The following is a 70,887-nucleotide window of genomic DNA, read 5'->3' as shown; positions in this document are numbered from 1 at the left end:
ACAACCAGATCCAGAATCTCCTGCATCCATGTGGTCCCTGCCATGACATGGTCACCTCCATGAGAGTCACTCATGAGTCTAAGATCTGCTCTTACTCCCGAAAATCCTTCCTGCTCCCTACCTGATTTAGGGTAAGTCGCCACCACAATGTCACCGTCCCGCGCCTGGAAGTTGTATACTGAGTCCCATACGTCACAGATTCCCTTGAGGAGGGCGACCCCCTCTATTTCCCCCATCTCTGGGGTGAAGTCTGCCATCTCCTGAACTACTTTCTCTATGATTTGAGGATCCATCTTGGATGAAAGGGGCAAAACATGGTTAAATCTGACTCACAGCCTCCCCTAACAAAAACCCAGCTTTTCCTGACACCAGAAGAGCAAATTTGCTTGAACATTGATCAGGATATACAGTTTTCTGCAATGAGGCTGGGGAAGGTGAACACCCCCCCCCCCAAAAAAAAAAAACAAACAAAAAAAAAAAAACATACTCACCTGTCCCCGGTGCTCTGGTATCTCCCACCACAATCCAGTCTTGACGCTGTTTCGTTGGAAGTCCTCGCTGCTCGTGACCACTGAGGCCAATCAGCGACCTAAGGAAAGGACACGCAAGGTCACCGGTGACGTATGTGAGTGATGTCCTGTGTCCTTTCCTTAGGCCTCTGAGGCAGTGACATGAGGCAAGGACTTCTGCTAGAAAAAACACTTAGGCACCACTGGACAGTGGCGGGGACACCGGAGCACCAGGGACAGGGGAGTATGGTTTCATTTAATTTTCACCTCCCCAGACTCCTTGTGGTAAACTCTATATCCGGAGCAACTCCTTTAATAAAGCTGATTTAGGACGCTAGGAAGTTGAGTGACAACCAAAATATCTGTCATTACATCGCTTCTCGGCCTCTTGGCTAAGATCAAGTGTAGTATCTGTTCTTATCAGTTTAATATCTGATACGTCCCCTATCTGGGGACCATATAGTAAATGGATTTTTGGAACAGGGAGATGGAAATAGAGCTTGCTCTGTCCACTCCACGCATTGACCTGGTATTGCAGTATCTCCAGGACCGGTGCACAAAAAAAAAATATATATATATCTGTCATTACATCAATCCTGCTATACTGTCAGATATATGGAGGACCGACCTGTAACACTATAGAGGACAGTACAGAGCTGATCAGTAATAATTTATGGACGACTGACCTGTAATAAGATATAGAATGGTATAGAGCAGCAAAGACATGAAAAGCTGCTAGGAAACTAGTGTAACCAGGGGCTACCTGTCTTATACTCCAGAGCTGCGCTCACTATTCTGCTGTTACAGTCACTGTGTACATACATTACATTACTTATCCTGTACTGATCCTCAGTTACATCCTGTATTATACTCCAGAGCTGCGCTCACTATTCTGCTGGTACAGTCACTGTGTACATACATTACATTACTTATCCTGTACTGATCCTGAGTTATATCCTGTATTATACTCCAGAGCTGCGCTCACTATTCTGCTGTTACAGTCACTGTGTACATACATTACATTACTTATCCTGTACTGATCCTGAGTTACATCCTGTATTATACTCCAGAGCTGCGCTCACTATTCTGCTGGTACAGTCACTGTGTACATACATTACATTACTTATTCTGTACTGATCCTGAGTTATATCCTGTATTATACTCCAGAGCTGCGCTCACTATTCTGCTGGTACAGTCACTGTGTATATACATTACTTATCCTGTACTGATCCTGAGTTACATCCTGTATTATACTCCAGAGCTGCGCTCACTATTCTTCTGGTACAGTCACTGTGTACATACATTACATTACTTATCCTGTACTGATCCTGAGTTACATCCTGTATTATACTCCAGAGCTGCGCTCACTATTCTTCTGGTACAGTCACTGTGTACATACATTACATTACTTATCCTGTACTGATCCTGAGTTACATCCTGTATTATACACCAGACAGTATCGCACATGATAGGATTAGATACACAGCCTTTCGGTCTTCTTCTTGGTAGCGGGACCCCTATCTCTGCTCATGCACTGCTTATGGCTTTGTATCTAATCTCGCCAGACGTCTTCTGTGTTTCTCCAGCGCCCTCAGATGCCTTCTCTGTGAAAATCATACTGTCTTATCTGCCACAATCTGACCAAAGTTGATCACTAAGACCGTATTCACACAGCAGTGTTTATAATCCACATCCGGCAGTGCAGACTACACACACAGATGACGTATAATGGAGAGAGCTGCCTCTCTTCTGTGTTTTCTATCTTTTCCCGATTTTAATATGTGTATACGGTCTTAGTATGACAGTAATGCAGCACAGCGCCCCCTCATTACCAGTGGCCACTGCACACCTACCTCGCAGAATTTAGATGGTGATGTTCGTGTTGTTTACTGCCACTAGGAGGCGCTCACTGTGTATAGATTTGTACGCTACTGAAGCCAATGGGATCAAAATACAGTAAATACATATACAGCTAGCTCCCCCTAGGGGCATCTTCAGAAAGCACTTTTGGACTTTTGTCTCCTTGCATGGAGGTGCCTATACTTGGTGGAATTTTGCAGTTTACAATAGAAAATTTTAGCAAGTGAGACATCAGGAGCTGCGAGAGTATCCACCTACCTTATTGGGTTGGTCAGTACACGATACGATCAGTAGTTTCCCAAATACAGCCTAGACGACCAGAGGAGATGTGGGCCGCGCTTATGTACTGCCGATATCTGGGGTTAGGGGTTTGTTTATGGCCATTTTCCAAAAGGTGTGTTCTTTCCTGAGAATAATCCAAAGACAACCTCCTGAGGTTGTCCTCTGCCATCATATCTGGTAAAGCTGAGTGTCAACTAACATAGCTGCTGACAGAATTGCCACCCAGCTTTCCCAGGATGATAAATCTGCTCATTCTTCCGGCTGTATAAGAGCAGGGTTGATAGCACAGTACATTTTCTATGCAGAAGTTTGGGAAAGCTGGATTAATGGAGGTCTTATTGGTGGTCGACACAGCTCAGTTATGACCTCTGGAGCTCGTAGATTATGGTCATCAATAGGAAAACACGGTCCTGATACATGCGGGAATGTGGATTTAGGGTGCATTCACACGGAGGAAAATGGCACTGAATTTGGTGTGGAATGCACGTCAGATTCAGCGCTGAAAAAAAAGCCTCCCATTTACTGCTAGCAGAAAAAGGAACCCACTGAAGTCAATGGGAAGCTTTTTTTCAGCGCTGAATCCACACCAAATTCAGCTCCATTTTCCTCCATGTGAATCCACCCTTACTTTCTCCATGTGGAGTGGGCAGACCCTCCTCATGAGATATAAGATCCATGCTATCACTCCCCACTGTTCCCTTCTGCTCCCTCACAACATGGAGCCAGGCAAATAAAGAGATAAGAACTGCAGCTGCATCTCCCCCTTCTCCCTGATTTTTTGGGACCGAGTAGGTTTACAAACATATATAGGCAGGTAACAGGAAATGTGCTGCTGGAACGTGAAGAGGATGAATTTGCCATATTAACATATTATATTCATCCAAACCTGAGAAGAGGAGCCACAGACAGAGGATGAGCTAGAGGCAGAGGAGGAGCCACAGACAGAGGAGGCGCTACAGGCAGAGGAGCAGCCACAGTTGGAGGAAGAGTCACAGACAGAGGAGGAGCTACTGGTAGAAGAGGAGCCTCAGATGGAGGAGGAGCTACAAGCAGAGGAGAAGCCACAGACAGAGAAGGAGCTACTGACAAAGGAGGAGCCACAGATGGAGAGGCGCCATAGGTGGAGGAGGTGCTACAGGTCAAGGAGGAGCAACAGGCTGCGAAGGAGCCGCAGATGGTGGAGGATCTACAGGCAGAAGAAGAGACACAGATAGAGGAGGAGCTACTGGTAGAAGAGGAGCCACAGATGGAGAAGGAACTACAAGCAGAGGAGGAGCCACAGACAGAGAAGGAGCTACAGACAGAGGAGGAGCCGCAGGAAGAGGAGGAGTCACAGACAGATGAGAAGCCACAGATGGAGGGGAGCCACAGGTGGAGGAGGTGCTACAGGCCAAGGAGGAGCAACAGGCTGCGGAGGAGCCACAGATGGAGTAGGATCTACAGGCAGAGGAAGAGACACAGACAGAGAAGGAGCTACAGACAGAGGAGGAGCGGCAGGAAGACAAAGAGCCACAGACAGAGGAGACAAGGTAGAAAAGGAACCACAGTTGGAGGAGGAGCTACAGACAGATGAGGTGTCACAGACAGAGGAGGATCCGCAGGAAGAAGAGGAGCTACAAACAGAGGAGTCACAGACAGCAGAGCCACAGATATAGGAGGAGTCATAGACAGAGGAAGAGCCACAGATAGAGCAGGAGATACAGACAGAGGAGGAGCCACAGAGGGAGAATCTAGAGACAGAGGAGGAGTCACAGATGAAGTAGGAGCCACAGTTAAAGCAGGACCCAGTGACAGAGGAGGAGTCACAGACGAAGAAGGAGCCACAAATGAAGGGGGAGCCACAGACAAAGGAGGAGCTCTATAAATCCTTGGGTGACTTTGTGACTAAACAATAGCTCTATGGCTGATACAAATGGCTACAAGAGCCTAGATACTTCCTGGATTTTGCCACTAGTGAAAGCCAGGAATATATATCTGTACATGACAACAGTCTCAAATTTGGGGTCCAGCGATGAATCTGGGGTCTGCATTTATTTGTGTTTATGGAGAGGCTAGGAATGGCCAGAAGATGAAGGCCAAAGATGTCATAAGTGTAAACTCTGCAGTTGTCAGGAGACATTGCCATGGCCGTCTGACTCAGATGATGAAGAAAAATAAAGAAGAAATAGCTGATTAGGAAAGAATAAGTGAAGTTAGTTTATGGTTTTCAGATTGAACATTACAGGACTAGACCTACGTACTGGATGACCACGACTTAGGATCCCCCTGACTCCATAGCTGTGGCCTATATCCAGTGGGGTAACTAAAGTCTTGTGGGCCCCGGGGCAATCTTTTGTTCGGAACCCCCTTACCTCAGCCCTACAGCGAATTCTTGGTAGTTATGATTACAGGTGCTAAGGAGTTTAATCCACCTTAGTGTGGTTCGGGTAATCTGTGGGTCTCCTCGGTTTATGGGCCGATTGGAAGCTGCAATCTCAATACTGATGCCAGTGCTTATGGGCCCCCTAAGGCTCCTGGCCCCCCGGTGCGACTGCACCCCCTCAAGTTACGCCCCTGCCTGTATCACCTTAACACAAAAGGTATTAACCATTCATGTCATCATATTCAGGATCTATCAATGCTTTACCAATATGGTAGAAAGTCTCAGAGCAGAGCAGTGCTATGTGAACCGTCCTTTATGCAGCGTTCACTATAATGTACAATTTTCCTTTCATTCTCCTCATATCATTATTAAGACTAGGTTCACATGTGCGTTGGAGTCTCCTCCACCTTAGACTCTGTCTAAAATGGTGGACTTTCCTCTTTGCCAGTTTTAGATGGAATCTGAGACGGAGCCTATTGAGGATGGTATAAGAACCTTATACAGCATTCATATACATGCCTTATTATGGATGGATTCTTTCTATATGTCTTCATATTCTTGTGATTCCCACTCATGCGCATAAATCTATTATTCAGCGCCTGCGCAATTGCAAAAGGAGGCACGTCATAGTGTACACATGTTGCACATGGTCTAGTTATCATGCCTTTATATAGAAGCATTATTTGTCTTTGTTGGTTACCCCTGTGGAAGCCCCTGTAGAGGGCAAACCTGACAGACACCGGCAGACCCCATTATAGTCTATGGGGGTTAGTTGGTAACTGCTTTTTTAGCAGACAGGTTCTCTGTCGTTCAGGTCTGGAGAGACAAACGTTAGTGTGAATGTAGCACAGCGTGGGGGCAAATCTTTAAAGCAAGCTCTAAAGCGTGGTCTGTTGAAGCCTGAGGTAGTCTAAAATCCACCTCCTGTTTCCTTAGAAGCTTAAGCTGGTGCTTATACCCTTCACCATGCCTTACGCCATAGCTGTGCTCAGCAGGAGTCAGTACATAGAAACCTGCATGAGGGAGAAGCCTGGAAAGCAGCCCAGTGGTCAACAAGATCCATGTTTGAGATGTACTGTATATCTCCAGATTCACTCAAATTGCCTTGGTCTGGGGTTGGCGCAGGTGGTGGAGGATGTTGGGGGTTATAATTCCACCCGTTCCATACACAATAAAACAAATGTGTGTCAAAGTCTGCATTTTAGTTGTCTCATAGCTCATTGCGGAAGTTCAGCCCAACCCCTTTCATCTTCTTCATGTATTCCTCATCAAATAGAGCATTTTGGACCACCAAGAAATGATTCCTCCAGTCACCGACTTTACCTAAAATGAAAATGGACACCACAAGGAGTTAATGATGAGCAGTTAAAGGAATATTCCTCCTACCCAACGAAACAATACGCTATAATTTCTGGCCATTTAACAGTAGTTTTTATGATAATCTCCATTGGTGGCCCAGTTCCAATCTGGGTTGACACAAGCTATGACTGTAATCCATATATAGACTACTATACACTTAGGGGGCGATCACACTAGCGTCGGTGTCCCGCTAGTGTCCTACATGTAGGTTTTTGCTGTCCGCTTGAAAAATCGGACATCTTTGTGAACGGACACTTAAGAATAGACACGGACTGTAAAAGAACGCACATGATGTCCCATTAAATCAATGCAAGATGTAACGGACACATCTAGTGTCCGACACTAATGTCCGCGCAAGATTTTGCATGGACATTAGCATCAATCATTAGCTGTCGGACACCGACGCTAGTGTGAACCCTGCCTTACATCATACTGTGTGCATTACTGTGGAGAATAATTTTGTGGACTATATGGCGGCCTATACTGAGGTTCCAGCATTATATTCATGAACCTCCCATATCAGGTTCATGTGGTGGGACAGACAAGCACGTAAGATTCTCACCTTTCCTTATGAAGGGCGATATAGACTGGTCAATTACAAATGATGGCAGGGTACTTAAGTTGGCCATTGGGTTCTCTTTCATGATATCAAATGATGTGTGGTGTTGAATGATGTCCAGAACCTCCTCAGTCAGCTCCTTGCCCAGAAATTGCGATATTTTTCTTATTTCTCGCTTTGGGTCCTGATGACAAAATTTGAAGGAAAATATAAGACAATGAGCTGAGTATCTACATATGTTATGGGGAAGTCACTGTCCTCACCTCAATCATGTCTTCATAGAAGACAAAGAGAATCTGGTGTTTGTCTTTTGCTCTCCACCATCCAATGACATGGTCAAACCAGCTGCCCCAAGGAACTGAGGAACATGATGAGGAAACAGTGAGGACCATGGCAAGCAAACACAGATGAACATGGCAAGGAAACACTGAGGAACAAGTCGAGTAAACTGTGAGGAATATGGTGAGAAATCAGTTAGGAACATAGTGCTAAAATACTAAGGAAAGAAGTAGAAGCCAAGGAAATACTGAGGAACACAGTGAAGAAACACTGAGGGACATGGTGAGGAAACAGTGAAGAACATACCAAGGAAACACGGAGGAATATACAAAGGGAACACTGAGGAACATGCTAAAGACACACTGAGGAAATGCTTAGGAACATGGTAAGAAAACAGTGAGGAACACTATGAGGACACACGGAAGAACTTGGAGAGGAAATAAAAACACTGCAGAACGAGCCACAGAAACAGAAGAACATGGGAAATAAACACTAAGGAACATGCCAAGAAAACGCTGAGGAAGTGATAAGGAACATGGTGAGGAAACACTGATGAACAGGCCAAGGAAATGTAAAGGAATATGTTGTGCAAACACTAAAGAACTTGGTTCGGAAACAAAAACAGTGAGGAAATACTAAGGAACATGATGAGGAAACACTAAAGAACTTTGTGAGGGAACAAAAACACTGAGAAACAAACCACAGTAACAAAAGAACATGGTGAGTAAACACTGAGGAACATGCCATGAAAACACTGAGGAAATCCAAAGGAACATAGGAATGAAACAGCGAATATCATGGTAAGAAAACACAGGGGAACATGATAAGGAAGACTGATTAACATGGGGAAGAAAGGCTGAAGGACTTTCTCAGAAACATGGTGAGAGACCACTGAAGAACATGGAGATGAAACTATGAATAGCATGATGAGGAACCTGGATAAGAAATACCGAGGATCATGAGGTGGAAATGGTGAGGAACATTTTGAGTAAATTAGAAGAAGCTGAGGTACATGATGGGGAAATACTGATAAATGTAATGTCCTGGTACTGCTCGTCCCATTCCCTTTAATAGTCCTTGCAGACCGAGATGGTATGGACATTTGCATATAAGATAAAGAGATTCCTCCCCCTTCATGCCTTCTATATATTTACCAGTGTTTCTATTTTACCATAGCCAGCACACAGGGGGTCTATTAATGCGCCATCTTGTGGATGTTTTTGTGAACTACACCTGCCTATACTTGCCATTGTAATTTGAGTTGCCAGTGTACAGGAATGTCCAGTATGATCAGGTGACCTTCAGGACCAATCAAGCTCCCTTGACTGGCCTGGAGGAGGAGGAGTTACAGCCCCCTCGAGGGGGGTTGGGGACCTTTTGTCTGGGTCTTTTGTGTGAAGACATCTAGACAAGACATGTGGAGCTAGCAGCACATGGAAAGCTGAAAATGGCAGCCAAGTCTCAGGGCACTCCAAACAGAGATGGCTTTTCCGCTGTACTCAAGTTTCTCCTCAGAGAGTGTTTTCCTCTGAAGCTCCAAGCCTACAAGCACTAAAGTTGACGGACCTGGTTATCCATACATCTGGGACCTCACACGTATCTCTCTATTCAAGTAAGTCTTTGGGACAAATCTATCTATCAATCTGCCCATAGCTAGTCTGGCAGAATTTGAGGGTCTCCCGCTGCTGATAATTCTATTTGCTCTTCTACATACGTGTACCCAGTTTGTTGAGGACTAACCCCCTGGATACAGGCCATCTTTACAAGTATATACAAGTTTAACTACCCAAGCAACTACTAATTAAACTATCCAAAGCATTCCTGCTCCAAGCTCCATCACCTGCTCAATTGGACACTACCTACAAAGATTGATGTATTGTATGTGAAGAATTACTCCATATGTACATTTGTATTACCTTGTCCTGCTAGTAAAAGAGCAACGGCTACCCCCGAGACCTGGTTGTCTGTTGTCATTGTCAGATATCACGTGGGGGTGGGTAGTCAGGGACATCAAAAAGGAGATTTTGTGTACATTTGGGACCCAGGGACCCCTAAAAGCCGGCCACATCTGATATATTACCGTGATACCAGCCCTGGCCCTCCTGAGTGTTACATAAACATGGTGAAGCTACAACAAGGAAATAATAAGGAACCTGGTGAGAAAAGACTTGATAACATGATGAGTCACTTGCACTCACCATTTCCAGCCAAGAACTTTGAGAAGTATTCATTCCAGGTTCCTGGGTCTGGCAACATTTTATTCATCTTCTGGAAGTAGAAGTAGGACACCATGCTGTCTTTGGCGTTCCGAGCTACATAAATTACCTGAAGAACAAAAAACATCAGTTAGGAACGAGACAAAACATTGTGCAAAGATGTTGTCAGGTCACGCTCGAATCAATTCTCAACTCTTTATGTTCACCTTGACATTCTTCTCCCAAAAAGATGGCGGAATAAGCTGTAGTGGTAAATGAGTTTTTATGATGCGCGGTGACTCCATGCCGTTAGCAGCCTCCACTCCTAAAACAGAAAGTTGTCACATTGTTGTCACCATCTTGCTGCAGAATGATGTCATTGCTGCTATTGGTTGTAGACCTGAGGCCTCCATTACCTGATGGCAGGGGTGCTGCATTTAGGTCTATGAACGGCACCTTCAAAAAGCACGGGGCCCGCATGCTTTTTTTGATGTCCCCATTCAACAATATCAGATCCATGATCTCCTGTACCCACATACTTCCTGCAACAACATATAGACCTCAGTTGATCCAAACCACAGAAAGAACTTCTACCGAAATAACCAAAAGTCTCTATCACGGTGTATTTCCCCTTTAAATCTTAAAGTGACAGCAACAACAGCATAATTCCCTCATTTTTAGTTTTGTTCAAAAACTTTTCATATTCTAGTGACACCCACTAATGTCCAGCATTTCAGTACCTCCTATGCAGGGTGTGATCTGATGCAGTTTTTTGGTCAGTTTAGATGTAGAATATCTCTGATATTCTGATATTCTGATCTCAGCTGCCACAATCTTAGACCTAAAGTTGAGAATTATTCATCAGTCTCTTCGTCAGGAGTGACTCCTGGTTCACCCAACCCCAGAAAATTCTCACTTTGGATGCATCCTCCTGAGGTTGGGTGTACATCAGATCACAAATTGGTTCGGAGAAGGTGGGGTCCATCAAACCAGAGTCTAAAGAAGTTGAAAGAAGTCAGGTTGGCCTTGATTCATTTTCGCTCCTTTCTACTCCGTTGCGAAGTCTTGGTTCATTCAGACAATCTCGCGACAGTATTCTATCTGAACGAACAGGAGATCTGTTGAGCTGCAACAGTCTTCAACCAGCATAATGAGAACCCAAATATTCTACAGTATAACAACAATATGGAGGAAAGGGGGTTCCATCAATAGAAGTAATGGCAACTCACAAAGCTGTCTCTATTCTACTCTGAATTGTTGTGGCCAAGCTCTGATGGTGGACGGCTTATCAAGTCTTTGGTCAGGGAAACTGATCTATGTCTTTACTCCGATTCCCCTCATCCCCCAAAGTTCTGGAGGAGATCTGCCTCGAGAAGGTGGAGGCTATAGAAATTCTTCCGTTTAGGCCCCTGGGAGCTTGACTCACTCTCACAATGAGTCTTTTGAGAGACAGGTTCTGAAAGTTTCCAAAGTCAAGGAATCTTCTTTCCCAGAATGGAGTGTGCCATGGAGACTGACCGGGAGATCCGATCTAATTGGTATATCCTGTAAAAGCTCAAATGGTGGCAGCATCAAAGCAGAGAAGACCACCGAGAGATCCCATGTGGGAGATGGCAACTGGGTTCAGGTTCCTCAGAGTCTTGAAGGTCTTTATTAAATGCTGGTCAAAGAATTCAATCTGTAGTTATGCATTCAGCGTTGTGAACTGCGTCAGGGTATTTATCTTGAAACCCTCATTGAAACCCTCTTGAAGAAATTGATGACGAGTGTGTCATGTTTGGAGCACCAGGAGTTAAAAAATTGACCATATCCTGTTATAAACTTTCACCGTGGATGACTTTCTGGCACGCAGAGTGTTGACATAAGCGTTGACATAAGCGAGTGAGCTGCAAGCCCTGTCCTGTAAAGAGCTTTACCTTAGGAACCTGGGGGATTGCCTGCTGTTAATAACTGTGCCCAGGTATACCTCCCTTTAATTTGTTTGTATTGCTTGCATCAGAATACATTGTGTCCTACTCTGTGTTCTATATATGCCTGGGGTCTGATTGCTTAATTGTTTATTTAACTACTGCTTAATTAACCTGTTTCTATGTGGTTGTACCTCGGGAACCATAACCCATGTGTATTGCGTTGCCTCCAACTACAGGAAATAAAAATTTTGATGAGTTAAATTTTCATGATATGCCGCATTATTACCCGTATAAGCAGGCATTGTTACCCATTACTCCACACTGTCTTTTTGTGTTTTAAATAGCTTTTAATTAGTCTTGTGGTTTGGTATATATTGGATTGATTAATAAAGATTGATTTATTTACATTTGATTACTAATTATTGTGTTTTTGGGGAATAATGATTAGTTTTCAGTATTTCAGGTTCCCTAATTTTTTTAGGGTTAAAAATCAATTGATTTATTATGAAACTTGTTATCTTTTTTTTTGCTGATTTGTATGATCTGTCATTCAGAAGTTAAGGAAAACGGCAGCACAACCCTGTGGGAGCTGTAATGGCGGCCATATTAGTTGTCACTCAAATTTCCAGGATAAAATTGTGAACGATCAGACAGAAGACTAGGCTTGCTATGGAGGGGTTGCAGCACTGAACTGCTGCATACTAAATGCCTGCAGTCACCACTAAGGGGAGCTCCTTGTATACAGATTTATGCAGCCCCCATTGAGATCAGTACTAGCTGTACACACACATAGTGGTGGATACAAGTAGCCATAAACCAGGGCTCTGCTATACAGATATATTACAGTGGAATGTTAGACACAATGTTGTCGTAGCTGTCACGGTAAGGACGGGACCTTCTCTGAGCACTCCCAAGCTGTCTGACTACATTTTTTTTTAATGTAGATTGTGAGCCCCTATCGCTATGTCTTTGGAGTATGTGAGGAAATCCACGAAAACAAAGGGAGAATATACAAACTCCTTGCAGATGTTGTCTCTGGGAGGATTCGAACCCAGGACTCCAGTGCTGCAAGGCTGCATTGCTAACCACTGAGCCACCATGTTGCCCCTTGTCTGACTACATTTGTGTTGTCAGGAGTGTTGCTCACCTGCTTTGGGAAACGATGCGATCAGGATATCGTCTTCTCGTGCCTGGAAGTTCTGGATCTTGTCCCAGATGTCACAGGTGGTTTGAAGGAGCGGAATATCCTGGACCACCCCCATTTTATGTTTCATGTTCTTCAGCCCCCCCACCAATTTCTGAAATAATCCTAGCTCCATCCTGGGACTTGGACGCTACAGATATGCTAACAATTCCACCTTGAATAAAAACTTCCTTCAAGGGCTGGCTCTTACAAGTGATGATTCATCTCACAGTGTCTCTCCCCTTTCCCGCCCCTCCGTCGGTTTTTCGACCTGCTGATCGCCCCCAGGGTCTCCACTGCGCATCTCGTATATATTTGTTTTATTAATTCCGTTCCTTAATCTTATTATTTGGGTATTCTTCTATTTTTATCCCTAAATGCCATGTCACTTAAAGGGGGCGCATCACATCTGCGGGGACAAGGGCAGAGCATGTTAAGGTCATGACCTCAACATATAATTTTTTTGCGACAAGTTCTGCCATCAACCCTCCTTACAACATTGGCGAATATGTGTAGATAGGTAAAGAGAATCACCCTAAAATATCGATATATGAAATGTGACACTACCCCAAAGAGCCTTTCTGGAGGGACCATTGTTGTAGTGCACATCAGTTTGCTAGGAGACCTGTAATATGACACTAAGGGGCACCATTTTTCTCAGTTGAGTATTTTTTGGGGACATTTATGGCAGTACACAGCCAGTTGCAAGGAGACAAGCGGTTCTGTAATACGACATCAATATAGGATCGTCTATATTAGGGGAGTGTTTTAGGGGGGATATTTATTGTAGCACACCTGGTTGCTCAGAGACAAGAGGTGCTGTAATATGGCACCAGAGGGGACCCTGTTTCTCCTGGGGACACTTATTGTAGGGCACACCAGGTTGCTAGGAGATAGGAAGACCCATAATGAGAGACCAGAGTGGGACCATCTACCACAATTTTGGGTTTTTGAAGGGAATCTTATGGTAGGACACTCCAGGTTGCTAGGAGCCGGGAGGTTCTGGCCTCCATGTTTGAATCATGTCCATTAAGTACTGCAGATGAATGCGTAATAAAGACAGTAAACCGCACCATGTCATTGTCATCTCATTATATATGTACGGCACGGAGCTACCAAGGGGCTACCAAGAGGCCCCCTGATGAGGTCGGAGAAAAAAGAAGACACTCTTCTGCTCCTCCAAAAGATCAATAGTGTATGAGAGATCTGGACTCAGAAATAAAAGAGGGTATCAAGACTGGAAAGAGAGATGGAAGTTCCAGCATTATAGTCACAAACCAAGATGCTCAAGATCCACACCTCTCCCATATTATGTCCTTGAAATATGGCAGGACAGTCCATCACATAATATTCTCACCTTTACTCATGAAGGTTGAGATGGACTGGTCAGGACACTGAAGTTGGCCTTGAGGTTCTCCTCCATGGTGTCAAGACGTGTGGTGTTGAATAATATCCAGAACCCCTTCATTCAACCCTTGCCCAGAAATTGTGATATTTTCCTTATTTCTCTCTTTGGGTTCCGGTGACAAAATTTGGAGGAAAATATAAGACACCGAGGTGAGTGTTCATATATGTTAAGTGGAAGTCATTGATGATGTCTTCATAATAGATATAGAGGTTCTAGTGTTTGTCTTTTGTTTCCCATCATCCTAGGACTTAGTCAAACCCACTGCCCCAAGAACCTAAAAGATGGGCAAATAGTTAGGAACACGAACATGGTGAGAACATGATAAGGAAGGAATAGAGAAGGATGGAGGAATGTGATGGGGAAACACTAGGGACCATGGTAAGGAAATACCAAGGAGCATGGTGAGGAAATATGAAGACACATGGTTAGGAAATACAGAAAAACATGATGAAAAAATACTAAAGAACATGGAAAGGAAATAAGGAACATAGTGAGGAAATAAGGAAAATCATGGTTGTTGGAATCATTTTTACATTATATCACAAATAGTATTAATAATAGTTAGGATAAACAGAATCAATATTACAGATACTTGTGTTAGTGCTGAGAACAGATGTTTGGAAGGGAGATGGAGTAGAGGACATTCCTGGAATTCACCAGTTTCTGATTAATAAGAATGTAACCACTTTTTATCTATATTATGCTTAGATTTCAGTTGTGTCCACCCAGACAACTTATTGTAACTCATCCAAGGGTGCAAAAGAACCTTGAATCCATCTACTTAGTTTCTGATTGTGATGAGAAGTACAAGACATTGAATGACCGGCAAGACGCTAAGAAACTGACTATAAAAAAGTACCCCTGTGGTCTCCCTTCAGACAACAATGACCACAGCACCTTTGTCCATATATTGTGTTGTCTCCTTGTTAACAAGCAAATAAACAGCCTGCCTTTATTTTAGATGATCAACTGCTGTGCCTCCTTTGATAGATGCAGAAATTCTCCTGACAATGGTAAGGAAATACTGAAGAACATGATAAAAAATACTGATGAACCTGGTGAAGAAAAACTGAAGATCATCATGATAAAATACTGAGGAACATGGTGAGAAAATAGTGAAAAACATGATGAGCAAATAAGGAAGAACATGGTGAGGAAACAATGAAAATCATGAAAACAATGAAAATCATGATGAGGAACATAGTGATGAAACATAGTGAGGAACATAGTGATGGAACCGTAAGACCGGTTGTAGATGACCATGTGCTTCCGGCCAGCCATGAATTAAAGGCAAGGGCGACGCACGGGGGACACGTGGCCACTTTCATTAAATCAGTAGGAACCACGGAAGCGTGGCCGCATAATTGGACAGGAATAGGACTTGTTCTATATTTTGTGACCCGCACACGTGACCGTGTATTCCCAATAATAATGGGTCAGTCTGCTATCCAGGCAAAACACAGATAGCAAACTGATCTCAGCCACAGTTGTCTGCAAGAGGCCTTAAGAACATGGTGAGGAAAAACTGGGGAATATTGTGAGGAAATGCTTGGGAGATAGTAAGGAAAGTGGTAGGGAAACAGGGGCATTGCGAAAAAAACAGTGAGGAACATCGTAGGTAAATACTGAGGAAAACTCAGTGAGGAAACATGGTGAGGAGTTACCAAGAAACTTGTTGAAAAAGTTTGAGCAATTTGATGGAGAAACATGGTGAGAAAATGCTGACAAACATGGTGAGGAAATAATGAGGAACATGTGAGAAAACAGTATGTAACATGGAGAGGAAAGGCTGAGTAACATGGCGATGGAATTGTGAGGAACATTAGTAACATGGGGAACAAAAGCTGAGGATCATTAATGGAAAATAGTGAGAACATTGTGAGGAAAACTGAGGAATATAGTGAGGAAACACTGAAGGACATGGCGAGTTTATAGTGTTGCTTGGTTGCAGACGCCAACCTTCTATCTGTCTGCCTTAACTCTCTTCCAGGCCATGGTTGCTCTGCTCAAATCACTGCCTATACATTGTATGTACTATTTAAGAAAATGTAGAAGTCTGTTCCAAGTTACTCCTCTGAACATGCATGCTATTTAAGGCACCTTTCCTTTTACATGGTTCCTATGGTTCTGTATCTCCAGATTACCTGTGTTTGACCTCTCCTAGTCTTACCTTCATCAAATCCTGTTCCACCTGTTCTTATTGCAGGATTATCAAATTGAACAAACCCACGTCACTGCCAGTTACCTTCGTCTTATCTGCATTTCTTGATCTACATGGATCTACTGTCAATGATGAGGAACATGGTAAAGAAATGGGGAGAAATGTAGTTTGAAATTGAAGTATATGTTGTGAAAACAGTGAGGAATATGGTGGAAATGCTGAGGAACATGGTAGGAGATGCTGAGGAATAAGGTGGAAATGCTGAGGAACATGGTAGAAGATGCTGAGGAACATGGTAGGAGATGCTGAGGAACATGGTAGGAGGTGCTGAGGACCATGGTTGGAACACATAGAGGTATGTAACAGTAACTTCCGTCTTATTCCCTGATTTCAGTATTCCTTGAATTTATTTCAGCGTCTCCTGATTGACAATGTTGTATATCAATCCATATTACTATGTATTGTACTGTCCCTTTAAAGATGTTATAAGTCCCTTGCGCTGTGGCGGGGTGTGACCTGGTGCAGCTGGCACTGCTGGGAATGGTGTGGACAATGTATAACCAGTATGGTGATGAGGTAACCGGTCAGATTATCTCAGGAGATCCTTTTCTGTCTCCTCTGAACCCATTTTTAAGATGTCACCGATATCAGGTTCTACAGCCGTGACCATAGAAAAGCACAATGGGGGGGGGGGGGGGGGCACATAGTTTACTGAGGATTACAGGATTGTGTCTGAGTACAATACATTTGCTATACCACACCCAGCTTTCCCAGCCTTGCGAATGGCACATCTGTCCAGTTATAATGAAATATATGCCCTTAGCAAACGTGTCAGTCAGGAGTTAGAGAAAGCTGGGGCACAAGCCTGTGGGAGCTGTAAAGGCAGCCATAATAGTCATCACCCAACTTCTCAGCATGCATTTTTGAATAATCAGTCAGAGGGGGACAACCTCTGCTTTCCTAGGCACTGGAGCTGAGCTGCTGTATCTAATCCTACCATGTGTGATACTGTCTGCTGAGCTGCTGTATCTAATCCTACCATGTGTGATACTGTCTGCTGAGCTGCTGTAGCTAATCCTATCATTTGCGATACTGTCTGCTGAGCTGTGTATCTAATCCTATCATGTGTGATACTGTCTGCTGAGCTGTGTATCTAATCCTATCATGTGTGATACTGCCTGCTGAGCTGTGTATCTAATCCTATCATGTGTGATACTGTCTGCTGAGCTGTGTATCTAATCCTATTATGTGTGATACTGTCTGCTGAGATCTATGTAGTGTTTGTTACCACTTGCTCATCGTTTGGGGCAAATCCTTGAAGTGCAAATAAGGACACAGGTACGAATAGTTAAACCTTTATTTTCCGTTGATATCTGAGGTAGTCTGAAATTGTTCGTTTCTGATCCGAGTCTCATATTGATGCTTTGTGGCTTCACCATTCTTTATACTGCAGCTTTCTTTACTCAGATACTTATGCCCAGCTGGATGTCAGAGCATGGGGAGGAGCAAGTCCAAAATGATTCTAAATCTACAAGTAAACCATTGGTAATAAAAGTAAGATTATCCGGAAACTGCTGGCCATAGATGGAGGGGGAGGAGCTTCATTCAGAGGAGGAGGAGTTTAATTAAGAGGAGGTACTTCAATAAGGGGAGGAGCCTGGAGAATGGCGTTATGGTCATCCATCCCAATGATCAAATAGATCCACCATAGAGTTGTATCTCTCCAGACTCAATGACTTTGCCTTGGTGTGGAGTTGGAGTGGTAGATGGAGCATGTTGGGGGGGTTATAATTCCACCCGTTTCATACACAATATAACAAACGTGTGTCAGAGCAGCCATTTTAGTTTGTCTCATAGCTCGGTGCGGAAGTTGAGCCCGCTCCCCTCCATCCTCTTCTTGTATACTTCATCGAATAGTGTATTTTGGGTCACCAAGAAATGATTCTTCCAGTCACCAACTTTACCTGTCATGAAAATGGACACAATGAGGGGTTAATAATGAGTAATTAAAGGTATATCCCATTACAGATATAATGCTATAATCCTAGTCCATGTAAAAAGCTGGGCTGCTCAGTCACAGATACTGATGGTGGGCAATACCGTTCCTATAGGGGTGATCACAGGCTGTAACTGTAATACATGTATAGACTGTTACACATATACATCCTCATGTGTACATTACTGTGGAGGATGTGGCGGGGTATATGTCAGTCTATACTGATGTTCTGGCATTAGGTTCATGAAAGTTGGCATTTTAGATTCTCACCTTTCCTTATGAAGGACGAGACGGACTGGTCAAATACAAATGATGGCAGGACGCTGAAATTGGTCATTGGGTTCTCCTTCATGGCATTGAATGACGTGTGGTGTTGAATAATATCCAGAACTTCTTCGGTCAACTCCTTGCCTAGAAATTTTGATATTTTTCTTATTTCTCTCCTTGGGTCCTGGTGACACAATTTATAGGAAAATATAAGACGCTGAGCTGATTGTTCATGTTCGTTATGTGGAAGTCACTGTCCTCACCTCGATCATGTCTTCATAGAAGACATAGAGAATCTGGTGTTCGTCTTTTGCTTTCCACCATCCGATGACATGGTCAAACCAACTTCCCCAAGGAACTGAAAGAAGGGAACAAAATCAGGAACATGGCGAGGAAATGCTAAGGAAGGAGTTACGAAAGAATGAGGAATAAATTGGGCAAATTATGAGGGTAAGATGAGGAACTGCTCAGGATCGTGGATAGGAAGTAGTGAAAAACAGGGTGAGGAAATAAGAAGAGATATGGTGAAGAAGTAATGAGAAACAATGTGAGAAACAGTGAGGAAGATGGTGAGGAAACAGTGAGGAAGATGGTGAGGAGACAGTGAGGAACATCGTAAGGAAATGCTGAGGAACATGGTGAGGAAACAGTGAGAAAGATGGTGAGGAAACAGTGAGGAAGATGGTGAGGAGACAGTGAGGAACATCGTAAGGAAATGCTGAGGAACATGGTGAGGAAACAGTGAGAAAGATGGTGAGGAAACAGTGAGGAAGATGGTGAGGAAACAGTGAGGAAGATGGTGAGGAAACAGTGAGGAACATCGTAAGGAAATGCTGAGGAACATGGTGAGAAAACAGTGAGGAAAATGATGAGGAAACAGTGAGGAAGATGATGAGGAAACAGTGAGGAACAAGGCAAAGAAATGCTGAGAGAAAAGTGGGGAAAATAATAAATAAATGATAAACATATTGAGAGGACAATGAGGAACATCGTGATGAAATGTTTATAAACATGGTAAGGAAACAGTGAAGAACATGGTGAGGAGGCAGCGAAGAAATGATAAGGAACAAATTAAGAAAGATTGGGCAATAGAGGGGGGGGGATGATGTGAGGATCACAATTGGGAAATAACAAAAACATTGTGAGGAAGAGCTGAGCAAAATTGTGAGGAACCACTGAGGAACATGGTAAGACAGGTATCCACTCTCTGCCTTGATACTACTATTATAAGGTTGTGACGTTTGTGTTACAGTCCTTACCTGTAGGGTGCAATGGCCCTATAAGAAGCTACAATCCTTGCAGTCTGTTCCCAGATAATATCCTGCAAGGGTGGGCTATTTAAGAGCATCTTCACCCACAGGAATATGTCTGATCAGTAAGGTTCCTAGCTTAAAGATCCCGAGAATGTGAATCCCAAACGCTGCATTTTCCAGTGTACCCGTGTTTGACCCTTAGCTTGTTATCTCACTTTGAACCTGTTTCGCCTGCCCTGCCCTTAGTACCTCATAAATCCTGCTGAATGAACTGGCCTGCCTTAATCTCACTTCACCCTTTAACCATTTCTATGCCTGTCCCGCTGTCCTATGCAGTGGCATCTCTTGACTCAATTGGGTCAACGTATCGTGACCACTACACCAGGTTGCTACCTCTAGGAGTAGAGTCCAGATCCTCATACAGGGGTTAAAAGATGAATACCAGGGGACCACTTAGACAATGGCCTCAGGTGTAGTCAAAATCAAACCAATGTTTGACATGGTGGGTTCACATTTGCTGCGTTAGGCCCAGTTCCCACGGAGTAACGTGCCGCTCATTCTGACACGTAAACACTCAGAGTGAGGCACTTCAAAACAGATCCCATTGACTTCAATGGGTGCCGTCTTACACGCACTACACATTGAAATCAATGGGAGGCTTTTTAACCCATTGATTTCAATGTATAGCGCGTGAAAGACGCCACCCATTGAAGTCAATGGGATCTGTTTTGAAGTGCCTCACTCTGAGTGTTTACGTGTCAGAATGAGCGGTGCGTTACTCCGTGGGAACGGGGTCTTACATGAAAACAGTGGAGAAATGATGTGGAACATGGTGAGGAAATATTGAAAACAGTGAGGAAATGATAACGAAAGAGTAAGAAAACAGTAAGGATCATTGAAGAAGTGGTGAGGAAACTTAGAAATGCAAGCTGTATATAGCAACATTGGAAACACCGAGGAATATGGAAGGGAATGAAAGAATTTGATGAGGAAACAGTAAAGAACATGGTGAAGAAATGAGGCGGAACATTGTTATGAAAGACTGGGAGCATGGTGAGGAAATGATGAGGAATATGATGAGGAAATATGAAGGAACATGGTGATGAATCATGGAGAACATGTTGAGGAAAGAATAAGAAATATAGCGAGTAAAAAGATTGAGGAATATGGTGAATTAACTATTGAGCAAAACAAACATGGTTGGAAAGCAGTTAGAAGGTGGTGAATATGGAATGAAGAAAGTAATAAGAAAATGGTAAGCAGACGCCGAGGAACACGATGACGAAAGGCCGAGGAACACAATGACGAAAGGCTGAGACTGAGTAACATTGTGAGAAAATTATGAGGAACATGGTGTAGAAAGCTAAGGAGCATGGTAGGGAAACCTATGAAGAACACTGTGACAAAATGAAGAGAAGTATGAGCAGGAATATGGTGAGGAAACAACAAAGCACTGTATATGGTTAGGACTTAGGACCTCGGTGACAAAGTGAGAAAGCATGATGGAAAAGCCTGAAGAACAAGTGGTGTGTCTTTTTCTCACCATTTCCAGCCGTGAATGCTGAGAAGTATTCATTCCAGGTCCCAGGATCTGGCAGACCCTTGTTCATCCTCTGGAAGTAGAAATAGGACACCATGCAGTCTTTGGCGTTCCGAGCTACATAAATTACCTGTGAGAAGGAGAAAAAAAAAAAACATAAGTTAGAGACCAGGACAAAACATTGTCCAAAGACGACATCTTTAGGCCATCTTTTGGGTTTCCCATTAGAACTAGAAGATACGCAAGATGAACCATGGCATCACTTATGATGGTGGATTTTGGAGGTCACCTCAATGTACTCGGACCATTTCTAAACTAATAAGATACAGTGTCAAGCCTTTACTCTGACCACATGGACATTGAGAAGACTCGAGGTCACATGGATGATGATCCAGGTATTTTTACCTTGACATTCTTCTCCCAAAAAGATGGTGGCATAAGCTGTATTGGAAAATGAGTTTTTATGAGGCGCGGTGACTCCATGACATCAGCGGCGTCCACTCCTAAAACAGATAGAGATCAGACAGAGATGACATCTTTGTTACAGTAGAACATTATTGCTACTAATAGTTGTAGGTCAGAGGTCTCCTATACCTGACACCATTGGCTTTGCATTTAGGTCTATGAAGGGCACCTTGATAAAGCACGGAGCCCGCATGCTCTTCTCTACGTCTCCGTTTAGCATTATTAGGTCCACAATCTCCTGCATCCATGTAGTTCCTGTAAAAACACAAACACTTGAGCTGATCTTCTACAACCAACCAAAAAATCTATTACAGTGCATTTCCCCTTTAAATCTTAAAGTGACAGTAACTAGAGTATAATTCCCTAATTCCTAGAAATTTTTAAGTAGGTTATTTGAGTGAAACCCACCAATGGCTGCCATGACAGCACCAGCATATATCATGTCATATTACTATGTATGGTACCGTCCCTTTAAATATCTTACAAGGCTCTTGCAGTGTGCTGGGGTGTGACCTGGTACAGCTGGCACTGCTGGTAATGGAGTAGCAATGAGGTAACCGGTTGGATTTTCTCCTCTGAACCCATTATTAAGATACCGTCACCCGTATCAGGTTCCTGAGAGCTTCATCCGAGATCGTATAAAGCCACAATGAGGGGGAGGGGGCTGATAGTTTACTAAGGATTACAGGATTATACCCAATTACAATACATTTGATATACAACACCCAGCTTTTCCAGTCTCCTGAATGGCGCATGAGTCTAGGTATAATAAAATGGAGTAACAGATGCTTTCAATGATTATGAAGCAGATGTTTTTTTGCTCTTGGCGGGATTTGAACACCAGGACTCCAGTGCTGCAAGGTTGCAATGCTAACCACTGAGCCACCATGTGGCCCCTGATTACAAAGCCCATTTTCACTGAGATCATGGGGGCAACTGATGGATGATGTAAGGACATTTGGAAAACTGTCATTGATGCTGTCATTCTGCGCACACACCCCCCCCCCCCCCCCCCAATACTGGTGTAGCAGGACGGGGCTCATTCTGTGCATCTCCCCCCACACACACACCCGTCTGAGTACACTTGTGTTGCCAGGACCCTCACTCACCTGCTTTAGGATAGGTAGCGATCAGGATATCGTCTTCTCGCGCTTGGAAGTTGCAGATCTTCTCCCAGATGTCAATAGTGCTTTCGGGCAGCATGATACCCTGGATCTCCCCCATTTTAAGGTGTATGGTCTTCATCTCCTCTTCTAATTTCTCCAATAATTTTGGATCCATCCTGGGGTCACGGAGTAAGTTTAGTTGTTAAAAAAATTGTTATAACGAGTTCCTGGGATGGTGATCCAGGTGATAGGTGTAATGACCTGCCAGAAATGACTGCGGCGTCCTCTCCTCCGTGCTCCTGTTCCACTTTCGTTGTAGTAATTCTGCTTGAATAGAATTTCCAGTTCCCTCCTAATTTTTGGCCCCCTCTGTAGCTCCGCCCAGGACTCCGCACTCAGCCCCTCCCCTTCTTGCCAAATTCTTGGCTTTGCCCTTATCCAGTCCTGCCATAGCACTTTGTTTTATTGGACTGCACTTAATTAACTGTTTGTTACCTGCCTGTCTCCTGAGTTACATCCAAAGCTGCAGCCCTATTTCTCAGACTTTCTTATTCATATTAATTGACGGCAAATTTCACCCAGCTTTCCCAGATACAGCAAGTAATCTAGCTATGCTCCTGGTGAGAGCTGGAAAGGAAGGGGTTAACAAGGTGTGACAGTGACTCTACCCTGACAGGGGCCCCAGGTAAACCCTGTACTTTATACAATGGTCCCATAAGCTGTATATGGGCTGTAGGTATTTCAGGAGTTGCTGATGTCAGTGAGGCATGGGGCGCCGAGTACCTCGCTCTTATCACAGTGTATTACAGGTTACTACTCCCTATTTATATGTCTTATTATCTATTATCGGCAAAGATGACTCATTATAACGCAGCGACCTTCCACCTCTGCTCTGGTCCTACAAACCTACTCCTGCTCACAGCTGAGGGATTGTCACAATGTGTAAACTCTCTGTCAGGCCCCAGTCACATCTGCATTTGGGGAGTCCACTTGCTGCCCCCCCAAACAGATACCTATATGCAATAAAAAGTGGTTACCTAGAAAAAAAACACATGGACCCCATAGACTATAATGGGGTCCGTGTGGTTTCCATGTGGAGAGAAAAGTCCTGCAAGCAACACTGTTGTCTCCGCATGTTTCGAGTGGAAAGCACACAGATCCCATTATAGCCTATGGGGTCCGCGGGTTTCCTGAAGATAACCACTTTTTAATGCGTTTAGGTTTCCGTTCCAACTTTTAAAGACCAGAAAGAGGGATACAATGTGCGCCGCCCACTTTTACGTTGACCCCGCCCATTGTCATTCATTATATTATGTCCCTCCACACACTGTAATTCTCCTATAGTCACCCGTACATTATATGTCCCCACATTATAATGTTCCCTTCCAACTGCCCCACACTATTAAGTCCCTCTCCTGGTGCCCCGGTTTAAACTGGGGGGACTAGAGGGGAACATTAAACCATAGGGGTAGCTGGAGGGTGACATTAAACTGGGGGCAAGTAGAGGAAGACAGGTCCCCCTCCAGCCACTCCCACGGTTTAATGACCTCCTCCAGTTGTCCCCATTTTAATGTTCCCCTTAATATCCCCCAGTTTAAGTTCCCCCTTCATCTACCCCCAGTTTCATGTCCCTCCTCCATCTCTGCACTCAGTTTCATGCCCCCCCCTCATCATGTTCCCCATCAAAGTTTAATAGAAAAAAACTCTTATACTCATCTTTCCTCGCTCCTCCCAGCTCTGTCTGCAATCTCATTTACGGAGTTGTAGGTGCGATGTGAGGGACAGTGGCAGACACAGCTCCTGCTTTACTCGCCAGTGTATTCAACACATCTGCGTCCTCCAGACGCAGATGAGTTGAAACCGGGACATACCTCCCGCCAACTGGGACTGCAGGACACAACTCTGACTCCGGGAATGTCCCGCAAAATCCGGGACGCTTGGGAGGCCTGGAGGTCCCCCAAACAAACTCCTGTAACAGAAACCCGAATGCAGATGTGAATCTTGCCTAACAAACCCTCATTTCTCAGCCTCTGAATGTTTCCATTTACTAACTGCAAGCAATTATAGTAACAATGAACGGCGCAGAGGCTCTACAACCCATCCTGACCTATTCCTGGTCTGACAGCGTTGTAGGTCACTGGCCCAGCGGCGTCATGTAACGTCCTGGTGATGGGCACATGACTGGCGGCATTCGCTGTGTGATGGAAACCTCTGTGTGACTTTGAGATCTTGGATTTGTGTACTGGGGCCTGAAAGAACAGGAAGGAGGGGAAGAGTCTTGGGAAGAAAGTGCAAGGCGTGCCTGTCACTGTGCCAGGGTGTTCACAGTCGTGTCTGTCTACAGATGTAGCAGAGCTGAATTTGTCGTCTGGCATAGTAATAATAAAAATAATACTATAGGCAGTTTGGATGGCTGACTGGGCCCACTACCCACAATCTTAATGCCCTGCTGTAAGCCCTGTCACGTGTAGTGATTGGTGACAGCCGGCAGTGGGCACTGGGTGGCCTCCGCCAATCAGTCTCTGCTACTGATCACACAGTTGCCAATGTCGTCTCCTTGACTGTGATCTTATTCCAGCAGGTCTTCGTGGTTGGATTCCTCATAGGCTGATCATCCCAGGGTCGCCAGAGGCAGCAGAGCTTTTTGTGTCACTATACTGCACACAACAAACACTGCTGCCTCTGACGACCCTGGGATGATCATCCGGAGCAGCAAGAGCATCACAAAAGAGCTACCCTGTAGCTGATCAACCCAAGGTCGGCATAAGCAACAAAGCTTGTTGTGTGTGTTTGCTGTTCACAGTGTCACTACACTGCACACAAGCTCTGCTGCCTCTGACGACCCTGGGATGATCAACCTCAGAGGACCACAGCTGCAAATTGCTGGAATTAAATCATAGTTTTGCAAAAGGTCCTCTGAGGATGATCATCCCAGGGTCGTCAGAGGCAGCAGAGCTTGTTGTGTATAGTATAGTGACAAAGTGAATAGCAAGAACACACAACACGCTCTGCTGTCTCTGACGACCCTGGGATACTTGGCCTATGAGGAACACAGCCATGACTGTGATCTTTTTCCAGCAATTTCCTGCTGCTTTCCTCTTAGGTAGATCATCCCAGGGTCATCAGAGGCATCAGAGCTTGTTGTGTGTTTCTGCTGTTCACAGTGTTATACTGCATACAAGCTCTGCCATCACTGGAAACCCTGGGGTGATTCACCTCAGAAAGCCACAGCAACAAATTGCTGGAATAAGATCACAGTCATGGATGTGTTCCTCATAAGCTGATCATCCCAAGGTCGTCAGAGGCGGCAGAGCTTGTTGTGTGTCTGCTACTCACAGTGTCACTATACGGCACACAACATGCTTTGCTGCCTCTGGCAGCCATGATGACCACAGGTAGCAGGCCCTAGGTGGCTCTTCCAATCAATACTTGCTTCTGATCACACGGCTTTCTTGACTGTGATCCTCTAAGGTTGACTGTCCTAGAGGCAGCAGAGCTCCTGTGTAGAGTAGTGTAGTAACACCATGAACATCACACCTGACCAACAAACACAACAAACTCTGCCGCCTCTGACAACACTGAGTTAATCAACCTCTGCTGCCCACTGCCTGCTGTCACAAGAGTCACCCCTGCCGCAGACTGCTCCCCCTTCCTAGCCTTAATCCTGGTGACCTCACCTCCATCCATTTCTCCATTTGGCAGGTTTTTACATTCACTCTTCTGCAAAGAAATCCTGGGCTCATCTCCGTTATCTCCCGGTGAAATAATGCAAAGTGTCTGGAGCCGCAGGAGATAGGCCTGGCAGATTAAAACTGAAAAACTGTCACATTGAGTGACAGACAAGGATGTGGTCACCAGGTATGAGCCCAGTATTAGAACACGGTGCTGATATTGGGACCTGAAACCTGGAGACAGTTTCCCTTTAACATGTTGGACTGCCAAAACCGCCCATATTATGATCCAACTACTGCAAGTAGGCAACACACGCAGAGTGCAACGAGGGGAGGGGGGGGGGGGGGCAATAGTAGAAAGAGCCCAGAGTCTATGGTACTACTGACACTGGGCATTACCTGTGATGTTACATAGGACTGCAGGTGACATCTACTACATTATCTGTATATAGAGAGTTATCACTGTGATATCTGTGGTGTTACATAGGACTGCCGGTGACATCTACTACATTATCTGTACTCAGAGAGTTATCACTGTGTTATCTGTGGTGTTACATAGGACTGCAGGTGACATCTACTACATTATCTGTATATAGAGAGTTATCACTGTGATATCTGTGGTGTTACATAGGACTGCCGGTGACATCTACTACATTATCTGTACTCAGAGAGTTATCACTGTGTTATCTGTGGTGTTACATAGGACTGCCGGTGACATCTACTACATTATCTGTACTCAGAGAGTTATCACTGTGTTATCTGTGGTGTTACATAGGACTGCAGGTGACATCTACTACATTATCTGTACTCAGAGAGATATCACTGTGTTATCTGTGGTGTTACATAGGACTGCAGGTGACATCTACTACATTATCTGTATATAGAGAGTTATCACTGTGATATCTGTGGTGTTACATAGGACTGCCGGTGACATCTACTACATTATCTGTACTCAGAGAGTTATCACTGTGTTATCTGTGGTGTTACATAGGACTGCCGGTGACATCTACTACATTATCTGTACTCAGAGAGTTATCACTGTGTTATCTGTGGTGTTACATAGGACTGCAGGTGACATCTACTACATTATCTGTACTCAGAGAGATATCACTGTGTTATCTGTGGTGTTACATAGGACTGCAGGTGACATCTACTACATTATCTGTATATAGAGAGTTATCACTGTGATATCTGTGGTGTTACATAGGACTGCCGGTGACATCTACTACATTATCTGTACTCAGAGAGTTATCACTGTGTTATCTGTGGTGTTACATAGGACTGCCGGTGACATCTACTACATTACCTGTACTCAGAGAGTTATCACTGTGATATCTGTGGTGTTACATAGGACTGCCGGTGACATCTACTACATTATCTGTACTCAGAGAGTTATCACTGTGTTATCTGTGGTGTTACATAGGACTGCCGGTGACATCTACTACATTATCTGTACTCAGAGAGTTATCACTGTGTTATCTGTGGTGTTACATAGGACTGCAGGTGACATCTACTACATTATCTGTACTCAGAGAGATATCACTGTGTTATCTGTGGTGTTACATAGGACTGCAGGTGACATCTACTACATTATCTGTACTCAGAGAGATATCACTGTGTTATCTGTGGTGTTACATAGGACTGCAGGTGTCATCTACTACATTATCTGTATATAGAGAGTTATCACTGTGTTATCTGTGGTGTTACATAGGACTGCAGGTGACATCTACTACATTACCTGTACTCCGAGAGATATCACTGCGTTATCTGTGGTGTTACATAGGACTGCAGGTGACATCTACTACATTACCTGTATATAGAGTTATCACTGTGTTATCTGTGACGTTACATAGGACTGCAGGTGACATCTACTACATTACCTGTACTCCGAGAGATATCACTGCGTTATCTGTGGTGTTACATAGGACTGCAGGTGTCATCTACTACATTACCTGTACTCCGAGAGTTATCACTGTGTTATCTGAGGTGTTACATAGGACTGCAGGTGTCATCTACTACATTATCTGTATATAGAGAGTTATCACTATGTTATCTGTGGTGTTACATAGGACTGCAGGTGACATCTACTACATTACCTGTATATAGAGAGTTATCACTGTGTTATCTGTGGTGTTACATAGGACTGCAGGTGACATCTACTACATTATCTGTATATAGAGAGTTATCACTGTGTTATCTGAGGTGTTACATAGGACTGCAGGTGTCATCTACTACATTATCTGTATATAGAGAGTTATCACTGTGTTATCTGAGGTGTTACATAGGACTGCAGGTGACATCTACTACATTATCTGTATATAGAGAGTTATCACTGTGTTATCTGTGGTGTTACATAGGACTGCAGGTGACATCTACTACATTATCTGTACTCAGAGAGTTATCACTGTGTTATCTGTGGTGTTACATAGGACTGCAGGTGACATCTACTACATTATCTGTACTCAGAGAGTTATCACTGTGTTATCTGTGGTGTTACATAGGACTGCCGGTGACATCTACTACATTATCTGTACTCAGAGAGTTATCACTGTGTTATCTGTGGTGTTACATAGGACTGCAGGTGACATCTACTACATTATCTGTACTCAGAGAGATATCACTGTGTTATCTGTGGTGTTACATAGGACTGCAGGTGACATCTACTACATTATCTGTATATAGAGAGTTATCACTGTGATATCTGTGGTGTTACATAGGACTGCCGGTGACATCTACTACATTATCTGTACTCAGAGAGTTATCACTGTGTTATCTGTGGTGTTACATAGGACTGCCGGTGACATCTACTACATTATCTGTACTCAGAGAGTTATCACTGTGTTATCTGTGGTGTTACATAGGACTGCAGGTGACATCTACTACATTATCTGTACTCAGAGAGATATCACTGTGTTATCTGTGGTGTTACATAGGACTGCAGGTGACATCTACTACATTATCTGTATATAGAGAGTTATCACTGTGATATCTGTGGTGTTACATAGGACTGCCGGTGACATCTACTACATTATCTGTACTCAGAGAGTTATCACTGTGTTATCTGTGGTGTTACATAGGACTGCCGGTGACATCTACTACATTACCTGTACTCAGAGAGTTATCACTGTGATATCTGTGGTGTTACATAGGACTGCCGGTGACATCTACTACATTATCTGTACTCAGAGAGTTATCACTGTGTTATCTGTGGTGTTACATAGGACTGCCGGTGACATCTACTACATTATCTGTACTCAGAGAGTTATCACTGTGTTATCTGTGGTGTTACATAGGACTGCAGGTGACATCTACTACATTATCTGTACTCAGAGAGATATCACTGTGTTATCTGTGGTGTTACATAGGACTGCAGGTGACATCTACTACATTATCTGTACTCAGAGAGATATCACTGTGTTATCTGTGGTGTTACATAGGACTGCAGGTGTCATCTACTACATTATCTGTATATAGAGAGTTATCACTGTGTTATCTGTGGTGTTACATAGGACTGCAGGTGACATCTACTACATTACCTGTACTCCGAGAGATATCACTGCGTTATCTGTGGTGTTACATAGGACTGCAGGTGACATCTACTACATTACCTGTATATAGAGTTATCACTGTGTTATCTGTGACGTTACATAGGACTGCAGGTGACATCTACTACATTACCTGTACTCCGAGAGATATCACTGCGTTATCTGTGGTGTTACATAGGACTGCAGGTGTCATCTACTACATTACCTGTACTCCGAGAGTTATCACTGTGTTATCTGAGGTGTTACATAGGACTGCAGGTGTCATCTACTACATTATCTGTATATAGAGAGTTATCACTATGTTATCTGTGGTGTTACATAGGACTGCAGGTGACATCTACTACATTACCTGTATATAGAGAGTTATCACTGTGTTATCTGTGGTGTTACATAGGACTGCAGGTGACATCTACTACATTATCTGTATATAGAGAGTTATCACTGTGTTATCTGAGGTGTTACATAGGACTGCAGGTGTCATCTACTACATTATCTGTATATAGAGAGTTATCACTGTGTTATCTGAGGTGTTACATAGGACTGCAGGTGACATCTACTACATTATCTGTATATAGAGAGTTATCACTGTGTTATCTGTGGTGTTACATAGGACTGCAGGTGACATCTACTACATTATCTGTACTCAGAGAGTTATCACTGTGTTATCTGTGGTGTTACATAGGACTGCAGGTGACATCTACTACATTATCTGTACTCAGAGAGTTATCACTGTGTTATCTGTGGTGTTACATAGGACTGCAGGTGACATCTACTACATTATCTGTACTCAGAGAGTTATCACTGTGTTATCTGTGGTGTTACATAGGACTGCAGGTGACATCTACTACATTATCTGTATATAGAGAGTTATCACTGTGTTATCTGTGGTGTTACATAGGACTGCAGGTGACATCTACTACATTGTCTGTACTCAGAGAGTTATCACTGTGTTACATGGGACTACAAATAGTATCATGATGCAGAACATGCACTGGGTTGGTGGTACCAAAATACAACTGTTATCACCAAGGGTACCCCTTACTTGATGGCTAAAACCTAACTTTTATTAAATAATTTGCTAAAATTCATTCTTTATATTCCCACTACACAAACACACCCAGGACCCTATATTCCACCTGGTCCCTATAAGTGAAAATAATTTAGGAGGGGGGGTTGGTTCCTGTCAATTGAAGGGCTGCAGGAATATGGGTGTTGCCATCATTGTAGTTAACCCTTATCAATTAACCCTTTGTTGGCCATACAGTGCTGGTTATCTGGTTTTACATGGTGTCGTATTAGGAAGGGGTCACATGGAAAGGGGTTTCTTGACAGTTAAAATAATCCAGTGACACCACCAACTGGATTCTAAACCCTTGAACTGACAGGAACCAACCCCCTCCTAAGTTATTTTCACTTATAGGGACCAGGTGTTATATAAGGTCCTGGGTGTGTTTGTGTAGTGGGAATATAAAGAATGAATTTTAGCAAATTATTTAGTATCATGATGCAGAGTAGCAACAGTTAAATGATCATTTCAGCTCTGCTACATCTGTATGTACACACATAGAGAACAATACTCTTGGTCCGGCTCTGTCCTGGCCTCTCTCCCAGGCGGAGGACTAGGGGGGGGGGCACACCCTCTCTGACGTAGCGGGTTATGTACCTTTATATCTCTATGGGACACGCTGCCTCCTAGAGCTCAGCCAGGGATCAGGTGGAGAGAGGCGACTACAGAGCTCAGGATGGAGCGGCCAGAGGTAAGTAACACTGGATGAATGCACAGCGGGGCACACAGGGCAAAGACTGCGGGTGTAGGTGATGGGTGTAACAACAGTGTAAAGTAAAGTGCACTGACCGTCTCTTAAGCCTTGCATCTATGGGAAATCGCCAAACTTTCCATAGACCCTGAATGGCATAAAAATCTGCAATGTTATAGCATAGATATAAGAAAATGGTCATATTTTTCCTGTTTTCACCTTATAATTGTCCTGCTAGTGTCATTCTACACTGACGCTCGAAGATTCTATTCATAAACATGAAAGCACTGGATAGTTGGAGCGACATGTCCTTCCTCTCCGACATGGAGGGCTGCTGTGCTGGATTTATTGTTAGAATGCGGTACAGGAAATACTGATCCTGCACAATGAAGACATAGTGAGTGACCGGAGGGTAGGACAGCAAAGGTCCGAGGTGCAGGGTAACCACGTATCATAATGTGTAATATTCACATCTATAACTCGGCTCATTCATGAATAGAATGCCAGAAGCACAGTAAAGACTGACGCAGACAGGGCAGTATATGTATGGGAAGTTGTGTGACAGCCTGTGTGAGCAGTTAGCGGTGACCTGATACTTGTGATGTAACGTCGTCCCGGCCGCTCTGTGCCATTAGATAGAGTTACCGGATCAGCCAAATAAATCCAGACACGTATTAATCTCTGGTCACACGCCTGACCGGAGAAGTTGCATACCTAGATTAGTTCCGGGGCGGCCATGCTGCAATCTGGTTACATTAATGATCCTGTAAACTATCCTCAACCCGATATGGCTGATAACAGGGAGTAACACATTGTATTCACCCGCCCTACAGTCAGTGTTGAGCTTTGTTATTGGGTTGTGACTTGCTGTTCTTTCTGGGAAAGTTGGGTGACGATCAATATGGCTCCTGTTATATCCCTTACCATGCTAATGTCACCCAGCTTTCCTAGACTCCTTAGCAGTGATGTCCTAGATTAAGATATGTAACAGTGCATGATGTTCAGGATTCTGGGAAAGCTGGGTGCCACCCCTCTAGGGTCTAATTATATTTCACCCCCTCCAGGATGACTCCATGGATTACTCGACAATCCTTGAGAATGTTCCGGAGGGCACATTCTACAGGTTCCCCCTGATCCCAATCCATGGCGTTCCCCTCATGAAGCCGATTGCTGACTCCTGGGAGAGAATAGAGAAATTTCAGGCAAGGCCGGACGACATCCTGATCTCCACCTATCCCAAAGCAGGTAATGGCTGCTGCATGGGGATTTGTCACACTGTCTCGGTGCAGGCTATCATCTGTGATCTGAGACCCGATTCCCATCTGCATTCAGGGAGTCCGTTTGGGGACCTCCTGTCAACGGAAACCTTTACGAATTAAAAAAGCGGTTACCTAAGGAAACCACATGGACCCCATAGACTATAATGGGGTCCGTGCAGTTTCCGCACAAAGCATACGGAGAGAAAGGTGCTGCTTGCAGCACTTTTCTCTCTACATGTTTCGAGAGGAAACCACTCGGACCCCATTATAGTCTATGGGATCCGTGTGGTTTCTTAGCTAACCACTTTTTAATATAGTTTTTTATGTTTTTATTCCCCTGGGTCTCTGATTATTATACTCTGGGGTCTGAAAACCCCCCAGAGTATAATAATTGTTTATGGGTTTCCATAGTGGGACATAATACTGTGTGCAGGGGCCACTATGGGGGATAATACTGTGTGCAGGGGCCACTATGGGGGATAATACTGTGTGCAGGGGCCACTATGGGGGATAATACTGTGTGCAGGGGCCACTATGGGGGATAATGCTGTGTGCAGGGGCCACTATGGGGGATAATGCTGTGTGCAGGGGCCACTATGGGGGATAATGCTGTGTGCAGGGGCCACTATGGGGGATAATGCTGTGTGCAGGGGCCACTATGGGGGATAATGCTGTGTGCAGGGGCCACTATGGGGGATAATGCTGTGTGCAGGGGCCACTATGGGGGATAATGCTGTGTGCAGGGGCCACTATGGGGGATAATGCTGTGTGCTGGGGCCACTATGGGGGATAATGCTGTGTGCTGGGGCCACTATGGGGGATAATGCTGTGTGCTGGGGCCACTATGGGGGATAATGCTGTGTGCTGGGGCCACTATGGGGGATAATGCTGTGTGCTGGGGCCACTATGGGGGATAATGCTGTGTGCAGGGGCCACTATGGGGGATAATGCTGTGTGCAGGGGCCACTATGGGGGATAATGCTGTGTGCAGGGGCCACTATGGGGGATAATGCTGTGTGCAGGGGCCACTATGGGGGATAATGCTGTGTGCAGGGGCCACTATGGGGGATAATGCTGTGTGCAGGGGCCACTATGGGGGATAATGCTGTGTGCAGGGGCCACTATGGGGGATAATGCTGTGTGCAGGGGCCACTATGGGGGATAATGCTGTGTGCAGGGGCCACTATGGGGGATAATGCTGTGTGCAGGGGCCACTATGGGGGATAATGCTGTGTGCAGGGGCCACTATGGGGGATAATGCTGTGTGCAGGGGCCACTATGGGGGATAATGCTGTGTGCAGGGGCCACTATGGGGGATAATGCTGTGTGCAGGGGCCACTATGGGGGATAATGCTGTGTGCAGGGGCCACTATGGGGGATAATGCTGTGTGCAGGGGCCACTATGGGGCATAATGCTGTGTGCAGGGGCCACTATGGGGCATAATGCTGTGTGCAGGGGCCACTATGGGGCATAATAGAACGCGCAGGAATGAGTAGGAGGGGGTCGGTCGAGGTCGTCGGTACTGGTCCCCAAGTACACTTCCCAAACTGAATACCAAGCGCAGGCCTAAGTAGTGGCAAGCAGAGAGAGATCTTGGAATTGCTGCTGTTGGGTACATTCAGGTGCAATGTGGCAAGGCTGTGGCTCTACCACTCTAGTTTCTCCATAATCTGCTTCCAGGGACTACATGGATGCAGGAGATTGTGGACTCCATAATGAACGAGGGAGAAGTGGAGAAGACCAGCCGGGCCCCTACGCATGTACGTTCCCCGTTCCTGGAGATCTGCTCTCCACCCCCTGTACCGTCCGGTAAGTACATAACTTCTCTGGATATTGAGGTGAAGCAGCACCCCTAGTGGTCAATAAACATTGGTCTCAGGGGTTAATATAACACTGAGTAAATTTGCAAATCCATTGCTTTACCTGCAGAATCTTATACTCCAATCACAACCGAAGCTGCATCCAGAATGTTAATTGTAATCATAACAAACTGCAACACTGCATTTTGGGACATGACATCAGACTAGTGTAGAACAATAGAAGGGGAAGCCTTGAAATGTGAGTTGAGTGCAGCTCTGGATGTGACTGGAGTATATAGCAGGTAGTGGTATAGAATGACTGATGGGATGGGGGCTGATCGAATTCTCTTTACATTATAGGAATTGATCTATTAGAAGTGACCCCATCCCCAAGGCTGGTGAAGACTCATCTAATGTACGAACTGACGCCCGAATCTTTCTGGCACCAGAAGTGTAAAGTAAGTGCCTTCCCCCTCCTCCAACACAGTGTCCCATAATCGTCTCCATGTTGGTTGCTCCACCTTATCTTTTTTCATGTTGTAGGTGATTTATGTTGCACGTAACGCCAAGGACAACGCAGTGTCATATTATTACTTCGATAAGATGAACAAGACACAGCCTGACCCCGGGACATGGGATGAATATGTGATAAAATATCTGAAGGGCGATGGTGAGTGAATGTGTTCCATCTCCATACTGTCTTTATTTTACTTCAGAGCTGCACTCAAAATTCTGCTGGTTGTCCGTAACAAGATGTTAGCACTCTGACAGTCACACAGAATATGTTCTGTAAAAACCACACACCAGCAGGCCCACTAATAAGTTGCCTGTCTTCCTGCAGTGGCCTGGGGGAGCTGGTTCAGCCATGTCCTTGGGTGGTGGAACGCCAGACACAAGCATGACATCCTCTATATGTTCTATGAAGATATGAAGGAGGTGAGCAGCTGACTGGAGAGAAGTAGCTGGAGACATCTTGAACTAAGAGTGTTATTGAATGCAACTTTTTATGCAGGACCCCAAACGGGAGATCCGAAAAGTCATGAAATTCTTGGGGAAGGACTTGTCTGAAGATGTTGTGGAGAAGATCTACCGCCACACATCCTTCGACACCATGAAGGACAATCCAATGGCCAACTACTCGAGCATCCCCTCCAATGTGCTGGACCAATCCCTGTCCCCCTTCATGAGGAAAGGTATATGGCATATGGTTGTTGGTATCCATCATAATGCATTGCAGTCTACATAGTGGCCACTAGGTGTCAGAACAAGGGACACACTGCAGTTCCAGGCTGTCTTACTTTATGATGTGCTGTAACTGTTATGTTACAAACTGTATCAGCTCATTGACAATGGTATAATGACATCTGGAGACCGGATAGGCAGATTTGACATAGACAACCTACTTTACAGAAATTATTCTCCACCTTAAAGGACTAGTTTATTTATTTTTATCATTTTAGGTGAAGTTGGTGATTGGATGAATCATTTCACAGAGTCTCAGAATAAGATATTTGATGAGGAATATCAAAAAAAGATGGCCGGGTCCACCCTGAAGTTTCGCTACAAAATCTGACGCTATACATGAGCCTGGAGACAACGACTCACCGACAAGTCCCGGGAAATGGCCTAGTCTGAGTTTACCCAGTGCCTGGAGGACTTGAGGAACGTGTGTGCCTCCCCCTTTAGAGATGAGACCCTAGAACCAGTCTTCGAAGGAATAGATGCACGTATCCTCTGGGTCACCAGGCTGAGTCCTTCAGGGGCTGGGATGGAACATGAACCACAAACTTTCAGCCACTTCCCCTGGCCAAAGTCCAGATCTCTCCTCTCATGCTCTACATGACCCTCTGGCTTATTTTTTCCCCCGTCTGAAACTTCTTATATTTTCTGTCTTTCTTTTGATTTTTCTCTTGGGCTGGGGCACGTCACGTTAGGCTGGCACATGAAGGGTTAAGCTTCACCTTCTTGGGGGTCTTTACCCTTCCTCTTCTCATTAGGTAATGAAAGGGTGTGCGCAAATATGTCCCAGATGACCTGTGTGACTAAAACCAAATTTTTGGAGACGACCTGTCCAAAAAACTTCAGCTTTTGCGGTTGTTGGTAACGTTCACCGTGTGGGACAAAGAATGTGGCTCACAAGATGGAGGTGTCAATGCCAAATCTACATATTTTCTACTGTTTTCTACACAATAAATAATTTTGTAATGTTGTCTTTGATTTTTGGAGTAATTTTTTTCAAAAATGTCAGACTTTTACTTAATTTTGTGTATGGGGCTCAACCATTGGGGCGTGTGATTGCTAGTACGGCTCTTCTGTATTGCTGTGTATTATATCTGAAAGCCTATCCTATTAGATGCTGCTTCTGGCAGGACCTACGGGTTGCCCCGAGATGTCTTCTTTAGACCTTCCCCACTGCTGAAAAGGAAAGATCTTGAAAACCACAAGGAACTCAGACACAAGAAAAAAAAAAAGATCAGATTCTGCTCTCCAGTGTCCTGACATTAAAAAATTATTGCAAAATAAGTTTTTATGACTTATGGCTCCCTCAGACATGAGGGCCCAGGGGTGACTACCACCTCCACAACCTTATAACTGCACATTGTTGATTTACTGCACAGACTGAGGAGGAGGAGTCTCAAAACAGGAATAATAATGAAGTGTGGCGTTTCCCTTTTAAGATTTTATCCCGGACAGTCTCTTAGTCTGTACCTTCCAAGCCCCATGTAGAACATTCCTTAAATCTGGCAGCCGTTGTAACGGACATAGGCCAAGAAACACAACAAACATAGAGCAGAGGAGGAGTGCATGTACTCTGACCTGTGATAAGATCTGCAGCCTCCAGATCCACTGACACTATACCGAACTATAGCTATGCTCATCCTGATCTAGGAATAGAATGATAGGTCTGCATAAAAGACTGACACAAGCAGTAATAGCAGACACAAAGGATGGTAATGGGAATATCCTACTAATATTATAAGTGTGAAAGTTTGTGTGTTTGGATGTTTGTGAGTTTGGATGTTTGTTCCTCAATCACACTAAAACGCCTGGACGGATTTGCGTGCAATTTTCCACAAACATAGTTTTCCCTTAGGATTGAGTCACAGGCTACTTTTGGTGCCACTAAACAACATGGCTTCCTAGCAGGAGACTCAAAAAAGCAGGACTCCTAGCCCCAGCTATAGACTCACACACACTGCCTGGCATTTCCTGCCTCAACCTGCCTGCACACGCCTTACTGTCACCTCAGGAGTAGCACTCACTCACATTTACATATAGCTTTCCAAACAGATCACATTGTCTGTATCACTACATACACAATACAACACATCACATTGTCTGTATCACTACATACACAATACAACACATCATGTTGTCTGTATCACTACATACACAATACAACACATCACATTGTCTGTTTCCCCCTACGCCCAACAGCAGCACAACTGGGGTATTCCTGCCCCTATGAGCTGTTAGGACAGGTGGAATTTTTAATTACCTAACAGCTTTTGACCTCTATAAGAGGCCGGAAGACCTGCTCCTCCCTTGTGTTTTTTTCTGTCCTGTGGGACAGGACAGGTGGTCAGGGGGGGAGCAGATGTTCTGACCTCCTATAGGGGTCCACTACTCTCCCCCACCGGTACCTGACAGCAGAAGATCTTTTTCTGGACATCCTCTTTTTTCAGCAGAGGTCCCCTTCTCCCGGCGGGGACCCTGCCGGCTCGTGCACGCTCCTGTCCGGCTAGGGCGCCGGGTCGGGGCTTTCCCCTAGGAACGCTAGACCTAGGAACCTTTCTCAGGTTCCTCCGGTCCGCCGTCTAACAGGGTCTGCCGCACATGTGCAGTGCGCGGGTCTCGCGGCGGACGGGAAGAGAACAACCCCTAGACACGAGCATTGCACGGTAGTTCGGGAGGGGGGTCCCCCGGTCCTGGGGACCATACCTGGGTCAGATCCCCCTCCCCCTGTCTTCTCCCCTCCCCTTTTTTTCATGAGATTCTGGCTCCGTTGTAGCCCCTACCCCTTGGGCGGGGCTCCGGGCAAAACCCCGCCCCCTGGCCTATTTAAGTCCCCTTAGAGCTTCAGTTAGTGCTTGTCGCTCTGGTTGCAAGCACATCAGTTGGTGAAGCTCCCTGGTCAATTTCTGTGCTGGAGAACTGTCTTCATTGACTAAGGTTTGGTGGACATGGCCGGGGGGGGAGGTTGGAGAGTTGCATCTCTGAGTGCAGTAAGTAGTTAGTGTATCCTTTTTCTTCCTCCTCAGAATGTCTTCTTCTTCCTCCACTGTTCCGCCTAGAAGGAAGGCTACTTCCAAAAGGAAGCATCTGGCGTGCGCTTCTTGTAGAGTGCCGTTGCCTGATGACTCCCAATATCGCTTCTGTCAGGGGTGCAGGGCCCCCTCTGTTGAAACAACTCCCATGCGAGAGATGGTGTCCTGGGTGAAGGGGTACGTCCAGGACTCCATGAAAAGAATGGAAGCCGTCTCCCTGGCCAAGAGGCCACGGCTGGATTGCGAATTGTCCCTGCCGCCTCTGGAAAAGCTGCGCCTCAGGGATGTGGAGTCGTCTTCTAGTACGGAGGAGGAGAAGGAGATTTTTCCCCTGGACAAAATGTCCAGAGTATTCAAGACCCTAAGAATCAGAGACCGGGAAGGCGGGGAAGGCTCTAGCCGTAGGTCTCGTACCTTCAGGCCCTCTTCGGAGATGCTCCGCCTGATGGAGGGCGAATGGAGGCACCCGGAGAGATCCTTTGCGCCATCCACACGCTTCAAGGCACTTTTTCCCGTCTCTGAGAGTCAACTAAAGGCGTGGGGTCCCCCGCCAAAGGTGGACGTCGCCGTGGCCACGTTATCAAGGCACTCCATCCTTCCATCAGAGGACGGCTCGGGCCTCAGGGACCCCATGGATCGCCGAGTCGAAGGATCTTTGAGGCGTGTATATTCGTCCGCCTCTTTGGGCATGGTCGCGAATGAGGTAGCAACTGGCTTACGCGCAGAACTGTCATCCCTGGCCAAGGACATCGATTCCGGCGTGGATCGTGATGATCTCCTCGCGGCAGTGTCCGACATCACGCTGTTGGTGGATCACCTGACAGAAGCTACCCATTTTCAGACCCGTCTGGCGGCTAGATCCATGGCACTGGCTACTGTGGCTCGCCGACCCCTATGGCTGAAGCCCTGGAAGGCTGACCTTACTTCCAAAAATAGCCTCTGTGGTCTCCCCTTTGAGCCCGGACGGCTGTTCGGAAGGGAGCTCGACCACATCATGGAAGGCTGGGCCGACTCTAAGAGCAAGAACCTGCCACAGGCCCTTGAAGGTCGGAGTACCTCCTTTTGAGGAAGAGGCACCAGAGGCCAGCGGCGATCCGGGAAAGGAAGAGGTCGGGGCTCATCTCGTGGCCGTAAGAATGCCCCCTTCTAATTCCCTCTCAGTACACCCCCCCCTTCCTACTCCCCCCCCCTCCCCTGGGGTGGGCGGTCGTCTTTCCCACTATGTGGAGGCCTGGCGGCAGAATATTCGGGACCCCTGGGTCATCCAGATGATCCAGGAAGGTTATAAAATTAATTTTGTTTCCCAGCCGCCAGAGAAGATGGTAAGAACCCGCCCTCTTCAGGTCCCCAAACAACTTCATCTGGAGAGATTGATTCAGGAGTACGTGGACAAGGCCGCACTAGAGATGGTTCCTCGCGCAGAACAAGGCACAGGCGTCTACTCTCCAGTCTTCTTGGTCCCCAAGCCATCAGGCGAGTGGCGTATGATCATCGATCTCAGGTATCTGAATCACTTCATCCGCAGGCTGCGGTTTCGCATGGAAACCATAAGGTCAGTACTACCTTTCATGCACCCTGGAGATCACTTCGTCACTCTGGACCTGAAGGACGCCTACCTCCACGTACCCATCTTTCTGGCACACCGAAAGTTCCTAAGGATTGCCGTAGACATACAGGGGAAAGAGGCGCACTTCCAGTTCGCAGCCCTCCCGTTTGGCATATCCTCCGCCCCCCACACCTTCACAAAGGTCATAGCTCCGGTCGCTGCCGCCCTGCGCCTTCAAGGCATATTCATAGTCCCGTACCTGGACGACTGGCTTCTGAAGGCTCATTCAAAGGAGGTTCTTACCACGCAGGTGCAGACCGTCGTAGCTCTACTAGACAAGCTGGGGTGGCTGGTAAACTGGCAGAAGTCAGTGATGGTGCCATCAACACGAGTTCAGTTCCTGGGACTTATTCTAGACTCTCTCAAAATGACGGTCTCTCTACCCTCTCCTCGCAAAAGGAAAATTGCTCGGGCGGCACATCATTTGTCTTCCACACGGAAGGTCACCATCAGGACGGCGATGAAGGTCCTCGGATTGATGTCCGCTGCCCTAGATGCAGTTCCTTGGGCCCTATGGCATATGCGCCCTCTACAGAACGAGATCTTGAGAGTCTGGAATCACAGTCCTTCAGGTTTACAGAAGCCAATCCAGTTAACCATCAGCACCTGGCAAACCTTGCCCTGGTGGACCCATCTGCGAGATGGGAAGTCCTCGGTCCAGCCTGCCTGGACCCTGTTGACTACAGATGCCTCCCTCACAGGCTGGGGAGCTCATCTGGGGGAGACCCCGGTTCAAGGTACATGGAATCAGCGGGAGAGGACGCACTCATCCAACTGGCGCGAGCTTACCGCAGTTCATCGAGCCCTTCTGTCATTTGCACCACTTCTACGAGGGAAAGCGGTCAAAGTAAGATCAGACAATCTGACGACAGTCCACTATATCAACAAGCAGGGAGGAACCAGGTCCCCCTCGCTCATGCAAGTCACCAACCTGATCTTCTCCTGGGCAGAACGAAACCTCTCCCAGCTGGCCGCGGTACATATCCAGGGCCGCCTGAACATCCTAGCGGATCAACTCAGCAGAGGCCGGCCGACCGCAGGCGAATGGTCCCTGAACCAGGACATCTTCCACTACCTGACCAGGAGGTGGGGTCTCCCCGAGGTGGATCTGATGGCCACCCAACACAATGCCAAAGTAGAAAGGTTTTGCTCCCTGTACCGGGAAGACAACCCTTTGGCTGTGGATGCCCTGTCAATACCATGGAGGTTCGAACTGGCATACGTGTTCCCTCCCATCCCAATGATACCGAAGGTATTGGCGAAACTCAGGCAGGACCAGACTTCGGCAATAGTGATCATGCCGTTCTGGCCAAAAAGGGCATGGTTCACCGACCTTATCCTTATGAGTCGGGGGAACTACTGGAGGCTTCCACCAGTCAGGAACCTGGTGTCACTGAACAGTCGGCCGTGCCTGGGCCTAGACAAATTCAACCTCACTGCCTGGAGGCTAACCGCGCCATACGCGCAGACAGAGGATTGTCCCAGGGAGTGCTAAGTACCTTAGCCCATTCAAGAGCAGAGGCAACCAATCAGAGCTACCAAAGGATCGCCCGGATATTCCGAGATTGGTGTACAGGCAGCCACCGCGATCCAGACAGAGATGCAGTCCTAGAGTTCTTACAGAACGGCTTGGAGAGAGGACTAGCACCTGCCACCCTCAAGGTTCAAGTGTCAGCTCTATCTGCTCTCCTGGAGACCCGGTTATCACAAGATCCTCTTGTCAAACAGTTCCTTAGGGGGGCTGCCAGGCTCCGCCCCCAGGTACGGCCCCCCGTCCCCAGGTGGGACCTGGCTGCGGTTCTACAAGGGCTATGTCCGCCCCCCTTCGAACCATTATCTGAAGTGGACTGGAAGTACCTGTCATTTAAAGTGACCTTTCTGTTGGCAATAACCTCCGCCAAGAGGGTTGGCGAATTGCAGGCTCTAGCAGCCTCCGAACCTTTCATAACTTTCTTTCCTGACAGAGTACAGCTAAGGTTCGTCCCAGGATTCTTGCCGAAGGTACCCACACTTCAGAACACCAATCAAGTGATCACCCTACCGGGGTTCTTTCCCTCCCCTGCCACTGAGCAGGAGGAGAAGCTACACACACTGGATCTGGTAAGAGCACTACGTATCTACCTGGATCGTACAGCACCGTTCCGAAGATCAGAGAATCTTCTGGTTAATGTGTTTGGCCACAATAGAGGCGCTAAAGCATCAAAGGTAACCCTGTCTAGATGGATCAGAGAAGCTATCAGCTGTTCCCTACGGGCTCAGAATCTTCCTGTTCCAGATTTCCTACGAGCCCATGCCACCCGATCAGTGGCGACATCATGGGCAGAGACACGGTTCCTCTCTCTAGAGCAGATATGTGCTGCAGCCTCTTGGAGCTCACAGCTGACTTTTGCCAAACACTACAGATTGGACTGGCGTACGGCCGATGCTACAGCATTTGGGCACTCCGTCTTGGCATCAGCCTGCCAGGAGGTCCCGCCCTAGGGGAGATAATACTTGCTAAATCCCCAGTTGTGCTGCTGTTGGGCGTAGGGGGAAAGAAAGATTATGAATGATAATCTGTTTTCCCTTAGCCCAAACAGCAGCACAAGGCTCCCTCCCTATGAGGTGCTATTGTACAGATTTTGTGTATGTGTGTGTAGCTCTTGGCATAGATTGCTCTGTATATCATACTTGTTACTAACACAAGGGAGGAGCAGGTCTTCCGGCCTCTTATAGAGGTCAAAAGCTGTTAGGTAATTAAAAATTCCACCTGTCCTAACAGCTCATAGGGGCAGGAATACCCCCAGTTGTGCTGCTGTTTGGGCTAAGGGAAAACAGATTATCATTCATAATCTTTCTATCACTACATACACAATACAACACATCACATTGTCTGTATCACTACATACACAATACAACACATCATGTTGTCTGTATCACTACATACACAATACAACACATCACATTGTCTGTATCACGACATACACAATACAACACATCACATTGTCTGTATCATGACATACACAATACAACACATCACATCACATTTGCTAGCCCACCAAACTTTTTAAAGCACTTTTACAGTTTCACACGTCTGTGTCCGCCCAATTCTCAAATCACCGCAGACGAAGTCGCGGGTAAAAGCTAGTTACTCTATAATACTATGTTATGCTATTCATGATTATGTCCCCTATGGTGGAAAAGAATGAAAAATCCCAAAGTGAAAATTTCCAGGGAGTTCTGTGTTGTTAACAATCATTCCAAGGACAAAGTGTAACTGGAGAGGTCAAAGTACAAGACAGCATTGATTTCTGTGGACAGAGATGACCCCGTCATGAGATCTGATATTCTGGGTGATTTCTTGTCAGTCTTTGCATTTCTGGGAATTATAGACACCGTAATAAACTAATGGCGTGACATTACTATTCTACTAATACACCCTGCTGGGCAAAAGGGTAACAATGATTTGCACTTGTGTCTTTCAGGCTCCATATCTCACCATCCACTACAGCTTGGAACGTGAGACTACTATCATTTTATAGACAGTCATCTCGGCTCCCTCATACATAAATGGATGATTATGAAGATAATCTGTTTTCCCTTAGTCCCAACAGTGGCACAAAACGGGGTATTTCTGCCCCTGTGTGCTGGTAGGACAGGCAGAATTTTAATCAGCCAAATTAACATAATGTTATGGCTACCGCCCTATAAGAGGGCACAGGGACCTCCCCTCCACATATAAATACAAGAGTAATAATAAGTACAATGATTTTAACAACCATAACAATAACATATAGGGAGGAAGCCTTGTGCTGCTGTTGGGACTAAGGGAAAACAGATTATCTTCAAAATCATGATGATAGAGCCCCACATATGCGTGAATAGCCTTTAAAAAGGCTATTCAGGCACCGTAAAAGTTATATTAAACTACCCCCCAGTTTTAAAATAAAACCCTAAAAAATAATATGATCTACTTACGGATCGTGAACGCTGGGCGGGCATTCAGGGTGCGCCGTCTTCTTCATCCACGCCTCTTCTTCCTGCGATGTCCTCGGGTCCCGTCTTCCTCCGGCACTCGCGAACTGACACTGATAAAAAAAAAAAATGGGTGCCTGCGCAGTAGCTGTAGTAGCAGCCGCATGCTACTGCGCATGCGCCCAGGCCATTTTTTTATATCAGTGTCCGCTCGCGAGCGCCGGAGGAGGACGGGACCAGAGGACATCGGAGGAAGAAGAGGCGTGGATGAAGAAGACGGCGCACCCTGAAAGCCCGCCCAGCGTGCACGATCCATAAGTAGATAACATTCTTTTTTAGGGTTTTATTTTAAAACTGGGGGGTAGTTTAATATAACTTTAGCGGTGCCTGAATAGCCTTTTTAAAGGCTATTCACGCATATGTGGGGCTCTAGCAGCATGATTTTGCTGATAGAGCCCCTTTAAGAGATGTCCCCTTCTTATTGGCTTCTAAAAGATGTTCAAGTATTTTGCCAAAAAGTCTTCCAGGCTGAAAAGGAATTGTGCACAGATTATTCTTTGAAGTCGATTCTTCTGTCCAGGGCTTTGGCCAGGTGGCTCATCTAGCCGCTTTAGTGACTGTAAGATTTTTTTGTGGTAACCCAGATTCATTCATTTGGGCCTAATCCGGAGCGGAAAGCCGCAACAGGATGCCAATGCACTGCACCGGCATCCCGTCACGGCAGCTGCGACGGAATGTGTTCACGCGGAACCCTGTGTGAACTAGCCCAAAGTGTAAGACAAATAGTAAAGGGCTATATTACATAAGTGACATATAAGGGATATATTAGAAGAGTGACATCACTGCTCTCCAGATATAAGAGAATGTTACAGGAGTGACATCACTGCTCTCTAGATAGAAGGAGTATGTTACAGGAGTGACATCACTATACTCCAGCTATATAAGGGGTATGTTACATCAGTGACGTCATTAATTCTATTAATTATCTCGACTACCTCTGACTTTTGCGTCATATACCGGCTATAAGGGGTATGTCACATCAGTGACGTCACTAATTCTATTAATTACCTCGACTACCTCTCACTTTTACGTCATATACCGGAATTTACCGGTGATTTTTCCTGTTTTCTGAGAACTTTCCCACAAGCCCCGCCCTCTCCTATTGGTCTAAGTCTCTTTAGTCACCGCATCCCGCCCCTAGCAACTGAGCAGCCACCTAGCAGCCAGCGGCCGCATACACAGCTTTCAGATTGCGCGTCGCTCTAAGATGACGTCACCACCCGCCGGCTCCCTCCGCCCGGCTCCTGCACAAGCATGTGTCCCTCCCTCCAGTCTGGGCGGCCTGGCTTCCGGTTTCCGGCCTGTGTTGCAGGGGCTGGTGAAGCGGAGGGAGGAAGGATGGTCGTGATTAAAGAATAGTAAGTGTTGGGTGGCCGGGGCCCCTGACTGACAAGGGGGCCCCCAGGATAGTGGGGGGCAAGAGGGTGGGGGAGGGGCTGCTGTCAGGATAGGCCTGGGGGGCTAGAGGGGAGGCTGTGAGTGTAGCTGATAAGAGAGGGCTCCGGGGTCTGCTTTGTGGCCCTGTTCTCGCCACTAGGGCTCCCAGCTGTCACAGACCCCCGGGTGTCAGGCTGGTGCTTGTAGTTCTTCACAGCTGCTTTATTCTTTCCGCCATAGTCATTGGATTACAGATGTTTGTGGTATGGCGGCTGTAGTAATCTGTGTCAGGTGTCGCCATCTATAGACACTTCTCTTGGGGGTGCGCAGCGCGGGCTGTCGTGTCATGTGACTTGCGCTAAACCTGGCGATCATTCTCACCTTCTACTTTCTCTCTTACAGCCGTGTCTGTCTGCCCATCTCAGTGGAAGAGGTAAATGGCGGCCTGGAGACGTTTCTGTGGACTTCTCCTTTATATCTTGACTTGTGATCCTTTGTTTGTCTGACTACTGTATCTGTTCCTGGGAAAGCTGGTTGTTGACAATCTAGCACTTCGAGGAGGTCACCCAGCTTTCCAGGAGTCCTGACTACAATGTGATTGGTTCATATAACAGGGCGAGCTGGGTAATGGTGGCCATATTGATGTCACTCAGCTTTCCCAGAGTCCTGACTGCTGTATAATTAGCTCATTATTTCATATAACTGGCCGAGCTGAGTGATTTCCCCTTAATAACAACCATATTGATGTCACCCAGCTTTCTAGTAATCCTGACTACAATGTGACTGGTTCATATAACAGAGTGAGCTGGGTAATGGTGGCCATATTGATGTCACTCAGCTTTCCCACAGTCCTGACTGCTGTATAATTAGCTCATCATTTGACTGGGCGAGCTGAGTGCCTTTCCCTTAATACCAGCCATATTGATGTCACCCAGTTCCTGTATTTTGGCACTGTAGCTCCGGCCCCGCTGACATGCGCTTTGTCTCTCCCACCAGTACCAGGTGGGGCAGCTGTTCTCTGTGGCGGAGGCCAGTAAGGACAACACAGGCGGAGGAGAAGGAATAGAAGTCCTGAAGAACGAGCCGTACGAGCGGGATGGAGAGAAGGGGCAGTACACCCACAAAATCTACCACCTACAGAGGTGAGGGGGCGCCGCGAGTGACTGCACTCATCTCATCCCAGATGGTTCTGGCTACGATGGATGAAAATGTGAACCATTGTGATCTGGCTGACTGCTAGGGGTGACCCCAATACCTCTGCTCTGTCCTGACCACACGTTTCATACACTTGTATGCAGTAGGCAATCCTTTGCCGCACAAATCATTTGTTATAGTCTATCAGTCTAGACTCCAGGCTGTTTAGCTCACAGTGGATTTTCTAGGCTGGATATATTGTAACAAACCCTCAGCTTTTAGGTTTGGTTGATCACTGACCAAATAATATCAGAAAAGCATATGAAGAAGATGTGACTTGTATCAGGCCTGACCTGTAATACCACAAAGGAGGATTCAGCTTTACCCTGATGACATCATCATGAGGTCATAGTAATATGTCGTATTGCTCCTGCCTTGCAGTAAGGTCCCCAGCTTTGTGAAGATGTTGGCCCCAGAGGGATCGCTGGTGTTTCATGAGAAAGCCTGGAATGCGTATCCATACTGCCGCACCAGTGAGTATCACCGCCTGCTCAGATACACCTGCGTATAACATACTGTAACAGTATAATGACACGGTGTCTCTCTTCTCTCTCCTTGCGCTGCTCTCCTGGGGCTTCAGTTGTCACTGTGAGTATATATAATATATCTACATGTCTGTGTGTGAACGTGTTCTTAAATCTGTGTGTGCTCTCTGTTTTCTCATCTACCATCTGTGAACTCTGACTCTTCTACCTCTGCCCCCTCTCTCTTTAAGATAAGATAATCCTTTAATAGTCCCACCATGGGAATTTCAGTGTGTTACAGCAGTATAGATAATACAAGATACAACCCCCCTCCCCGGCGCCTCCTGTGCCCTCTTTATTTCTCACTCATGTGCCCTTTTGTCTTTCGTTCTTCCACCCAGTCGCCTCCTGTGCCCTCTCCCTTTCTCCCCCCCCAGCCACCTCCTGTGCCCTCTTTCTTCCCCCCCCAGCTGCCTCCTGTGCCCTCTTTCTTCCCCCCCCAACTGCCTCCTTTATCCTCTTCTTTGCTACCCCCTGCCACCTTTAATGTGCCTGCTCTTTCTCCCCCTCCCCCCAGCCTCCTCCTGTGCCCTCTCCCCCTCCCCCAGCTGTCTCCCCTGCCCTCTTTCTCCCCCCAGCCACTTCCTGTACCCTCTTCTTTTGTTACCCTCTGCCGCTTTAGTGCCCAGCCGCCTCCTTTGCCCTCTTTCTTCCTCCCCACCGTCTTCTTTGCCCTTCCCTCATTACTTCTTGTGCCCTCTCTTTTCATTTTTTCCTCCACTGTCTCCTGTGCCCCTCTTTTATCCTTTGTTGCCTCCTGCACCCTCTTTTTCTCCTGCTGCCTCTACACACTAACTTTCTCCCTCCTGTGCCTTGTCTCTCTTTCTTTCCCCCTGTCTCCTCATGTGTTAGTAAATCTGTGTAGATGTGGTGATTGCTATTTTTGTCACAGGGTCATGTCTGTCCAGTGATGGATGTTCTGGTTATTTCCTGCGTCACTTCCCCTTTAAAGAGGACCTTTCATCAGATTGGGCACAGGCAGTTCTATATACTGCTGGAAAGCTGACAGTGCGCTGAATTCAGCGCACTATCGGCTTTCCCGATCTGTGCCCCGGGTAAAGCGCTATCGGTCCCGGTACCGTAGCTCTTAACAGTCAGAAGGGCGTTTCTGACAGTTAGCCAGGGACGCCCTTCTGCCCAGCAGCGCCTATCGTGCTGTACAGTGTGAGCGGGTAGGGACGCCCCCTCCCCTCCTGATAATACTAGTCTATGGACGAGCTGTGTGAGCAGAGGGAGGGGGCGTTCCTCCCCGCTCACACTGTACAGCGCGATAGGCGCTGCTGGGCAGAAGGGCGTCCCTGGTTGTCAGGAACACCCTTCTAACTGTAAAGCGCTACGGTACCGGGACCGATAGCGCTTTACCCGGAGTACAGATCAGGAAAGCCGAGAGTGCGCTGAATTCAGCGCACTGTCAGTTTCCAGCAGTATATAGAACTGCATGTGCCCAATCTGATGAAAGGTCCTCTTTAAGCAGCAGCAGCGTTTCCCCTGTGTTCTGTGCACTGACGTAGCTGAACCTCTAGGTGGCACTGTTCTAATGCAGTCTGTTGTGAGTCTTCAGATTTCTGATGTATTTTGTAATATATGATGATTTTTTTTTCCCCAGAACGAATACATGAAAGATGACTTCTTCATCAAAATCGAGACCTGGCATAAACCCGATTTTGGAAATTTGGAAAATGTGAGTCTTGCCACACTGAACCTCCCCCTGTGTATCTTAGCTCAGGTATGAGACACTCCAGTCCATAATTCACTGATTTTTTTTCCATAATCTCCCACAGGTCCATGGACTGGATGCAGAAACTTGGAAAGACGTGGAGGTTGTACCGATCAACATTGCAGATCGCTCCGAGATCTCTGAAGACGTGAGTACAATAACGGTCGCCAGTATGTCCACCAGATGCGGGACTGTACATTTACCTCGCTCTGTTTGTGTCTTCACAGGACTACAAACCAGAAGAAGATCCTGCAACGTATAGGTCGGAGAAGACAGGGAGAGGACCCCTAAATAAGGATTGGATGGTATGATCCTTTAAGGGACTTTACACTTCAGGCTGTGGCTAGAGCCTCTGTCATTCTTACCTTGAGAACCTTTCTATATTACCGCCTTATGCTCTCAGTTAACCCATAGTCTTATGTCACTGCTAGAGATGAGCGAGTACTGTTCAGATCAGCCAATCCGAACAGCACGCACCATAGAAATGAATGGATGCACCTGGTACTTCCGCTTTGACGCCGGCCGCTTAACCCCCCGCGTGCCGGCTACGTCCATTCATTTCTATGCGAGTGTACTGTTCGGATCGACTGATCCGAACAGTACTCGCTCATCTCTAGTCACTGCCCATCCTGTGTTTCCTGGCTCATGAATAGAATGCTAACACTGCAGTGAGGACCAACACACAGGCAATACAGTCCATTTTGTATTCCTCTTTGGGTTTGTAGAACACTAATTGGTTCCTTTATGTTTGTAGAAAGAAGTATTGAACAACCCCTCGTGCCCTCACATGTGTGCCTACAAGCTGGTCACTGTCAAGTTCCGGTGGTGGGGTCTTCAGGGCAGAGTGGAGAAATTTATCCACAAGGTAAGAGCTCTCCTAGTAAGGTCAATTTCACTGAAACCCTGCTGCATTGCATTATGGGAGATGTAGTTCCCCCTACTGGTGTAATTCCTACATTTCCCACACTGTACTGCACTACCTTAACACACGTTGCAAAAGACAGTGGACCAGGTGTGATGTGATTTTTCTGTAGTCGGGGATCTAACAGGAAAGTAGCAAGAAGCTTAAATGCAGCTTTGGAAGTGACAGGAGTATAATACTGCTTTATTTATCATCATAGCAAGAGAAGCGCCTCTTCACAAACTTTCACCGCCAGCTCTTCTGCTCGCTGGACCGGTGGGTGGACCTGAACATGGACGATATCCGTCGAATGGAAGACGAGACACAGAGAGAACTTGACGAGGTGAGGGTGCAAAGTCACTGGAGCCAGGGGGGGCACATCTTGTTTCTGGGGCTGACACATCTTCTTATCTTCCAACAGATGAGGCAGAAAGGAACAGTCAGAGGAATGTCTGCCAAAGACGAATAAGCCCCAGGGTCCATGGACTGAACAGGTAAGGGAATGTGTCCCAAAAATATTATTCACCAATTCTAAAATTTTGTTAAAGGGATTCTATCATTAAAATCCTGTTTTAAGCTAAAGTCTCGTTGGAATAGCCTTAAGAAAAGCTATTCTTCTGCTACCTTTAGATGTCTTCTCTGCCGTTCCTTAGATATCCTGTTTTTCGTCCATATGCTAGTTAGTTTTCTCACAGCACTGGGGGCGAGTTTTCCTCTCCAGTAGGACCCAGCAGCTCTTGTAAGATGCTGACACTGGCAGATCAGGTGACCGCGGAGTCAGAGGGAAGCCCCATCATAGCGGCGTGCATAGCTGTGTACATAGCACTCGTTGAGCACTGTATATACAGCAATAGAGAAGGCAGGGAAAGTAACAAACCTTCCCTGCCTTCTCTCTGTGAGCTTCGGCTGAAGTTGCAGCCGACTCCCAGTATCAGCAGCTGCACGATCTCGTACTGGTATTTCCTTTCAGAACAAGGCAACTACTTTCCGGACGTTTATAGTCTATAGGTGGTCTGGAAGTGGTTAAAAATAAAATATATATTTCCCACTATTGGCGTTTAGACGGAGCATGCCCACAGTCTATAGGGTCAGCTCCCCTCCAGTCTCCTATGCTGCTGCATATCTAGTTGCTTGAACGGGTAATCCCATCTCAAGGATCCCCTCTATACTGCCAGTTTATATAAATTGAAGTTTTCCTAAATACTTTACTTTTGCAATGTTGCGTTATTTTTCTGCAATGTGAAATTATTCCTCCCATTGTTTACCCAGCGTTTCCATAGAGCCGGACCTGTGTGATAAGACAGGACAGATGACATCACTCATTGCTCTCCCTGTAATCTACAGCTCTGCCCTTCAGCTGATTGCAGTTTTCTGATAAAGCCGGAGGCTTTCAGGGGAGGCCGTTGTCACTGTGGTTTCTCCCGCAGCACTTTTATGCTGTGGACGCCATGTGGGGCCTTAGCCTTAAGGACCTTTCTGAGGATGTCCTTAAAGAGGAGCAGTGAGGAACGCCCTCCTCCCTAGCCCATAGACTAGTACTGGAGGGCATTCCTCAGCACTCAGGTATCTCTTCCCCCGGGGCACATAACTGGAAACCCACCAGTGCGCTGAATTCATAGCACTGTTGGCTTTCTAGTGGTATATAAAACTGCGGGTGCCTGAGGACATAAAAGGTCTTCTTTAAGCAACAGCCATGATACCTATACAGCTCTGCAGTGTGACACTGAAGCAGTCAGATCACTGCAACAACCTGATCGGCACAGTCTTTAGCACTGCTTAAGGACCTTTGATGATGTAACTATGACTGATCTGTGTATTGTGTGCTGCATATACATTGTGCTGTGGTCGATCATGAGATATCATAAACATTATTTATTAGAACTTTCAATATTTTCTGACACGTGAAAATAAAAAAAAAATGCCAAAGAAGTTTGAAAATAGGCATTTCCAATCAAATTACATGTACAAGCAGCAAGCAGCTTGAATGCATTCTGGGATGTGCACTCTTCACACGAGGCTCTGTGCAGACATTTTAAGAAACAACAACCAATACCTTACTTAATAGGGTGACAATCTTGCTGACTGTTTCCTTTAACAACCTGCAGAATTGTGAATACAGCTCTGAAGTATAATCTAGACTAAACTATAATATAAAATATGTTTTCTTTGCGGTGACGATTTCCCTCTGCATCAGGTGTGTGCTGCAGCACTGGCCGTGACCACAAGGAGACAGCAACGAGGTGCATCATCTTGCGCTGTTGGTGCCATCTAAAGGCAGAATTGTTAATTGCATCTCTTTTTGTTCCTAGATCCCTCTCGTACAGAGATTGGACCATCTTCCTCTCATTGGCTGATCTGCGTGGAGGGCGTGTCTGAGATACGATGAATGGGGCGAAAGAGCTGCTGGCCCCGCCTCTGTCGGATTCCTCCCCGCCCATTACTTTTGTGTCTTTCATGTCTTCATTCTTTGCCCTCTTATTAAATTTTTTTTGTTTTTGTCTGCCCTCTACTGTCTGTCCATGGCATTGCCCGGCTGTTTTAACCTCTTCACTGCCTCTGGACGGTATGACAGCGTGGTTAACCCAACGAGAGGACGCGCACCCCCCCCCCACCACCACCGCCATATTTGTACAGTTATCGGTTGTCAGAAATCCATCAGAACTTACTGTCAGATTTTATTATAAGACATATATGATCACTATGGTCCAGCAGTGGAGTGGTTAATATGCCCCAGTCCAGCAGCACAGGGGTTAATGGGATATGCTGCTATCTTAAAGTGAGGGGGGATTATGGTGCCATGTCTTTCCCCCTTATGGATTGTTCCATTTTGGACTGGCAGGGGAGGCCGTCAGGGCAGCCCGTCCACTGCCACTTACTGTGGGGTCCAGAAGTGTTAAGAGAAGGGACCAGGAGGGATGTTCACTGGGGCTGTAATCATGTGGGTGGGGCTTTAGTAATTTTTTTTTGTTTTTTAAAAGGTATCATGTGACCACATTTATGGAAATAAAAAAAGAAAAAAAATTCTTGGATTACGTCCACGGTCATCTGTGATTTGTTGTGACCCCCGATGTGTATAAAGATTTAGGTCAGGCCTTCGTCTGGTTCGGAGGGGGCACCTGGCGCAGGTGTATGGGGCGAGAGAATGGGTGACGCTGCCGACGTTTATACTTCACGATGAGGTTGAACGGTAAAGCTACAGCAACCAGAGACAGGGCCAGGAAGGCGGCATGAATCTGTGGGGTAAATGGGAGATTGAACAGAATTAATGTACTCCAGAGCTGAAATCTCCCAGCATTCCCTGCTTCATCAGTTTTTACACCGAGTTTGCTGTGAAGATTTGCATTCTGGGAGGTGCGCTCTTCACATGAGGTTCTGTATAGACATTTTAAGTAACAACAACCGTCCCCTTACTTAATAGGGTGACAGTCTTGCTGACTGTTTCCTTTAACAACCTGCAGAATTGTGAATACAGCTGTGGAGTATAATCTAGGCTTTATGATCTACAGTGTATATAAATGGGGATTTCATTGTGTATGGAGATGGATCCTATGACTTCAAGTTGAGTTGGAGTAGGAGAAAACAGAATTGTGGATGCAGCTCTGGATGTGATTAGAGTATAAGTCCTTAATTTTGTGTAGGCTTCTAGAGATTCATTGCTGTGACATACATGTAATAGGACAGATTCTTACCCAGAATGGGTTTCTCTGCAGGGGCCCCGTGAGCAGCAGAAAGATTGGATATTGGATGAGGGACATGATAGAGGCGATGAATGTGCTGATCCCCAGCAGAGCTCCAAAATGGTGACTGGGGAATCTGAGGGACAAAGCGGAAAGTGCGATTCCTTCTCTGGTCATATATCACGTGCCATCTGATCATGTGACATGTGTTTTATACTCACACGCAGCGATAAAGGGTGGCGCTGACAAAAAACATGGACGTTCTGATAACCACATGGAGGATGAAGCTGACAACCTTAGGGACAAAGACATCAAGTCAGATGGAGACATAAAATACCTGAAATTGTCATGTAGGTGCAATTCCAGTCACTGCCTGCAGGTGGAGCAGTGAAAAATGGTTATGGATGTGATGCAGCACCATCTGCTGTCTATGAGTGTGTACTGCATCCTTCCTCAAAGATGAAAGATAAGTTACCTGGACATGCAGGGAGGGTAGAAGACAAGTTATTCCAAAGCAAATGACGAGGAGGCACCGGAGGGTGTAGATGGCAGACAGTCTCTTCACGCTGCACGCAATTTTGGTAAAATTCCTGCAAGACACCATCACATAAGTTTGCGGCAATAGCTTTATACCACCAAAACTAGTGTGTGTGTTATTAGAGATCATGGGAGTACCTGTCTGTGGTCTGGTCGCTCTTTTGGGTTCCTTTTCGCATCCGGTGGTTATGGAGTAAGATGGAGGTCAGCGGAGCCACAAACAGGCCAAGCATCTGCAGAGCCCCAAACACGGAGGAGAAGAGATCTAGGGAGACGAGACGCCGTTATATCGACTGGACTACAATAGATCTGACGGGAAACGACAGCTGGGGGCGCTCACCTGCCTGATGCCACTGATCATCTGCCTGACTCTGAAGATGGACGTCAACTGAGGAGATGTAGAAATAAATCCAGGTGAGCAGTATGGCGTCCGACAGCAGGTGAAGCAGGAACGTGGGGCTCCGGAGACTTTCCAGCAGAGGCAACGGGGCGGGCACTGGAACGATAAGAACAGTCAGCGAATGGTTAATGTTTGGCACTTGATATAAGATGTACAAGTCTCATGGCCTCCTGTAGATCCTAAGATCAGATCCCACCTGGCCATATTTGCTTTCCCAGAACTGATATAATGATATAGCAGGTGCTTAAAAAGTCTCCTGACCCCGGCCATGACTAGTCAGTGACCGCAGTGGGGGGAAGGGTTACCGTCGGGCTTCTTGAAGCTCAGTGTCCTCCTCAGGCTCAGTATTCGCTCTCTGTCCTTCAGAGATTCCTGGAACCTGAGTTTCAGAGACTTCTGGCACCAGTCATTCCCTGCCGGCGGCTTCTTCTTCACAGCCTCGTAGCAGTTTAGCCGCAGACTGACACTGAGGAGACATCATATGGCGGTTTACTTCAACTCACAACATCTCCGGATACGGTAAGAACTGTATGGCAGCCTTACCACAAGGCCCTTTGGCCTCCTCACCTGTAGATATTGTCTTTATTATTTCCAGTTGGGTTTAGGTTCCAGCAGAGGGTGCTGTTCAGGAACATGGCACAGGACAGGGCCCCATATCCTAAAATTATGGCCACTATGGGGACCTCTGAATAATAAATGACCTGAGCAAAGAGAGGAAGCACGACGTTACAATGATGAGTTCTTACCAGAGTTATAACTGAGCCATCGGTGACTGAGAACTGTACACACCACTGGAGTACCAAGGCCTGAGCACTGTAGATACCACAGGGCCCCATTGGGGACCGAGCGCTGTAGATACCACTGGGCCATTGGGGACCGAGCGCTGTAGATACCACTGGGCCATTGGGGACTGTGAACTGTATACACCACTAGGTCACTGGAAACCAAGCACTGTATATACCACTGAGGACCGAGCACTGTATTAACTTCTGGGTGGACTGTACACTGTATACACCATTGGGCTGTTGGGGACTGAGCACTGTGTACACCACATGGTCACAATGGGACTGACTGTATTACTTCCCTTAATCATAGGACTTTGGACATACCCTGGACTGGTAAGTAACACTAAGGCTTAGTTCACACGTAAATTACGTGTGGCTTATTTCGGCAACGGAAAAAAACGCTTCCTAATTAGGAAGCTTTTTTTGGACCTTGCTGCACTTTTTGTAAAAACCGCTTCAAAAAACGCCAGGCTGTTTTCCCCTCCCGTAAAGTGAATGAGCCGAAAAAAACGTGTCGCGGGGAACCACGTCACTCTCGGGTCAAAATCCGCCTGCCATGACCATCGCGGTCGCGGCTTCCCCCTCCAGAGTCGGCTCAAATGAATGGGCCGACCAAGGAGGTTGCTGCCGCCAGGCGGAAACCACGACTCGCCGAGTCTGCCTGAAGAAAGGGCAGCTCGCTTCTTTTTTCTGCTAGCGGCAACATGCCGCTAACGGAAAAAAGAACACTAGTGGTCTCCATAGACAGCCATTGTATGGAGGCGGATTTTGAGGTGAAATCCGCTGTCAAAATCCGCTTCCTTCCCCTGTGTGAACTAGCCTTTACAGCTTTGCTTTGACCAATATGTCTTTCCTTACCTTAATGATAGTAAAAATTGTGGCTGAGGCAGAGAAAGCGGCGATCACCAGAGCGGAGAAGACAGGCCCGACGTTTTCCAAGATATGAGGAAGCTGGGATGAGATGTTATAAAGTATAGTGAACCAAATAAAATATATACACACGTATACACATATATTGTATATGTATACTGCAACTGTGTATCACATAAAGTACACTTAGATACAGCACCACTGAAATCAGTATCACACATGATGGGCTTAGATACACAGCTCAGCAGACAGTATCACACATGATAGGATTAGATACACAGCTCAGCAGACAGTATCACACATGATAGGATTAGATACACAGCTCAGTATACGGTATCACACATCATAGGATTAGATACACAGCTCAGTATACGATATCACACAGGATAGGATTAGATACACAGCTCAGTATACGGTATCACACAGGTTAGGATTAGATACACAGCTCAGCAGACAGTGTAGGTCAGGATTAGGTCTGCTGGCATATTATGTTGTGCCCCGCTGTCAGTACGCGCTTTGTGCTCTGAGGTCGGGGTTCCTGGGTGTGATCAGGAATCTGTTGTGTAAACGCTTAGGGTGTTTATAGGTGACACATCACATGTCACAGGCAGATCACATAAAAACACAATAAATCGGTCACTGATAAAATGAATTATATCCATTCTAGTGATAACATCTCCTTACCATAAGTGAGGAGAAGAGGACACAGCTACCCCCAAGCCCCTGAGCCAGCATTGCAAAGGGCAGGAACAGGGACAGAGCTGGGAGAAGAAACATCACATGTAAAATAATATAACTACTATAATACTGCTACTATGTACAAGAATATACCGTAACTACTATAATACTGCTCCTATGTACAAGAATATAACTACTATAATACTGCTCCTATGTACAAGAATATAACTACTATAATACTGCTCCTATACACTAGAATATAACTACTATAATACTGCCCTCTATGTACAAGAATATAACTACTATAATACTGCCTCCTATGTACAAGAATATAACTACTATAATACTGCTCCTATGTACAAGAATATAACTACTATAATACTGCTCCTATGTACAAGAATATAACTACTATAATACTGCTCCTATACACTAGAATATAACTACTATAATACTGCCCTCTAAGTACAAGAATATAACTACTATAATACTGCCTCCTATGTACAAGAATATAACTACTATAATGCTACTCCTATGTTCAAGAATATAACTACTATAATACTGCTCCTATACACTAGAATATAACTACTATAATACTGCCCCTATGTACAAGAATATAACTACTATAATACTGCTCCTATGTACAAGAATATAACTACTATAATACTGCCCCCTATGTACAAGAATATAACTACTATAATACTGCTCCTATGTACAAGAATATAACTGCTATAATACTGCTCCTATGTACAAGAATATAACTACTATAATACTACTCCTATGTATAAGAATATAACTACTATAATACCGCCTCATATGTACAAGAATATAACTACTATAATACTACTCCTATGTACAAGAATATAACTACTATAATACTACTCCTATGTACAAGAATATAACTACTATAATACTACCTCCTATGTACAAGAATATAACTACTATAATACTGCTCCTATGTACAAGAATATAACTACTATAATACTACTCCTATGTACAAGAATATAACTACTATAATACTACTCCTATGTACAAGAATATAACTACTATAATACTGCCTCCTATGTACAAGAATATAACTACTATAATACTGCCTCCTATGTACAAGAATATAACTACTATAATACTGCTCCTATGTACAAGAATATAACTACTATAATACTGCTCCTATGTACAAGAATATAACTACTATAATACTACTCCTATGTACAAGAATATAACTACTATAATACTACTCCTATGTACAAGAATATAACTACTATAATACTGCTCCTATGTACAAGAGTATAACTACTATAATACTACCTTCTATGTACAAGAATATAACTACTATAATACTACCTTCTATGTACAAGAATATAACTACTATAATACTGCCTCCTATGTACAAGAATATAACTACTATAATACTGCCTCCTATGTACAAGAATATAACTACTATAATACTGCTCCTATGTACAAGAATATAACTACTATAATACTGCTCCTATGTACAAGAATATAACTACTATAATACTACTCCTATGTACAAGAATATAACTACTATAATACTGCTCCTATACACTAGAATATAACTACTATAATACTGCCCTCTAAGTACAAGAATATAACTACTATAATACTGCCTCCTATGTACAAGAATATAACTACTATAATGCTACTCCTATGTTCAAGAATATAACTACTATAATACTGCTCCTATACACTAGAATATAACTACTATAATACTGCCCCTATGTACAAGAATATAACTACTATAATACTGCTCCTATGTACAAGAATATAACTACTATAATACTGCCCCCTATGTACAAGAATATAACTACTATAATACTGCTCCTATGTACAAGAATATAACTGCTATAATACTGCTCCTATGTACAAGAATATAACTACTATAATACTACTCCTATGTATAAGAATATAACTACTATAATACCGCCTCATATGTACAAGAATATAACTACTATAATACTGCTCCCTATGTACAAGAATATAACTACTATAATACTACTCCTATGTATAAGAATATAACTACTATAATACCGCCTCATATGTACAAGAATATAACTACTATAATACTACTCCTATGTACAAGAATATAACTACTATAATACTACTCCTATGTACAAGAATATAACTACTATAATACTACCTCCTATGTACAAGAATATAACTACTATAATACTGCTCCTATGTACAAGAATATAACTACTATAATACTACTCCTATGTACAAGAATATAACTACTATAATACTACTCCTATGTACAAGAATATAACTACTATAATACTGCCTCCTATGTACAAGAATATAACTACTATAATACTGCCTCCTATGTACAAGAATATAACTACTATAATACTGCTCCTATGTACAAGAATATAACTACTATAATACTGCCTCCTATGTACAAGAATATAACTACTATAATACTGCTCCTATGTACAAGAATATAACTACTATAATACTGCTCCTATGTACAAGAATATAACTACTATAATACTACTCCTATGTACAAGAATATAACTACTATAATACTGCTCCTATACACTAGAATATAACTACTATAATACTGCCCTCTAAGTACAAGAATATAACTACTATAATACTGCCTCCTATGTACAAGAATATAACTACTATAATGCTACTCCTATGTTCAAGAATATAACTACTATAATACTGCCCCTATGTACAAGAATATAACTACTATAATACTGCTCCTATGTACAAGAATATAACTACTATAATACTGCCCCCTATGTACAAGAATATAACTACTATAATACTGCTCCTATGTACAAGAATATAACTGCTATAATACTGCTCCTATGTACAAGAATATAACTACTATAATACTACTCCTATGTATAAGAATATAACTACTATAATACCGCCTCATATGTACAAGAATATAACTACTATAATACTGCTCCCTATGTACAAGAATATAACTACTATAATACTACTCCTATGTATAAGAATATAACTACTATAATACCGCCTCATATGTACAAGAATATAACTACTATAATACTACTCCTATGTACAAGAATATAACTACTATAATACTACTCCTATGTACAAGAATATAACTACTATAATACTACCTCCTATGTACAAGAATATAACTACTATAATACTGCTCCTATGTACAAGAATATAACTACTATAATACTACTCCTATGTACAAGAATATAACTACTATAATACTACTCCTATGTACAAGAATATAACTACTATAATACTGCCTCCTATGTACAAGAATATAACTACTATAATACTGCCTCCTATGTACAAGAATATAACTACTATAATACTGCTCCTATGTACAAGAATATAACTACTATAATACTGCTCCTATGTACAAGAATATAACTACTATAATACTACTCCTATGTACAAGAATATAACTACTATAATACTACTCCTATGTACAAGAATATAACTACTATAATACTGCTCCTATGTACAAGAGTATAACTACTATAATACTACCTTCTATGTACAAGAATATAACTACTATAATACTACCTTCTATGTACAAGAATATAACTACTATAATACTGCTCCTATGTACAAGAATATAACTACTATAATACTGGCGCCTATGGATAACTTTTATACTCACTTTGTGGGTTACTAAGGCAATACGCCAGCATCAGGTAGGAGACAGACACCAGGGCTCTGTGGGGTACAGGATGGGGAGATTAGGGTGACAGACAGTAGACAGTGTTTCTGCTATAATGGGGGACACAAGGGGTGTTTCTCACCCTCCGATTTGGCGCAGTGATCTGATGTGGGTGTATCCTAAGAGCAGCTGGAGGGGTAGGAATGCCCCCCAGACAAAGAACGTGCCTATCGTGAACCCAATATTAAGGTTCCGCTCTTGGGATATGCAGAAATTTTGGGGTTCGCTGGACCTTGTCATTATCTCCACCAGGGAAGACTCCATCGCTAAATGGAGGAAAAGAAGAGACATCAGATGAATGAGAATACAGGTGGGGATAAAAGGTTCCTGCCCACCCACCCCATATACTGTAATAGCCCCTTACCCAGCAGTGGCATCACTACTAATATCTCACAGTGTGTGTGGTAAAAATGATGTATTATTATATTTATTATCTATTATTTATCTTTTATTCCCCATTATTTTTCAATTATTATAATTTAGTATTTTTATGTTTATTATATATCATGTATTTTTTATTGTCTATTATTTTTATAATTTACAATTTATTTATTATGATTTATAATTTTTCTGTTTATTATCAATCATTTATAATTTATCTATTACTTTTCCCATCACGTTTTATGTTTTTATCTCTCATTTTTAGATTTCAGCAGACGTTATTGGCTTCTATAGGATGAGTCGGCATCAGGAAGGTTTTTGCTCGGGGTCTGTATTCTATGGATTATATATATAATAATAATAATAATAATAATAGTAATAATAATAAAAAAATGTATTTCTATTGCACCAACATATTCCGCAGCGCTGTACAATTAGTAGGGTTCAAATACAGACAGGAAGATACATTACAAAGAAAGTCATTTCACACAATGGGACTGAGGGCCATGCTCGCAAGAGCTTACAATCTATGAGATAGAGGGGGTGACACAAGAGGTAGCAGGGGCGACATTGCTTATGCAGAGGTCAGACACTTTTGTAATAGAGGTGACTGTCATTACATAAACATAAGACTTTATGAGCCGTCGACAGTCGTGTCCTTTAACATGTGGATGGAGCTTGGACATATAGAGTTAGCATGAGATGACATCATATCATGTGGGGTAATGTGGGAGCGGGGACAGAGGAGGGTTAAGGGTTTACGTTAGACATTGTGATAGGCCTGTCTGAAAAGATGTGTCTTTAGTTTGCGTTTGAAACTGTAGAAATTGGGAGTTAATCGGATTGTCCGGGGTAGAGCATTCCAGAGAAGTGGTGCAGCTCGGGAGAAGTCTTGTATACGAGCGTGGGAGGTTCTGATAATAGAGGATTTAAGTGTTAGGTCATTGAGTGAACGGAGATCACGGGTTGGGCAGTAGACAGAGATGAGGGAAGAAATGTATGGAGGTGCGGCATTATGGAGAGCCTTGTGGATGAGGGTGATAACGTTATATTTTATTCTATAATGAATAGGCAGCCAGTGTAATGACTGGCACAGACCAGAGGCATCACTGTAGCGTATAGCCTGATAGATGAGCCTGGCCGCTGCATTCAGAATAGATTGTAGAGGGGAGAATTTAGTGAGGGGAAGACCGATTAGTAAGGAGTTACAGTAGTCAAGGCGAGAATGAATCAGAGAGACAATAAGTGTCTTTAATGTATCTCTGGTAAGGAAAGGGAGTATTCTGGAGATGTTTTTGAGGTGGAGGTGACATGAACGTGCGAGTGATTCAATATGAGGGGTGAAGGAAAGGTCTGCGTCAAACATGACCCCAAGGCAGCGGGCCTGCTGCCTAGGAGTTATAGTAAGGCCGGAGACTGCAATGGATATATCAGGGACAGATCTATTAGATGGTGGAAACAGTAGTAGTTCAGTCTTAGAGAGATTTAGTTTCAGATAGAGAGAGGACATGATATTTGAGACAGCAGAGAGACAGTCGCTGGTGTTCTGTATGAGTGCAGGGGTGATGTCACGGGAAGATGTGTATAATTGGGTGTCATCAGCATCAAGATGGTACCTGAAGCCAAATCTGGCAATGGTTTGTCCAATGGGGGCTGTGTAGAGAGAAAAGAGCAGGGGGCCTAGGACCGAGCCCTGAGGAACCCCAACAGCAAGGGAAAGAAACAGAGCCTGCAAATGATACACTGAAAGTGCGGTCTAAGAGGTAAGAGGAGAACCAGGAGAGCGCAGTGTCATTGAGGCCAACTGAGCGGATCATAGTGAGGAGGAGATGATGGTCAACAGTGTCAAAAGCTGCAGAGAGGTCCAGAAGAATAAGAAGAGAGAAGTCACCATTGGATTTAGCCATTAGGAGATCATTGGAGACTTTTGTGAGGGCCGTTTCAGTAGAGTGCAGAGCACGGAAACCAGATTGTAAGGGGTCAAGCAGAGAGATAGCAGAGAGATAGCGGATTAAACGAGAATAGACCAGGCGTTACAAGAGTTTAGAGATGAAGGGGAGGTTAGAGACGGGTCGATAGTTAGCAGCACAGGATGGGTCCAGGGAGGGTTTTTTCAATAGCGGAGTTATAACAGCATGCTTGAAGGAGGATGGGAAGATTCCAGAAGAGAGAGAGAGGTTAAATATTTTAGTAAGGTAAGTAATGACAGCAGGCGACAGAGATTGGAGAAGGTGTGAGGGGAAGTGGTCACTACTGCAGGTTGTAGGGCGAGATGAAGAAAGTAGTTGGGAGACTTCCTCTTCTGTAACAGGTTCAAAAGATGAGAATGGACAGTCTGAAGTGCGGTTGGTGAGGGGATCAGTGCCACCTGGGGCTTGGGCAGTAATTTCCTGACAGATCTTATCAATTTTATCATGGAAATAAGTGGCAAGATCATTAGCACTAAGGTCTGTGAATGGCGTCTGCACCTTGGGTGTGATTAAGGAGTGAAAAGTTTCAAAAAGCCTTTTAGGGTTGCTGGAGAGAGAAGAGATGAGGGTGGTGAAATAGTCTTGTTTGGCGAGGTAAATGGCAGAACTATATGTTTTAAGCATAAATTTGAAGTGGAGGAAATCTGCAGGTGAGCGTGATTTTCTCCAGAGACGTTCGGCAGACCTAGAGCACCGCTGAAGAAATCGTGTCTGTGGCGTGTGCCTCCTACGTGGGACTTTTCGAGTGGAGGGGGGAGCCACCTCATCCAATGCATTTTTTAGGGTTTCATTATAGTGACTGGTGGCCAGATTGGGACAGGAGATTATATTGTTCGGGGGTCTGTATTCTATGGATTATATATATTATATGACCGTCCTCATGTGCTCAATAGACTAAACACACTTTCTTCTTCAGCATCACAAATAGTCAATGTAGAAACCAAAATGGAGATCAGACTCGCTTCTAAAGATGGCAAAAAAAAAAAAAAAATTGAAGAGACGGCTAAGAATGGTAATAGTAATGTTAATGTTTCCCTTAGTCCTAACAGTACCACAATGTGGGGAGCTTGTGCTGCTGGTAGGACGTATGGGAATATAATATAACTATGTGGTGTCAGGTATAGATGTTTATAACCTGCTCTATTCCCCACCCTTTCAGTACCCCCATATTACCCATCACGTACCTACACCCCGACTTTTTTGCTGATCCCCTGCAGTACTAATATTACTCCGCACATCCGACATCTTTAGATCTGGGGAACACAATAACAAAGAGAATGTTTTATATGGGAGCAGAAGAAGACCCCATCACAGTAGCAAGGAGATAATGATACAGACCTGAGTGACAGTCCTGAGACAGCACACCCACGTCTGTCAAGATGGGGCTCAGGGAATTCCATCCAAGTAGACACCCCGAAAATAATAGAGTTTCCACTAGGGCCGAGCCCAGCACCCACAGCCTCATGGCTCGCCCCATAGCTCAGGGGTGCAGGATCCGTGACTGTATAGTGCAGGCAGTATATAATAGTCCTCCAGTGATGTCCTGTATACAGTGTGGCGCAGGATATAATAGTCCTCCAGTGATGTCCTGTATTCAGTGTGGCGCAGGATTCGTGGCTGTATAGTACAGGCAGTATATACCAGTGCTCCAGTGATATCCTATATGGTGCTGTCTGTTATAGATTCGCTCTTCTCAGAGTGTCGTGTACAGACTGACGTGCCTGAATTGTGCATTGTACGCGCACTTGTGCCATATCCCTGTGTTTACAGATGATACATTGACAATCCTGACCCACAACTGCACAAAAGCCGTCCTGGATAATAGTAGGCAGTGTGTACAGTACACCGACCATAAACACACACAAACAACACTCTATAGACTGTGACACGAGCTACTCAATATCATAGCAAGGTGGAAGCAGACATTAAACGTGTCCCTGACTACTGCCCCCATCATCCAGGCTTCCTGATACAAGACCCCCAGTGGAGCGTATAATGGGGCCTTCACCTGGGACTAGATGGTCACTCAGGGAGGAAGGTTAAGTGATCCATGCTATCTACTAAAATCAGTACCCAGAGACCCGTGGTCCCCCAGAGTCCGGCAGTGCAGCAGCTTTCCCCTATGTGAGGACCCCCCATTACCTCCACCAGTGCACAGAAAAAGGGGGTGACCAAAGTGTTGAAGTCATCTACACATTTCATTGACTTTTACAGGGGAAAGTCCTTGCTTTCTTGAAATTCCCACCTACATACAGGATTCCACCGGCATATAACAAGAGGTAGCACAAACCCTAATAACAATGTGTTAGTGTATTATAGCTCCAGAAATCCATCAGAGGAGATAAGCTGCACTGTATTGTAATACTGATGGTCATCTCTGCCCTTCCTGTAGGGTGCGTATGTTCTGCCCAGCTCTTAATGGGCCAGCATACATGGCAAGTACGAGTCCCCAGGGATTTGATGCACTTTCCCCTATGGGAGAGTGTATGAGCAAAATTCTTCCTAGCATGGTAGTTCCCATGTAGTTGTACCTGTGTACTGTATTCTCTGACCTCTGTGTTTGGCCTCTTCCTAATTATGTAACTCTGACCCTGTGCCACCTGCTCTGACCTCAGCCTCATTACACTACGGACCCTGTGCCGCCTGCTCTGACCTCAGCCTCATTACAGTACGGACCCTGTGCTGCCTGCTCTGACCTCAGCCTCATTACAGTACAGACCCTGTGCCGCCTGCTCTGACCTCAGTTCACTATTGTACTGATCCTGTGCTGTCTTATGGCACTGACCTCTGCCTCACTATGGCACTGACCCTGTGTCACCTGCCCTGATCCCAGCCTCATTATAGTACAGACCCTGTGCTGCCTGCTCTGACTTCAGCCTCTTTACAATACTGACCTTGTGCTGCCTGCCCTCACCTCAGTCTTATTATGGCACTGACCTCTGCCTCACTATGGCACTGACTCTGTGCCACCTGCCCTGACCTCATCCTCATTACAGTTCTGACCCTGTGCCGCCTGCCCTGACCTCAGCCTTTATACAGTACTGACCCTCTGCTGTATGCCCTGACCTTAGCTTCATTATTGCCCTGACCCTATGCCATCTGCCCTGACCTCAGCCTCATTACAATTCTGACCTTGTACCACCTGACCTACTACCTGATATACTGTATTGCACAAACTTCTAGCCTGGACCTTGGATTGTCCTTTAACCATATCTGTATCTATCTCCTCAGAGACCATGTCCCTTGACCGATCTGGACCACATGTCACTAACATCAAGACTACTCCTAAAGGTAGCAACATGGTGGCCCTCTACAAGGGATCACTTAGAATACATAGGATCAGCTTGAAGCCAAACCAGTTTAGTAGCACAGTGTGTCCACAGCTTCCACGTTACATGCTTGCTCCTTGAAGATTTCTGTTGGAGCAGAAAAGAGAAGATCCTAACACCAGAATGGCCCTCCTGCCATCAAGCACAGAAAATGGCTCAACTTTATTAAAAAGGTTTGTAACGGTCATGGCCACCATCTTGTCCTAAAATATACTTAGTCAGGCTGTGACCTTTATATATTGTGCAATAGAACAGAAATATCTGCAGAGAATGTGAGCGCCGTCAGCAGTATCTACGGGACAACCACAGAATGAATTTTTTTTGTTGTTTCATGGGGACATTTTTTTTGCGAATTCAAAAAAATGTTAAAAAATTCCAAATATTCTATAAAATAATGAAGGAATTATTTATTTTCACGACTTATTATTGTTCTCATAGAAATAGAATCAGATAATGGTAAAACCTAAAATAATATCCAAAAGAATAAAATGATAATTTGACATATAAAAGAAAATGCTAAAAGGAATAAAATAAGATGTAAAAATCAAATAAAACGCAAAAATATAAAGCACATGGAATGAATAGTGGATAGAGATGGGCCGACTTCTCAGGATTCGTTTCGAGTTTGGACTCAGACACCTGACTGGTTCCAGGTCGAACAAATTCAGATAGGTGACATTATCATACACTGGCCGTCATGACACTTGGCAAGCCCATGTGACTGCTGTGACCCAATCACAGGCCTCAGCGGTGACCCCGCATGACATCACAGGGAGCACCGAATGCTGTAAGGGGGCCCAAGACAGGTGAATACAAATGGGTTTTTTTTCGTTAAAAAACAAACAATTTGGAATAATAATAAACCCTGCTTGTGATGAAGAAGTTCACCCATCTCTAATAGTAGACAACCTCAGACTGGTCCATCAGGGTAGCAGTGACTTTTGGGAGCTCTGCCGGAGCCTCACTGATTTTGTAATAGGCAGTGGAGGTCTGATAACGGCCCTTATTAACTTATCCCCGCTACTGCTCATGGCTGTCTCCCTCTCCAGCCTCTAGGAGGCCTCTATGTGCCGTACATTAAGTCATGAAGTGCGGTACACAGGACCCATTAAAGGCTCAAGAGGGAAGAGGAGGCCGTGAGCCGGAGCAGGGATCAGTAAGTAAATGCAGTTCTCCCTGGTTCTGCAATCCAGTTCTGAAAAATATAACCAGAATGCAGAATCGAATTGAAGTGGTGTCCCGACCTGATATTGCTACTGGTAGAGCAAGAAGCCATAAGCCATAGGCTTCCTGCTCTATCACTCCCAGACTTGAAGGCCAAAGGTCACATTGAGCCTGTGGCCTATAAGCTGAGTATTGGTACTTACCTGTCTGCTCTCTAGCCATCCCGCTCCTTCCCGCTCCAGGCGCAAATGACGTCACAACAGTGTGCCCGGAGCAAGAAGGAGCAGGACTGGGGAGTAGACTTGTAAGTAATTATCTAATACTGCTATAAGGGGACCCTTGAAGGCCCATACGGTGGCACCTTCACTATTCCCCTCCATACTGTGGTGACTTCACTGGCCCCCCATACAGTGACCCACTTCACCGCTTTCCCCATATAGTGGTCCCTTCACTGGTCTCCCCATACTGTGTTATATGCCTCCCACCTGTCACACGGGTTGCTCCAATTCCTGGACAACCCCTTTAAAGGGGTTCAAAAATTAGAACAATGTGAATTAATTGTTCAATAATTCAGAAATAAATTTTAAAAGTAAATAAAATAAAGAAAAAAGTAAATGAAGTAAGAAAAACTAAATATACCATATCTATATATTATTTTTTTAATAGAAAGAGTAAAGAGTATCCCAAAAAAATGAAAGGCTGGAACACTTGGTGAAATTGTGATGCAGTATGCAAGATGTTGCTCTCCTGCAATATACGTGTAATGCCGCCACAGATGTCAATAACCAGACCTAGGACCGGTGAATGTATGGGGGTCAATGGCAGAGATGTAAGTGTATAGGTATGTATGGGGTATATAAGATACGGCTGCATGTTTGGAGGCCATTTCCAACGTACATGCTGAGCATATGTTACTGAGCATATAGCACATATGGTAGCTAAATATAATATATAGCAGCTACATATAATATGTACTGTATATATAATGTATAACACATATGGCTGTATTTATATTCTCTATTCTGTAATACACATCTGACTCCTCTCGCTCATCTTCCTGTATGATTAAGGGGAGTTCAGCGCAACAATTTCCAGTTTCATTGTTATGGATTCTGCTGATTTTGCTACTTCCCTATGAAACCTCGTACAGGATTCTTGTAGTCTGCGGACCGGGGGTGGACGGTTTCTTATAACGTATGTCTCATTAGTATCTGTTGATTGTAGCGCCTGACAGAAGAGGAAGTTTTTCCCTCCATTCTGACCACAGTTCCGATATTGTGCGCAGTGTGGCAGTATTATTTACATACTATAGGGCAATATTAATTAGATATTGTGCCTCATTATCCTGTTTAGTAGTTATGTATGACCTTTGTATACAACTGTTACTGTTTAATGATATTAAACAGTTATGGTTATATACTGTATGGCAGCATTATTTATATACTGTATGGCAGCATTATTTAGAAACTGAGTGCAATATCTATATACACTGTAGAGCAGTATAATTCAGAAAATGTATGCAGTATTTACATACTGTATGGCAGTAATTTTTACAGTATGTGGCCATATTTATATACTGTATATTAGTTTTATGTACTATAAGACAATATTATCTACTGTATGGCCTTATTATATACTATATGGTTCTATTTATGTACTGCATGGCAATATTTCTATACTATATGGCAGTATTATTTCTATACAGTATGGTAGTATTGTTTATGCACTGTGTCAGTTTTATTTCTATACTGTATTGTATTTATGGACTGATTGGCAATAAGTAGATTGTGAGCTTTATATGTGACAGTGATTGACAATGTTTGTAAAGCGCTGTGGAAAATTTTGGCGCTATATAAAGAAGCAAAATAAATAATTATTTTCTGGCTATATGGAAGTATTATTTCTATACTGTATGACAGTGTTATTTATACACTGTATGGTAGTATTGTTTATATACTGTATAGTAGTATTATTTATGAACTGCATGTTAATATTTATTTGCTGTATAGCAGTATTATATATTGCTTGGCAATATTAATTTACTGTATGACAGTATTATTGATATACTATATAGCAGCATTGATTATATACTGTATAACAGTATTATCTAGGCACTGTATGGCAGTATTTATTTACTGTATGGTATTAATAATTATTTATATACTGTATGGCAGGATGGTATTAAACTAAATCTATGAGGAGGAAGTCACTGTTTTCTAAGCACTGCAGGTTTTCACTTTTCACAACCGCTTTTTTCTGTTCAGGCCTCTTTCTGAACTAATAGGTGCAGCATTGACGGGGGTTGACTGGTGAGGGACGGAGCCTTGAGATTCTTACTAGAGATGAGCAAACAGTGAAATATTCGAGATTCGATATTCGTTTCGAGTAGAGCCTCAATATTCGACTACGGTACTCGATCAAATATCAGATCTCATTATAGTCTATGGGAAAAAATGCTTGTTTCAGGGGAAACCACTATTCGACTAAAGGAGAGTCACCAAGTCCACGAATAGTAGGAGGAGAGTGTTTAGGAGGAGCGCTGTGCAGTTAAAGCGCACAGACCCCATTATAGTCTATGGGGTCCGTGCGCTTTAACTGCACAGCGCTTGCAGTTGCGCTGATGAAAAGTAAGCTCCCTCGTAAACGCAAGCTGCCAGCTCTCCCAACTAGCAAAGACATGCCTGCGGCAAATCAACGCTGGTTCTGCCGGAGGGTTGTCTGTGAGGAGGCGGAGTCTAAGATCGGACCACAATGGAGACTGCTGTGGTCTGATCTTAGACTCTGCCTCCTCACAGACGAGCCTCCGGCAGAACCAGCGTTGATTGGCCGAATGCTGTACACTGGCCAATCAACGCTGGTCAATGCATTCCTATGAGAAAAAGTCAGCTCCCTCGTAACAGCAAGCTGCCAGCTCTCCCGACTAGCAAGGACGAGCCTGCTGCAGAACCAGCGTTGATTTGCTGAATGCTATACACTGTATAGCATTTGGCTAATCAACGCTGGTTCTGAATTGAATATTTACTGTGACTAGCTAGTAGTATTCAATCGAGTACGAATATTTCGAATACCTACTCGATATGA

At 44.8% G+C, this 70,887-nt stretch overlaps 6 protein-coding genes and 1 non-coding gene across 8 annotated transcripts in view; 3 read left to right on the top strand and 4 right to left on the bottom strand.

Moving 5' to 3' along the window:
* Positions 1–2,724, bottom strand: part of LOC142217477 (sulfotransferase 1C1-like) — a 6,393-nt gene extending 3,669 nt beyond the window's left edge. Inside the window, exons 1-3 of the mRNA XM_075285734.1 lie at positions 2,628–2,724; positions 122–293; positions 1–37 (exon numbers count right to left, since the gene is read on the bottom strand). The exon at positions 1–37 is cut by the window's left edge and continues 77 nt beyond it. Of these exons, the coding sequence (XP_075141835.1) occupies positions 1–37; positions 122–293 (209 nt within the window). The 5' untranslated portion in view covers positions 2,628–2,724. The remainder of the gene's footprint in view (positions 38–121; positions 294–2,627) is intronic.
* Positions 882–1,072, top strand: LOC142217745 (U2 spliceosomal RNA). The gene has a single exon (XR_012717399.1). It is a non-coding gene; the product is annotated as a U2 spliceosomal RNA (small nuclear RNA).
* A 3,499-nt stretch (positions 2,725–6,223) lies between the features above and the next one.
* LOC142216922 (sulfotransferase 1C4-like) lies at positions 6,224–12,634 on the bottom strand. Of its 2 annotated transcripts, none has more exons than XM_075285033.1 (7): positions 12,463–12,634; positions 9,822–9,947; positions 9,633–9,730; positions 9,409–9,535; positions 7,195–7,289; positions 6,935–7,115; positions 6,224–6,336 (listed from the first exon to the last, which is right to left on the bottom strand). In XM_075285033.1, exons 1-7 carry the CDS (start codon positions 12,632–12,634, stop codon positions 6,224–6,226), a joined length of 912 nt encoding a protein of 303 aa, XP_075141134.1. The 2 variants fall into 2 exon arrangements, with proteins under 2 accessions (XP_075141134.1, XP_075141135.1); XM_075285034.1 differs by having other exon boundaries at positions 9,633–9,727; positions 12,463–12,577.
* Positions 12,635–17,443: 4,809 nt separating this feature from the next.
* On the bottom strand, positions 17,444–23,001 carry LOC142216891 (sulfotransferase 1C2-like). Its single transcript, XM_075284990.1, has 7 exons — positions 22,698–23,001; positions 21,718–21,843; positions 21,529–21,626; positions 21,127–21,253; positions 18,594–18,688; positions 18,334–18,514; positions 17,444–18,031 (listed from the first exon to the last, which is right to left on the bottom strand). The coding sequence occupies exons 1-7, from the start codon at positions 22,867–22,869 to the stop codon at positions 17,919–17,921; spliced, it is 912 nt and encodes a 303-aa protein (XP_075141091.1). The 5' UTR covers positions 22,870–23,001; the 3' UTR covers positions 17,444–17,918.
* An 8,602-nt stretch (positions 23,002–31,603) lies between these two features.
* LOC142217392 (sulfotransferase 1C1-like) lies at positions 31,604–36,943 on the top strand. The gene is made up of 8 exons (XM_075285619.1): positions 31,604–31,667; positions 32,732–32,912; positions 34,608–34,736; positions 35,087–35,184; positions 35,270–35,396; positions 35,568–35,662; positions 35,739–35,919; positions 36,187–36,943. The coding sequence occupies exons 1-8, from the start codon at positions 31,653–31,655 to the stop codon at positions 36,297–36,299; spliced, it is 939 nt and encodes a 312-aa protein (XP_075141720.1). The 5' UTR covers positions 31,604–31,652; the 3' UTR covers positions 36,300–36,943.
* An 8,913-nt stretch (positions 36,944–45,856) lies between these two features.
* LOC142217438 (phosphatidylinositol transfer protein beta isoform-like) lies at positions 45,857–53,329 on the top strand. The gene is made up of 11 exons (XM_075285682.1): positions 45,857–45,972; positions 46,394–46,424; positions 46,988–47,133; positions 47,567–47,675; positions 49,325–49,390; positions 49,491–49,574; positions 49,654–49,731; positions 50,181–50,291; positions 50,548–50,670; positions 50,749–50,821; positions 52,637–53,329. Exons 1-10 carry the CDS (start codon positions 45,869–45,871, stop codon positions 50,794–50,796), a joined length of 900 nt encoding a protein of 299 aa, XP_075141783.1. The 5' UTR covers positions 45,857–45,868; the 3' UTR covers positions 50,797–50,821; positions 52,637–53,329.
* LOC142217164 (large neutral amino acids transporter small subunit 4-like) lies at positions 53,313–64,790 on the bottom strand. Its single transcript, XM_075285354.1, has 14 exons — positions 64,652–64,790; positions 64,498–64,566; positions 61,045–61,228; positions 60,903–60,958; positions 57,281–57,357; positions 56,585–56,677; positions 55,509–55,642; positions 55,247–55,407; positions 54,882–55,037; positions 54,680–54,806; positions 54,480–54,594; positions 54,226–54,299; positions 54,017–54,140; positions 53,313–53,560 (listed from the first exon to the last, which is right to left on the bottom strand). Exons 1-14 carry the CDS (start codon positions 64,788–64,790, stop codon positions 53,414–53,416), a joined length of 1,656 nt encoding a protein of 551 aa, XP_075141455.1. The 3' UTR covers positions 53,313–53,413.
* Between the last annotated feature and the right edge of the window lie 6,097 nt (positions 64,791–70,887).

The sequence above is a fragment of the Leptodactylus fuscus genome, chromosome 8 (genome assembly GCF_031893055.1).
Source record: "Leptodactylus fuscus isolate aLepFus1 chromosome 8, aLepFus1.hap2, whole genome shotgun sequence".
Classification (NCBI taxonomy): domain Eukaryota; kingdom Metazoa; phylum Chordata; class Amphibia; order Anura; family Leptodactylidae; genus Leptodactylus; species Leptodactylus fuscus.
Note: the sequence above shows the minus strand (reverse complement) of the source record. Positions and strands in the feature narration are given on the sequence as shown.

What these genes read in the sequence shown, in the direction of transcription:
- LOC142217164 (XM_075285354.1), bottom strand. Translation starts at nt 64,790, where the DNA reads ATGGGGCGAGCCATGAGGCTGTGGGTGCTGGGCTCGGCCCTAGTGGAA. An exon ending in TCACTGCGCCAAATCGGAGG is followed by an intron (nt 60,959 to 61,044) that starts GTGAGAAACACC and finishes TGTACCCCACAG; the next exon opens with AGCCCTGGTGTCTGTCTCCT. An exon ending in GAGCTTCAAGAAGCCCGACG is followed by an intron (nt 55,038 to 55,246) that starts GTAACCCTTCCC and finishes TTATCGTTCCAG; the next exon opens with TGCCCGCCCCGTTGCCTCTG.
- LOC142216922 (XM_075285033.1), bottom strand. Translation starts at nt 12,634, where the DNA reads ATGGAGCTAGGATTATTTCAGAAATTGGTGGGGGGGCTGAAGAACATG. An exon ending in AAAGTTCTTGGCTGGAAATG is followed by an intron (nt 7,290 to 9,408) that starts GTGAGTGCAAGT and finishes CATGTTCCTCAG; the next exon opens with TTCCTTGGGGCAGCTGGTTT. An exon ending in ATCGCCCTTCATAAGGAAAG is followed by an intron (nt 6,337 to 6,934) that starts GTGAGAATCTTA and finishes TTTTCATTTTAG; the next exon opens with GTAAAGTCGGTGACTGGAGG.
- LOC142216891 (XM_075284990.1), bottom strand. Translation starts at nt 22,869, where the DNA reads ATGGATCCAAAATTATTGGAGAAATTAGAAGAGGAGATGAAGACCATA. An exon ending in CGCTACCTATCCTAAAGCAG is followed by an intron (nt 21,844 to 22,697) that starts GTGAGTGAGGGT and finishes GTGTTTTTACAG; the next exon opens with GAACTACATGGATGCAGGAG. An exon ending in AGCATTCACGGCTGGAAATG is followed by an intron (nt 18,689 to 21,126) that starts GTGAGAAAAAGA and finishes CCCTTCTTTCAG; the next exon opens with TTCCTTGGGGAAGTTGGTTT.
- LOC142217392 (XM_075285619.1), top strand. An exon ending in AAAATATCTGAAGGGCGATG is followed by an intron (nt 35,397 to 35,567) that starts GTGAGTGAATGT and finishes GTCTTCCTGCAG; the next exon opens with TGGCCTGGGGGAGCTGGTTC. An exon ending in TCTATGAAGATATGAAGGAG is followed by an intron (nt 35,663 to 35,738) that starts GTGAGCAGCTGA and finishes CTTTTTATGCAG; the next exon opens with GACCCCAAACGGGAGATCCG.
- LOC142217438 (XM_075285682.1), top strand. Translation starts at nt 45,869, where the DNA reads ATGTGTCCCTCCCTCCAGTCTGGGCGGCCTGGCTTCCGGTTTCCGGCC. An exon ending in AAAATCTACCACCTACAGAG is followed by an intron (nt 47,134 to 47,566) that starts GTGAGGGGGCGC and finishes CCTGCCTTGCAG; the next exon opens with TAAGGTCCCCAGCTTTGTGA. An exon ending in TGGAGAAATTTATCCACAAG is followed by an intron (nt 50,292 to 50,547) that starts GTAAGAGCTCTC and finishes TTATCATCATAG; the next exon opens with CAAGAGAAGCGCCTCTTCAC.